The 72,089-nt window shown below is 45.7% G+C and overlaps 1 protein-coding gene across 1 annotated transcript; it reads left to right on the forward strand.

Annotated features, from left to right (window-relative positions):
- The first annotated feature begins 8,781 nt into the window (after positions 1 to 8,781).
- SCML4 (Scm polycomb group protein like 4) lies at positions 8,782 to 57,031 on the forward strand. The gene is made up of 7 exons (XM_068414221.1): positions 8,782 to 8,982; positions 16,051 to 16,180; positions 18,763 to 18,963; positions 22,247 to 22,441; positions 42,687 to 42,953; positions 51,794 to 51,939; positions 56,906 to 57,031. Exons 1-7 carry the CDS (start codon positions 8,782 to 8,784, stop codon positions 57,029 to 57,031), a joined length of 1,266 nt encoding a protein of 421 aa, XP_068270322.1.
- Positions 57,032 to 72,089: the final 15,058 nt, after the last annotated feature.

Below are 72,089 nucleotides of genomic sequence, written 5' to 3' on the forward strand. Positions count from 1 at the left end.
GAAGAGTCCTGTGCTGTTTCTTACCAGCTCCCTGCCCCTTCATTAAGGCACCCAGACCGTGATAGGGAGGAGAAGGTAGGGTACAGCACCTGTCGCTGCTTGCATGATGCCTGATCCTTTCCCACCCCAACACAGCGACTGTGAAAACACCAAACGCAGCTCTGTGGGACCTACTTTCAGCAGCTGCAGGACCCCTTCTGAAGCAGGGAGCAGCCAGCAAAGCACCCGTGGCAGAAATGTTGCTGGGTTTCTGCTGCACTGGGACACATTTGCAAGAGCAAAAGATATTTTCTTGTTTGAACTCAGTTTGATTTGGATCCTCTGGCAAATTATTTAATAAAGCGCCATGCAATTGCTATTGCAGTGTAACCTTCAGCACATTTTGCAGCTGGAGATGTGCAGTTAAAAAGGGCTGAAACTAGCAGCAAAGAGAAATGTGCTATTTTCCAAGACACAAATAGCCAAGCAGCAGTGTGCCAGCCATGTCCAGAGTGGCTGCTGCACCTCCTTCAGTACCCATGAAACAGAGGACAAACACAGAGCAATTAAAAGAACAGCCCCAGGTAGTTTCCTGAGCAGAGGAGAGAAGGACACTTCGTTTTCTATAGATTTGTGCCCTGTAACTGCCTGATTCTGATGTCTGAGAGGGTGTCAAGTCTGATAAGGGCTTTTCCCAGCATCAAAGCTTTTCTACTCTCTCTTCTGCTCTCACTGTCTCATAAGACAGCTGGCCAAAACTGGGGGTGCACAGCTGGGGGCTGATCTACTGGAGAGCAGCTCTGCAGAGAAGGACCTGGGTGTTCTGGTGGACAAGAAGTTCACCATGAGCCAGCAATATGCCCTTGTGGCCAGGAAGGCCACTAGTATCCTGGGGTGCATTAGGAAGAGTGTGGCCAACAGGTCAAGGGAGGTTATCCTGCCCCTCTACACGGCCCTGGTGAGGCCACATCTGGTGTACTGTGTACAGTTCTGGGCCCCCCAGTTCAAGAAATATACGGAATTACCGGAGAGAGTCCAGCGAAGGGCTACAAAGATGATCAGAGGACTGGAGCATCTCTCTTATGAGGAGAGGCTGAGAGAGCTGGGTCTGTTCAGCTTGGAGAAGACTGAGAGTGGATCTTATCAACACTTACAAATACCTTAGGGGTATTTAATATAAAATCATAAGAAGATAAGAATAGGTATAATAATAGAAGTGCTGTGTTCTGCTTTAGAATCTATAGAGTTAGCTACAGGATTGTTAAATTTTAATCACAGAATGGTTAGGGTTGGAAGTGACCTCTGGAGATCATCTAGTCCAACCCTCTGCCAAAGCAGCTTCACCTAGAGCATGTTGCACAGGGTTAGGTCCAGGTGAGTTTTGAATATCTCCAGAGAAGGAGACTCCACAGCCTCCCTGGGCAGCCTGTTCCAGTGCTCTGTCACCCTCAAAGTAAAGAAGTTTTTTTCTCATATTTAGATGGAACTACTCATGTTTCAATTTGTGTTCATTAGCCCTTGTCCTGTCACTGGCCACCACTGAGAAGAGTCTGGCCCCATGGTCTTGACACCCACTCTTAAGTTATTTGTAAGTATTGATAAGATCCCCTCTCAGTCTTCTCTTCTCCAGGCTAAATAGACCCAGCTCCCTCAGCCTCTCCTCATAAGAGAGATGCTCCAGTCCTCTGATCATCTTTGTAGTCCTTCGCTGATCTCTCTCCAGTAGTTCCTTGTCTAAAGAAAAAGCGTCTGTATTTTCTCCATCCTTTTTTAAACTGCTTGTGAGAATGTTTAAAACACGAGATAGCTGGCAAAATTCTACCACTCTAGGAACTAAGAGGCGAAACACATTCTTTTATCAAGTGAGAGATACTGAAATACTTTGCTGACTTTTCCTTGAGAAACAGCATGTGGCAATGGTTGGGATATGTGATAGAAGCGTGAGGAGCCTGGGCTCTGCCATCAGCTGGCCTTGACCAGAGCAAGTTGCTTCACATGTCTTCTTGTCTTCCTGACTCCTGGGAGGGATGCCATGGGACATGTGCGAGAAGTGAGACACTGAACAGGTAGGAAGTTCCTCACTTGGGACCTCACAGGGAAGCTGGGACAAGCCCAGGAATCTCAAGTCTTTCTTACCTGTGAAGCTTGAGTTTCCGCTTCCAAAAAGGCAATGCTTTCTTCTGCAATGCAATGTACTGTTAACCAGAAATATCCTGAACACAGGATAAGACAGAACTGGCCTTTGCAAGTAGACATGAATGACCAAGGGTGGGATTCACCTGGGCATTGTAGATATATAGATATGAGCTTGTTTTCCTGGGCTCACTTTATAAACAGAAGAAACACGTATACATAGGACATCCTCACCCATCATAGGACCTCACCCTGATGTTGCGTATAAAATAGACAATTCAAACCAAACTGCTAGAAATGGGATTAGTTCTGGATTAAGACATCTAAAAACAGGTGTCTACAAGGAAGTGACACCTGCTCCCGTGATCATCAATTGCACCTGGTCAGTGGACCCTAGAGTCACTGAGCCCACTACAAACTACATCTATGTCTGGCCAGCTGAATGACTGCACACCTTCAACCATCTTGCCTAGATCTCCACTGATACCATGGGAGGTCAGACATCCATCATACAGAGACACCTCTGTATAAGGGTCTGACTGTAGGCATTTAGGTGTCTTAATCTGTTATTGAATTATTCGCTACAGCTAAGTCTGGTTGCCTAAAATTGTTGTCTAGTGCCACTGAGATGACCTGTGGTGCCAAAGACATTTTGGCAGATGTGACACAAAGTGTAAGAGAAATCAAATCTGAAATGACCAGAAGCACCAATACTGAGGTGACGGAAAAACTGAGGTTTGGAATTAGGTGGGGTGAATCCCAATCTTGGTTCCCACAGCTAGCACAAATACTTGAGTTTTTTGTTTCTTTAATGATTGGTTTGGGAAAATGGGCCTTTCTACTCAGATCCTGTTGGCTGGACGGTCTCAGGGGTTTGATGTAGAAATCCTCTTCCTAGGGTCAAAATGTGCAAGAGAGTCCCTCAGAGAAGCAGCTTCTTCTCTCTTCAATCCTCAAGGCAATAGACAAGAAAAGAGAAGGGCTTTGAAAATTGCTGTAGAAGAGCTTCAAGGTCCTCCATGTGGTTCAGGACAATTCCAAGCACAAATATAGGCTGGGTGGAGAATGGATTGAGAGCAACGCTGAGGAGAAGGACTTGGGGGTGATGGCTGATGAGAAGCTCAACATGAGCTGGCAATGTGAGCCTGCAGCCCAGAAAGCCAGATGTATCCTGGGCAGCAGGATGAGGGAGGTGATTCTGCCCCTCTACTCTGCTCTTGTGAGACCCCACCTGGAGTACCGCATCCAGCTCTGGGGCCCCCAACAGAAGAAGGATATGGAGCTGTTGGAGCGAGTCCAGAGGAGGGCCACGAAGATGATCAGAGGGCTGGAGCACCTCTCCTATGAAGAGAGGCTGAGAGAGTTGGGGCTGTTCAGCCTGGAGAAGAGAAGGCTCCGGGGAGACCTTCTAGGAGCCTTCCAGTAGCTGAAGGGGGCCTACAGAAAAGCGGGAGAGGGGCTTTTTACAAGGGCATATAGTGATAGGACGAGGGGGATAGTTATAAACTGCAAGAGGGTAGATTTAGATTAGATATTAGGAAGACATTTTTTACTGTGAGAGTGGTGAGACACTGGAACAGGTTGCCCAGAGAAGCTGTGGATGTCCCCTCCCTGGCAGTGTTCAAGGCCAGGCTGGATGGAGCTTTGAGCAACCTGGTCTAGTGGAAAGGTGTCCCTGCCCATGGCAGGGGGTTGGAACTAGATGATCTTTAAGGTGCCTTCCAACCGAAACCGTTCTATGGTTCATGCCATGGCTGAAAATTATCCTGACCTCTCTTTGAGCAATAGTGAGATAGGAGCTCTCCATGCAACGTCATTAGGCACTCACATCCAGACATGCAGAGAATATTAGTTCAATGCTTTTATTAGCAAAAATTCCTACCGTCTGCTTCACTAAATACTTACCTTTCATGTACTATGTGGTGCTGCTTTGGTATTCATGATGAAGAGATGTGTAACGCCTCATGTCCCTGAATACTACCCAAGAGGAGCACGAAGGTATAAAGCTTTGCTTCCAGATCAGGCAATGCTTCTCATTTGCTCACCTGCTCTGCAGGCCATCATCTCCGAGGGGTCACAAAGTGCTGCCCTGCTGTGCACAGAGCAGGAGGTGAAAGCAGTCCTGTTACGGACTGAAAAGTATCCGCTTCCTTCCACTTCATAATATGATATTCCCCCGCAGAGTGTGCTTTCCTGAACAACAGCTGAAGGAAAGACACACAAGATTACAAGGAGTTTATATCTTTGCCACGTACGGCTGTTGGGTATGTAGATCTGTGAGGGATGAAGCTCTGCAGGAGTCAAGAATTGGAGGCAGGGCTGCAAGTGCTGGCAGGGTCTCCTGGGTCAGAGCCCTTCTGCAGCTGGGACCAGTGGCTGTACTGGGAGTGAAGGGCATTCTCCTTCAGCTGCTGTGAAACGGGCACATTTTCTACTCGCCTGCACTTCTGCACCTTGCTTTGGCTTAAGGCATGAATAGCTTGTTCCTTCCCTATGCATCATCCCTGTGCCAGCCCAGGCATGGGTTTGCATGAGACCTGGTGTAAACCAAGTTTAAATGATCATCCTCTGGAATTACCGATATAAAATTTAATGTGATATTTTAACTTCAGCCCTTGCAGTTACTGGAGCGCAGGTTAAAAGCTGCATTTATTGCAGGCACTTATTTTTATTAAGGACAGATCTTTGCAGTCCATCAAAAATACTCAGCTTGGGAGGAAATGCACTGTAGCTCCCTCCACTACCAGCAGCAGTTGCCAGCACGGTAAGCTGTGTTGCTAATCATACGGCATATGCACCAACACATGATACAGAGCAAGCGCAGTGCAAAGCACGGGCTGTTAGAAACATCCCACAGGTCACCAGCATTGGTCTAGACCATGTTTTTCTCTCTGCCCCTGGCCTTCCACAAGGGCAGACTGCTGTGCACAGCGTGCTCCTCAGGATCCTCTAAAGTCATGGCAGAACCTCTGCTGCCCGGAGTGGGCAAGACTTCACTCTTCCCGCAGCGCTCGCCCAGGCGTGGGGGTGGGAAGAGGCCTTTCCCTGCTGCCTCCCCTCTGGGATCTGATGGGACAAAGTGGAAGGCAGGGTTGGAAATTAAATTTCCAGATGACAATGTTTGAGAGACAGTCAAGGAAAGGTTACTCTGTTTCTAGTCCTGCATTAAGTGGTGAGAAGCCATAAAGCAGTTTCCTGCTGTTATTTTTAAACTAAGAATAGGAAAGTGATAGACCCAGGTCAGACTGAAGCTGTACCATCCTCAGCCATCCAAAGCTAGTGCCTTAGGAAAAGTACAAGGACAGGGCAAATGTATACTGATTTCCCTCCCAAAATACTCTCCCGGGCTATTTGTACTACAGTGATTTCCTGAGCTGAGGCGGTGCCTTCTTTAGTAGCCTGTAATTTGCCTCCTTGAATTTGCCCTTAAATTGCATCAAGTTCTCTTAACTTGCCTTGAAGCCGCCCAGCTTTCCAGCAGCTGAGCTGTGGGTCAAGCCCAGGCTGTGGCAGCGGTCAGAGCTGCCCCAAGAAAGTCACAGAATCACAGAATCAAGTCCTTCCACGGTAACACACAGACTTTGTCGGGGGGCAGTCAGACAAGCCCTTCCATCCCTCTGGCTTCTCCAGCCAATCCATAATTTGACTGCATGTTTTTCCAGCCTGCCCAAGAGCTTTCTCCTGGCTGTAAGAGGAGGTCGTGCTGTCACCCCTCCACCATCAGACAGAATAAATTTTTGCTTGCCTGCTCTCTTCCCCCACTGCTGGGGAGCACACTTGTCTTCCAGGATCTGCAGCAGCATAACACAGTAAATGCCACCAAAGGTGCTCTCCATTTCCCTTAGCATACAAGAAAGGAGAATCAAGTCACGGTTGGGCTTGTAATTAAGTGTAATAACAACAGCTTGTATCCTGCAGTTGACTTCTGTCTTTGCTGTATCAATTCAAATATGTTACATTAAGATCATTTTGTGCACAGTCCAGTTGGGTCTGGTGTGTCTGCACATGTGGCAAGGAGTTTTAAGGGGTTTTGCAAAAGCACAGTGTTGCAAGTCTCAAAAGCAGAGATAGAGGACAAACAAAATTGTGATTGTTAATATTTAATGTGTTTCCTGACCACCATGTGTTTCATACCTCACCAGCTGCAAAAGAAAGTAGCATTTCAGTCAAAGTGCTCCAGGTTAGCAGCTCTTACGCTGTAGGGACTGTTAACTCTCAGTGTCTCTGAGGTGCCACCACCTACCTTTACCATCAAAGAAGAATACAACAAAGGCAATGCAGTGCGGTGTTCGATGCAGGTCCATACAGCCCATCTCATAGTTTCGTGGCCACCAGTGGCCCCCACCATAGGAACCACTGCTCTGCCCCAGGCAGGGAGAAAACCTGGTCTGGGCTTGTCTTCCTTGGCCTCGGCCAAGCTCCTCCACCTTGTTTAAAGCAGACCAAAATGCAAAGCCTGAAGCAGTGGGCTTTCATAGTGGGTTTTTGTGCCAAATCCAGCGTAATCCTTGCGTTTCCCTTCCCTGACGGACTCCCTGCCTGCAGCCAGCCTGTAACGTAACGTCCCGGGCACGTTTTGTTTTGGGAGGTGGAAGAGACACCAAGGGTGTCCCTCAGAAGGCACTACAGGGAGGAAAATACGCACTGCTGAAGACAGAAGGAAAGCAGTGGTGCTCAGGATAGACAGAGCCTTTCCATTTGATTCCTGCTGTGGCAAGCCTGACGCTTTTAACCCTGAAAGTATATTCTCTGCAGGCACACAAGACTTTTATTTGGTAAAAGTCAGAACCCCATGGCAGGCTTTCAATTGGTTCCCAAGCTGGCTGAGCATGCCTGGAGAGTGCAACCACAGTGGCCCTGGGCAATATGGTAAATTAGGCACTGCAGGTTTGCTCTGATCTGATGTTAGATGTTCAGTGTTTGCATGGTGAGAGTTTTAGGAAGCTGATGTTGAAGACTGTAAATTTTATAGTCAATCTACAAGTCCTGCCATATGTAATGGATCTGTCTGAACTGAGCAGATATCTTTAGTGTTATTAAAAAAACCCCCACTTTTTAATATATTGCAAATAAACTCATTTACTGGAGGGTAGGGCTGGGAGCTCTCTATTTCTCTTATCCTACAGCAGAGTGTGTAAACTACTGAGTGGATAAGACCAGAGAAGTGAGTCGCTTGTTAGTCAGTCATGTTTACAAAGTTTTAACTAGGCAAAACATATTTGCCTTTGAAGCAGAGAAACCCCAAGCTGCAGACACTCGTCACCAGAGGCCCCTATCAAGCGGTACCCTTCCCATTATGTGGGTGAGCAACCCCCTTTTCATTCCCAGCAATGTCAGCTCTGATCAGTCCAATCACACTGGACTCTGAAATTGTGAGATTTGAAGTGTAGTGAGAAATTTGTAGATTTTATAGTTCATAGATTTTGTAAAAATTTGTAGTTGTTTGTAGTAATGAACAAATCTTTACTTTCTTGATGTTTTTTGAGCTTAGAGGATGCTTTTGGACCACATCTTTAGGCTTTTCTCTGTAGCTGAGAGGGCTATGAGTCAGCTCTGTAAAAAAGAAGAGCAGGGAGTCTTCCGTTATCACTGGCCTGAGGGAGCATGAAATTGAAAACATCAGCCATCGCAAGGCTTATCATAAGAGCATGAGAACTGCTTAGACCCTTATGTCTAGCAATGTATGCAGGCAGGACTGGGACTAGTATTCTGCCCACGCGCAGGAAAGCAGATGCCTGGACAAACCAACATTTGAAAATGTATTTCTGCTGTTGTTTTTTTTTTAATGACCTTTGTTAGCACGTGACTCTTGCCAGAAGTTGTGAAGAATGCTGTATATTCCCTTTGTACTCTGTGTATGGTTGTGTATTCGTTTTATTAAAAGCTGGACAGAGGAAACTGGACAGATTCCACTCCATTACCCCTGCTCAACTTTATATCAGCTGCATGGAGTTGTGGTGAAATAACAGCTTTCAATGGAGTACATCCAAAATCCCACTACTAACATGCGTGGTAACAGATGCTATAAAATTGCAGAGAGTAAATGTTTGGCAATTCTCCTCTAAAGGGCCTACCTTGGGCCGGCAGCCTCATGGTCCAGTTCAGCCTCCCTGCTCAGGAGTGCTGCATATGAAGCAGAGGGAAGTCCATGTTGGTATTGGTAGCACTTCCGAGGTGAGGGAGGATTTGCAGAATCACAGAATCTGGGAAAAAATCAGGTTGGCAGGCACCTCGGGATGTCATCTACTCCAAACTCCCTCTGAAAGCAGGCACTGACTGATGGGTGCAAGCTCGTGCCTTCATCACGCTTATCTGCAGGATTCAGGGTTAAGGTGGCCGTTGTGAGGTTCACCTGTTAGACATCTGCAATAGAGACCTCACCACCTGAGCCAGCTCCCTGTACGGTATTCATGGTCAGTGGAGAAAAATGGGCATGACAAGGGTTTTGTCCTGCTTTGGAGAAGACAAGGCAGCTGTGGTCAGGTGAATCCCACCCACGAGCACACATCTGTGGTGACTTTCTTGCTTCTTTATGATCGAAGGTAACAGGGAAAATGACAGCATGAGAACACTGCCTTTGGATGAAAAACCTTAAATGAAAAATAAATAAAAAGCTCTTTTTTCCCCCTTTTTTTCTCTCCCTTCTGGTTGATGGCAGCCCCGGGGCAGATGAGCCACTTGCCGTGCCTGCCTCCCAGCCCGTCCCCTGGGGAGATGCAGTCCCCCAGGACAGCGGGGAGGAAGCGAGGGCGGCCCCCGCTCCAGCCGGCGCCCATCAAAATGGCCGTTCACAACCTCTACTCGGCACCAGCCAGTGCTTTGCCGGTCGTGAAGATCCCGAAGAAGAGAGGGAGAAAACCCGGGTACAAGGTAGATACATGATTTTCACATTCCTTCTCCACCTGCTGGTTTTAACACATTTTCTCCTAGAACTTCAGATGAAATGCAGGAACGGAAGCAAAGTTGTGCAAGTGTGGGGCAGAGCAATGCAAAAAAAGTAAGAGAAGCCAGTTTCTCTTCTACCTGAGCTGGTAAAAAATAGAGGGAATATATATTTTTTTAATTTACAGTTATTTTAGTGTTGTTTGAAAATGAAAAGGTCTCGGCCCCTAGTGTTGCCCGGCTCTTCCCTGCCTCCCTCCTGGTTCACAGGAGACAGCAAGGCCCCATGCACAGTGCTGCCAGCTGAGCTCCAGGCACAGGAACCAAATGGCTCAGCTCCTTGGGTTTGGGCTTTATCTAGAGCAGGCTATCCTTATTGTTGCCCTTCCCTCCTTTTCACCTCCTGCCAGACCTTCTTCTTCCTCTCATCCTCCAACCTCCATCCTCCCTCCTCTCTCTTTTCCAGGCAAGCTCTCCTCACCACCCCTCTGCATTGCATTTCCAGAATCCCCTACTCCTCCCCATCCCCCTGTGCAACACCGACTGCAGTAGACATCAGTACCTCAGCCCTTAATGCTTTCTTCTCATCTTCTGCCTTCTCCTGTGTCTCTCCATGTTCTCCCTACTTCATCCGTACCCCTCTCTGCTATGGGGGCACGCCTTGAAGTGTGTTTCAGTGTGTGATGAAAACAGACCTTGCATGGCTAAGAAACAGTTCCAGCTGCAACTTCCCATTTCTTCTGAAAAGACTTAACTTTGGTAACATGAATGATATAGCTGCAGCGGACAAGCAGAGCCAACCTGACAGCAGGCTCGGGTGTCCCTCTTGGGATTACCACAGAATTTTATAGTGGTAGTCCAAAACAGAGCTGCATGTCCAAGCTAAGACTGAGGCAAATACTCCAGTGTTTTGTGAAACGTGGGATATGGAAATACTTATTATTTTTCACTTCAGTATTAGGTTAAAACTCTGGGACAGAAACATCTGAATTGCTTTACCTGAGGTACTTGTTATTACAAGTTTATTATTTATTATATTTATTTTACTTTATTGCAAATAATAATTTAAATTATTGTCAGTAAATCTAGGTCACTTGTAGGCTCTTTAGATCAAAACCATCCAAGTCTGGGATAATAGTACTTTGGAGACGTGGTGAAATTGAGTCCCCGAGATGATTAAGTGATTTGCCAAATACCACAATGACCTTGTATGCAGAGTTTCGGCAGACTCCATCCCTTCTGCCCCTGCTTGTCTTGCTGAGCCCCATTTCTTACTCCTGCATTTACATTTGATTTGTAATTTGACAAAAAAAAATAATGCTGAGGAGTATGTGCTGTTCCACCCCAAATTCACCCATCTACCTGTGAAAAAGCCTTTCACCAACCACGACGTATTTGTAAGCAGGAGAAGCAAAGAGGAAGACTTAAATTTCCTAAAATGCTGCAGCAACACTGCGCTACAGACCTAGGTGGCCGCGCAGTTGATGGCTGTTGCCCCCTCTTCTACTGAAGGGAAGCTTTTTCCCCTGCTGGGTACCACACATGCCTCCTCCCTGTCCCCAGGGACTTAGAGGGGAGGCAACGGCATCCCTCCTTTGCTGGTGAATCTGGGATGATGTTATTTTTTGGTGAGTGACAGCCAGTAAAAAGTCTTCCTTTTATAACTCATGGCTTAAGTTTCTGGAGCTGACTCTCATGAGCTGTGGCATCTGGCCTGGCGCTGTTTATTTGCGCTATAGGATTCGTACACCAAAGTGACATTTTCTGTGAGGTGCCTTTGTGCGCTGCACACTCGGCTGAAGTGAATCCCTCTCCATCACAAACACTTCCTCAGTGCAAGTCAAAGATTACATTTTTTGATGGGGAACTCTAGCTTGATTTAATTAGCTTGCTAATTGTATGACTTTCAGATACCATGAGACTTAAATGCGTTTTAAAAAATTACTCCCTGCCCAAATGGCAGACAACCAAATCCTTTATAGCAACCAGATAGCTGAATTATTACAGAACAGATGGAAAAATACTTCTGAATTATTAGCAAACTAGGACTTTACAGCCTAGATTTAAAATTATTTTGACCGAGATGTGAATAACAGACTTTTTTAATCACATGCTCTTTATAGCCAGATGACCCATTGCTTGTTTTCATTGATAATAAAGCAAATATCTGTGTCTTCCTAAAATGACATTTCATCACGCTTCACCACCAAGCAAAGTCCTTTTCCTCACTACCCTGTTTATTTTTTCACAGCTTTGGTTACAATATTCATCAGCTGTGTTTCCAAAAACTGTTTTGTACCTGATGCGGAACTGTTTGCTGTAAAATACATTTTCCCTAAATACAATATTCTTTCTGACTGTCTAAATCTCTAGGAAAAAGTCTATTCTGGCAGCCGGTGGGGAGATTAGTAGATGGATTGGTTTTATTTCTCTGGCTGTAAGTGAGGGGCAGCCCTGAAAAGCTGCCCATACGAGGGAAAGCTTTGTTAGCATTGTGGGGGGATTTGTGGTGTTAGAGGACATCGGAGCAACACGCGCGCAGGGCAGTGCTGCGGCAAAGACCACCACATCCCCCCCAGAGGGTAACAAAGTGACGGTCACATCTGAGCAGCCCCGGGGCAGTTTGTTCCCCCCATGCCACCACAGCAGATCCCACCTGGGGAGGTGGCTCCAGCCCAGGGCAAACGGTCGACCGGGACCTTGCAAGCTCCTGCCAGGTGGGATGGGCAGGATGGTGTGTGGAGTGACAATTTCCATTACAGGGTATAGGTTCCCCTGCTGCCCTAGCAGTCACTATTAATGGTGACAAATAAGCAGTCAGAATTCGGACACACTGGGACCAAGATTGCACAGAAAACCTTCAAGTGCCCTGATTAATCACCTGTCCTGTGATACAGCCTTGGATTTCAAGGTTGCATACACTCTTCTTAAGGTTACCTGCCTCATTCACTGCAGAACATTTAGGAGGTGTAGGAGGCTGTGTGCAGACTCCCCTACATCATTTGCTGTGAGGAAGAAAGGTATTGCATGACACAAGAAGAAAAGGTGGGAAAGACCTTGGACTCTATTTTGCCTTTGCCAGCACAGTGCTGGCCCCTCCTCTGCCCCAGTGACTGAGCTGAGCCCTGACTTGCCTCATCCTGAGCCTCTTCACCCAGAGCCAAACGCACAGAGAGCACGAGGTATAGCCAAGGACCCCAAAACAGGTACTCAGAAGCTCTGTGCTTCCCTGGTGCAGGTTTAATGGTACCTTTCTCCCCAGTCATCGGAAGCCCACATGGCAGGACTGGGCTGGACCAGGCACTCACCTTGGTGCACATCTGTGTGCACATCTGCAGGGGCTGAAGGTGGTTTCCTCTCCAGCAGCAAAAGCTCTCGTGGCCAGGAGGTGCCTCTGCCCTCCTGGCTGGAAGGACACAGGCCTGTGGGGACAGGGTACACCCCAGCCTTTTCTAGCAAATGTTTTGTCAGGGCAAGGGACAACTGGTACCTGGGAACTAGGAGCCATAAAGATGAGGACCTATGGCCTGAGTGGTTTAAGAAAAGTACCGGGAAAGTTTGCATTGTGGTTCATCTTGTTTCTTTCCTGTGTATTTTATTATATAAGCTGGCAGAGAACTTGTTCAGAAGGAAAAAAACTATCATCTGGGGAACGTTCTTCCCCCACTTTCACTTTTTTTGGTGTGGGATGACAGAAATACCAGCTACATGAATCCTGACTGCTCTGAAGGGGTGTGCAGATCATAACAGAAACTCCAGGACTCAACAGGGTCCTCTCCGTCTGCAGCCACTGCGTACACAGACAAGCCCTCAGCCAGCATCAATGGCACAAAAGCCCACGCTCCCTCTGTATCTAATGCACTGTGACTTTGGTGAAGTAGACACTAATTTCCTACCCTAGATCCCTGATCAGCTTTTTCTGATCTCTTCTCCATGGCAGAAGGTCGATAAGAGTCGGGGGGTTGGTTGTACATCTTGTTTTAAAGCAACGATTGCCTTTTAAATCTCATGCTGTGCATATTAAAACTTGTGATGTTTGATATTCAAAAGCTGATTCAAATGCCTTACCGTGAGGATTTCCCAAAGTGCTCTGACAGATTTTCTCTGTCTCCTTTTTTTTTTCTCTCTCTTTCTCTCCACTGCTTTTTTTCACTTTCATGCCTATGTGCACTCTATTGCCAAGCTCTCAGTCAGTCAGCTGGTTGGTTGCGTTGGCTTTTTGATAGAGATGAACCAGTTCATGAAAAGACATCTTTAAATGAAATACTTAGTGATATTCAGGGACTACTCAGGGTTTCAGTGGCCAGGAGGTATTTAAGCCATGTTTGCTAGTGTACTATCTCTTGTAATCAGGCATTGTTTTATTTTGATCTATTGAAGACACATTCTTTGCTACCTCTAATAAAATGGCATTTATCTGTATCCAGAGGCTGTAGAGCACATACTGTTGCAATTAAGTTTACAGTAAACTGTTCGCTAAAACAGCAAACTGCCAAGAAGGGGCTTGCAAGATAGAGAGTTTACACAAGTCTTGCCCTCTGTTTATTTGCTCTTGAACATAAACCTGCCTGGGCCTCCAAGAGCCAGGGAACAGGTGGAGAAAGAGGTCTACCAGGCACCATCTCACCTCTCCCAGGCAGATGGTGCTGGTGGGGCAGCGCACACTCAGACATTCCATGAGGCTCAAGGGCTGGAGAGGGGACTTGTGTGCCTGTGTTTGGGGCCACAGGGCTGTGAGACAGTAAGGACATTAAGGAGGCAACGTGAAAGTGAAACAGAAGTTATTAGGTGTGCTGTCCCCAAATAGTATATATATAGATGTGTGCATATGTGAGTGCATATATATATTTTTATATATATATGTATACATAAATATATATACAAGTATATATGTACACCTCTGTATAAATGTATATACTTTTATATTTGTGTATATTATGTACAAACACACATATGTAGATATGCATTTATTATATATGCATATATGTGTATGACCAAAAGCAATCCCAGAAGCCTAGCACAGGGGCTACCCAAAGTTTCACAGTGCCAGTCCACTTCACCATAGAAAAGTGTCATCAACATGTTGCTACAGAAAATAACAAATCATGCGGCTTCTCACCTTCTCACATGGGATAAACCCCAAACTGGATGGGCACCTTGATTTTTGAAACACCGTTTTCCTCCCATTTATTTTAATTGCTTGGAAAATAAACTGACAGCACTTTGCTGCTGGTCTTTCCTGATCCCAATCTGAAGGCAAGCTAATCCTACAAAACCAGAACAACACAGGCAGGTAAGGACTGGCACTAGCCGAGGGCTAGCTCAGGGTCCCTAGTACCCTACTGCTGTCATATAGCAGGAGGTCAAATCCATAGTTTGTCTTAGACTCACTTATTGAACATTTTCTCCCTTGTTTCCTCCCACCCCAGGGGAGGGGAGGTGGTGGCACCATGTGGAGTGGAGGTGGTGCCTGGCACTTCTGAGGGAGGTGGCATCCAGCCTCTGCCCCAGGCACCAAACTGTGCCCTGCAGGGAATGGTGCCTGGATGAGGAGCCAGCTTTTATTTTCATCTGGGCTTATTGTGCCCTCTTTCCACAGAGGGTGCTCTGAGGGAAACTCTAGGTTGTGTAAAGGAGCAAGATCAGGAAGGGCTTGGTGGAGGTCTGGCAGGCAAAAATTACGCCCATCTCAACAAAGATGGCCTTTTTGTTTGTTTTGATGGGTACCATCCCAGCACAGGCTACTGTGTTACCACAAGCAAGAGAGACCCTGAATTCTCTCTTAGTGAAGCCCTTGCTAGGATAAACCAGGTACTGGAGAATGATCCAAACTCCCCAAGATTTAATGATTAAAAATGCACTTGGATGGCACTAAGTCCAACAGCCTTCCTTCTCCCTTCCCCAGCATTCTTTTTTCACTGTTACACTGAAACAGTGACCATTATTTCAGAGAGTTAAAATCATAATCATGGACAACATGAATCTTCATCCAAAATGACTTCTACTCTCCACCAGGACTTGATCAATGTTTGGTTTGTAGGTGGTGGTTTGGCTTCAGTTCTACCTAAAACATACTTTGTACATTATTTCCAGCTTGGGTGTAAGCTCTGAGAGAAGCAATACTCTGCAGACTTAACAGGGCTAAAAATTCCTTTTCATTCTTACACTTGTCACTTATAGCATTTTTACCTTTGGCCACTGAAATACAACAACAACAACAACAACAAAATCACCTGCCAGAAGAACAGCTCAGTAGTATATGTAAATATATAAACGAGCCAGCTGGGTGCTTGGCTTTCTGCCTTCCCCCTGTTTCCCGTCGTAGCAAAAGGAAAAGCAAGAGTGGTACCTTCAGGTCACATTCATCACGTCAGCCCTTTATAATTACGAGGACCTGATCATCACTTGACTGGTGAGCTGTTGCCAGGTACCGGCAGCATAAAGATGTAGTGATATTGCACCATAAATTCCCGTCGTGTTTCACTTCTCCAAGCTGGGCTGCAGTTCACAAAGATTACTGGGTGCAACAGTGAAGCAGTTTATATTTGCTACCTGGTAATAACACACTACGGACCACGGTCTGAGCTTATTTACATGGATATCAGCCCAAAGTAGCCTCTTGGTGCCACTGGATTTACACAAGATTTACACCCTTCTAACCAAGAGCAGAATTTGGCCCTAAATTACAATGTAAAGACCTCCTGTTTCTGAGTTGTGGAGAGTTGTTTACACCCACATGAAATGGGTTGTAAAATGCCATTGCACTGATTTGTTAGATTGTTAGACCCAATTTGCTCAGGTGTAAATAACTACCCGGTGGGTGGCATAATATTTGCATCCTGTAACTTAAGGCGTTGCTGTCTGCTGCAAATCAGTCAGGCTTCAGGCTCCAGTATCCTCCCGGGAGCAGAATGGATGAATGTATGCTCCTGGCCTGGAGAAAGTGATGCAATAGCAGATTGCTAATGAGTGGGAGTTCATGGGGAGTGACATACACAGAATAAAATTGGAATATCTTGTGTATATTTTCATTACCCAACTGGTTATTTTTTGCAGCTGAAGTCCCGTGTGCTGATGACTCCCTTAGCAATATCTCCGCCGAGAAGCATACCGGAGCCGGATATTAGTTCAATCCCCCAGGATGCAGCTACGATACCCGACTCAGCCACCCCACAGGCCCTCACAGGTACCCAGCCTCAAGTGCTCCTTGGCTAAGGGGTGAGCAGGAACCAGGGGCTGACAGCCAGATGCTGTGCTTCCAGAACAGGCGGAGCTCATGAAAATGGGGTGTTTGCAGATTAGACTGGTGACCAGTGACAAAGAACAGAGATGTCCTGCAAGACTGTATTTTGGCTGCCATGTGTCAAGTTTAGTGGAGATGTCAGATCCACTTCTCATGAAATGCGGACATCAACATCCCATGAATGCTATCATTTTATACCCGATACTCACCCCATCAAATGTGTTGCAATGACCAGACTAAACCCCGGTGTGAATATGAAGCATCTGTTACAGCTGTAGGGAGAAGGATGCAGGAACCATAGTCTGACTGTAGGCAGGGTTACCAGCACATAAAGCCCAATGCCTTATCACAGCAGCAGACCAGGTCATTTCTGACTGTAGTCAGGGAAAACACAGCCTTATACTTTTTTGCTTATATTACCAGAAGTAACATAGGTCAATGCTTTTAAACTGATGTAAATGAGAAGAAAATCAACAAGACAGTTGATTTACCGGGAGATTTCAGCAGAGAAATGGATTAGATAACATTAGAATCTAAAACCAACACACAAATCCCATTATTTCTTAGCTGGGATGCACAGAGGAGAAGTTTTCCATCTGTTCTGGTAGCAGAATGATACTAAATGTAGTGACGATGACAATAATAATATATTTTATTCTCATTTATCCCTTCACATGCAAAGACTGAAAAACTCTTGGCAAACATCAGCCAAGCGGTGCTTCATAGTGCTGCCCTGAGAGGTGTGCCCGGTGCCGCTTTCGGAGAAGGACAGGGAGGCACAGCCTACCAGCCCCACCAGATTGCTGGGGTGGCTGCAGAGGCTCTGTGGGTCATTTCGGCTTCCATGGATGTGGTACCCTGCACCTACATCTGCCCGTCCCCATGCTGCTGGCACCTTTTCTCCCAGCAACTTCACAATGGTGTGTGTAGGGTCACACCAGAGCAGGGTTTGCAGAAGGTGGAGACAGGTTCAAGGCAACTTTTACCTCCCTATCTGCGCTGAAAGGACCATAGGGGCCCCTGCTCCCTGGAGAGGGACCCAGCACACTGCCTGCAGGCTGCAGAGTCCCTCCCGCAGGCGAGCCCTGGACAAAACTAGTGGCTTGTCATGACAGAAGCCACATCCTGCAGATTTGGTGAGGTTTGGCACAGTGGCACACTGGAAAAGCTGCACCCTGACAGCCCCCTGCAATTCATGCATGCTGCTGCTGTCTTTTGGTACGTTGTCTTTTGGTACGTTATCCCTTTGTTTGTTTGGCACTTGGAAGGTGTGAAGTGCTCTGTAATGATACGTATGATTGCTATTATCCTCCTGTTTACCCAGGATATACGGCTTGAGCCCCTTCTGCTGTTCAATGAGAGATGGGGTAGCAGAGTGCCCTGTGACAGTCGCACTAGATTTTCATTACGGTGATGCAAACAGTAAATTATTTCCAACTTTACACAGCTGTCATCATGTCCTCCACTCCGCTTGATGTTTTTCTTTGTCACATATCTGATTTCTGTCAGAGGATAATGTTATATTGTCTGAGAGATGACAGCTCGAGCACACTCAGCCAGCTATTATAATATGTCTCACTTTAGCTTGACTTTAGGCTGTGTCTTAGTCGCCCTTAGTTACCACAGCATTACCTCTGCTTCCTTCAAGACGCAGTTAGTCTCAGCCAAGCTTAAAATAAGTTCATGCTAGCGAGAGAAGAACACTGATTTTTGGCTATTGCTGGCAGGCCTGATGGCATATAGAAAAACTGCCTTTGCAGACAACGGCATATGAGGGGAGGCATGCAGGGCTTGGCTGCAGAGAGGCTGGGTCATCCCTCGCAGACTCCCTGTGTGGCACAGTTGCATGGCTGTGGTCCCAAATCGGGATTTAGCACTGCATGTGATGTATAGTTTCCCTCGAGGGGATGCAGTTTGCAGAGTGCTGGGTTGGACACAGAGGGTCAGGAAGCTCCCGAAGACCAGAGTCTCTGCTATTGCACTGTGCAGCTCAGCGCAGCATAACCCTCCAGAAATTACAGCTGCATTAAGGCCAGAAGCAACAAGGAACCGAAGTCTCCCAAAACTCATCTCAGACCAGTGCTTCTCAGAGGGCCTCTCAATGAACCAGTCTAAAAACACATAGAGGAAAAAAAAAAAACCCACATCTCAGACTGGAGTTTACCCGTTGCTGTAAGGTCACCCCTGCTAGTCACTGTCCTGCACTCCCTGGGCATTTTTTCTGGTCATCGGCTGCATGGACAAGGTAGTCTGCAAGAGAGCAGACCCCAGGCACACACAGGAGCTTCTTTAGTTGCATATAGGTTATCCTCATCTGTGACACTGAGCAAGACCTAAACTCAGCTCACTTCACTTAGGCCACAGGTGATCAGTGCAAGGCAGCCCGGCTGCACCATCGCAAATGGCAGTGATTCACCGGTGAATGGAAGAGCTTGTGAAATAAATAGAAATGCATAAAGCTAACATTTGCTAGGATGCTCTCAGGGCCGTTTTGTAATAATGTTGTTGGGATTTTGTGTCTACAGTCTGCATTTACGTCAACAAACAAGCAAACCTGGGGCCGTACCTTGACAGAAAAAAAGTGCAGCAGCTCCCAGAGCAGTTTGGGCCAGAGAGACCGTCTGCAGCCCTGCAGCGAGCTGTTCAGGCTTGCATCGACTGTGCGCTCCAGCAAAAGGCCGTCTTCTCGCTCATCGAGCAGGGCTACGGAGGCGAGATGGTGTCAGGTAAAGCAGTTTTGTAAGGGGTTTGTGGCCAACTGGGACACGTTCAAAATCTTAACCTGATCCCCAGTCCTGACTGTCCTAGCTGTCCTGTTCACATCAGCGGGCTGGTAACCAGCTTTGAACATCACTTACGCCTTTGTGAAATGAACCACCGCAGGAATTGCCTGGATGTCAGATGAAAGTATATGGGTAAAGAGCATTGCAGCAGTGATTCAGGGGAGGAACAGGGCTAGCTCCAGAGCCCTGGGCTTACCACTCTGTGAAACAGTGCTGAGGCCAGGCCTGTGAGCTGAGTTTTTCATGCAGCTGTACATGGATGAGCAGCTTTGCAAGCCTGCTTCATGCCACACATTGCCTACACGCGTTGCTCTAAAGAAAAACTTCCACAGAGTTCAGCTGCTGGTGTGTCCTCTGCCTGCAGTTCATGAGCCAAATCTGCTCTCAGCTGTAGGAATTGCAAAAGTCCCGTGGCAATTCCTTATACCGCAGGACTACAGAATCATAGAATCATAGAATTGTTTTGGTTGGAAAGGACCTTTAAGATCACCAAGTCCAACCATTAACCTAGCACTGCCAAGTCCACCACTAAACCACATCCCTAAGGACCACATCTACACATCTTTTAAATACCTCCAGGGATGGTGAGTCCACCACTTCACTGGGCAGCCTGTTCCAATGTTTGATAACCCTTATGCTGAAGAAATCTTTCCTGATATCCAATCTAAACCTCCCCTGGCACAACTTGAGGCTGTTTCCTATCATCCTATCATTTGTTACTTGGGAGAAGAGACTAACAAATATATCAGAGAGAATCAGAGATCAAATGGAACTTGCCAGGAGCTCCTCATCTTCCTGCAGTGACACTTCTTGCTGCGTCCTGATGAGTCTCTCGTGTCCCATGCTGAATCCCCTGGCCTGGCTCTCAGACTGAACGTGAACTTTTCTTTTAATCACAGCAAGAGTTTTGTGTCACAACATTGTTTTAGCACATGGGGACGCAGTGGGAATGAAACAATGATGGGAATATGGGAATGACTCTCTCCAATGAACTGTCGTGGATGAGTCAGGCACGAACATGAAGCCAAGGACTGCAAGTCCACTCAGTTTTGCAGGGACCACAGCAGCTCAGCTGTGCCATTGAGATCCTCTTGTGTGGGAGCCCAGGCTCTGGCCCTCTGCGCAGCATATAAATCCTGCTTCCTCCCTCTCCTCTCGTTCTCTCTAATCACAGTGTGCCTTCCCTAAGGGACACCAGAAATACTCTAAGAATGACCCAAATTTGTTCACAGAAACGTGAGACTGAAGCAATTTAGTGCAAAGCTTCGTTCTTGCCTGGTTCTGCGCTGCATATACGATTTTCATTACAAGCAGGAGGGTCACATTCTGCGACAAGCCTGTCAAACCCCTTGGTCTCAGCTCCTCTGAGCTGGCTTGGCTTCAGGTACCTGAGCTAAAAGCACCTGGTCAACATTGCTCCCAAATTCATGTCTTTTTTAATCATCAAGGAGGGGTGAATGGCCTCTTAATCATGGTGTGGCTCTGAGATTGCAGCTTAATCCCAGCCCAACAGCAGCGCAGACAGATTTTGTCATGGGCTTTCCAATCTTCCCATGGCTTGCCTCACAAATGCTCGTCTGGCTGTGGAGCATGATCCCTTACAGCAGCTCAGGCCAGCAGGAAATCTCTGAAGTTATCCCGAAGATTATAAGCCTAAAATTGCAATTTATACTCATTAGTAGTACCTGGAAGCTGTAGGACTGAAAAAAACCTTCCAGGTTGTGGAGTTCAGGCAGCTATATCATGTAGTCCTCCCTGCAAACTTGTTGACACCTGAGTGTGTCCTGCTACAGTTGATCCTGGTGGGTTTGTTATGACCCCTTCACTTCTCTCATGGCTGGGACCTATGCTCTTTTTGATTCCTGGCTAAATATATTCCCTGACATCTTTGTCCAGGAATTTTAATTGCTCTGCTCTCACGCTTGAGTTCAATCTTAGATGTATTTCTAGAGAGCAGTCCTCATCCTGCTAGGCTGAAATACACAGTTTCTTTCAGGTCTTCTCTGTGTTGCGAGGAAGATCACTGGATTAATGAAAGAAGTGCAAGTGTCTTCCCACAGCCCAACGTAGCAGAGATGGCGATGGCTGCAGTGCCACAGGGAAACTTTCTGTTGCCTGAACATCGCTGTGGCCTGCCTGTGTACCTCTTCAAGTGTGAATTCACCCTTCTCGAGCCTGGATGACCAGAATGGTGCCCATCAGTCCAGCCCAGGTTTCACCAAGACTTTATATAGAGGAATTGACTCTCCCTTGTCTCTCCTGGAAATGCTTTGTTCATTATCTCCTTGAAATATATCTGACTTTTTCATCGCTGTGTCACCTTGGTGGCTCACGGGCATCTGGTGAGCCTGTCCCATCATTTTTCCCCCCATCAGGTCATGTTGAGCCTCCTCAAAAAAATTGTAGATTGCCGTGTACTTTCTAGTTTTTTTTTTCACACCCACATTTATTATTGCAGAGCTCAAGATCAGCCAGTCCTTTCTGTGCAATCTCCCAGTCCTCTTCTCTGTTGATAATGCCTTCTAGCTTACGGCATCAACAAAATCTTTTTGTGCCAGCATGGACCACTGCCGGTTCCTCTCCAGTGCTTGGGGTCTCCTGCCAGCAAAGCCTGTTGTTGTCTCCTGACCCACCTTTCATATGCAATCATTTCCAGTTTAATGAAAGATTTCTCATACTTTCCTGAATTCCAGACAGACCACAACTGCCAACTTTCCCTTGCCTGTAAATGCAATTAAATCAGTAAATAAAGATCCATGATGAAGCTGGTAGCCCCCTCTTCAGTACAATCCTGGTACCTTTTATTCATTCACAGCCATGTCTTCAATTCTTGTCTTCTCATTATGTTTTAAAACCTTGGGTATTGCTGAAGTCAGCCTAATAGCCCATCATTGCCAGATCACTTTCTTTCCCCTTCCTTAGACCATGGTATCATAATTGCCTCCTTCCAATCATACAATACATTTTTCAGTTGGATGCATATACTAGAAATCCTTGCACTGCTGGCCATGCCAGTCGGCATCTTTCAGTGCTCCAGGGGAAAGGTGATCTGGGTCACACAAACTCAACTCCTTAAGCTCCTCCAGTTTGTTTTGTACTTCAGGTGGGGTAATTATGTAAAATATTTTAAGACATACAAATACTTGTGTGAAATGTTTTCCCCTGCTCTCATTCTTCCTCCTGCCGTGCATCCCCAAATATTGAATTGCTCCTGCTTGCTTTCCAGTTTCAGCTTCTTTTGAGGGGAAGCAGCATCTCCTGAGCCTGCTGGTAGTGAACAGCATTGGGTATGTCCTGCGCTTCCTGAAGAAGCTCTGTCGCAGCCTCTTGTGTGACAATCTCTTCAGCAACCAGCCTTTCCAGCAGTACAATGCCCTGTCGGAAAGCCCAGAGATGTATGAAAACAGACGGATGGAGGCAGGTAGGCTGCTTGATCAGCTTGAACTCAAGATTTAATAGGGCTGAAGAAATGTCTTTTTTTTTTGTCCTGTACTGTATATGCTACAGAACTGCAGGCCCCTGTGGGACCTTTCCAGAGGGAGGCAGAGGGCTGATTTGCAGTATTTTTCTCAGTGGCTATAGAGGAGGGTTTCAGGTGAGAACCACTGTGTTGAGGAGCCCCAGCACTGATAGGGATAATTTTATAGTTATTTTATATCTCTTTGTTTCTTTTACCTCTTTTCCTAAGGAAACAAGGCTCATATGAACCCATTGTCCTTGTTACTGTCAATTGTCTCACATAACTTTTGGCCTCCTCAACCATACCTGGCCCTGGGGTAAAAGCCTCAAAGGGATTAAGTTCCTTCAAGTTTCAGGCAGGTGGGAGGGTAGAGGGGAAATTTCTCTCTCCATCCAACTCAACCACTATAAAAGACATTGAAGGATCCCCGCTGACTACCAAGTCTCCTCTGCTTGCAGACCCACTGCAGAGTGTTGCATGTCCACGCTCCCCAGCCCCTTCTGCTCATGTACTGCCTTGGCTCATTGGCTGCAGCAAGAGGTAGGAGGCCGGGTGAGCATGTGGACCCCAGCCCACACTTTGGTGTCACCATGGCATGAATAGGAAATCACCACCATAACGGGTATGCTCTGACCCAACACTGCCCCAGCACTTCATTACCTGTGTGCTTCCCCGCTTGCACACCTCTCGTTTTAAGGATCACCTGCAAAGCAGCATAGTCTGCCTTCACTTGAGGGGATCTCTTACTGAGCGAGGGGAGAGAGCCGCTCACAGCAGTGCAGTTTTGGGTCAATGCCATAAAGATAAATCTAAGGTAACGTTATCAGCTGTAGTGCACTCAGCCTGGATCCTGATCTGTCACGTCCATCCATGAGCATAAACCTAAATGAGAGACATGACTGCTAAGGGGTTTGCTTTTCTCCCAGCTTAAAATGCCTGTGGGCACCAGCAAGGTTCCTGCCTTAGTGCTTGACCATGTGGGGCAAAGCCTGGAGGGGCTGTGGCGTGGGGCAGATGTACCCAAGGGTGGTGGTGGTCCAGAAAGGCACCTGCCCCAAGCAGCACCAGGCTCCCAGGTGGATGGCATGCCTGGGCTTTGTTCTTGCCCACACCCCAGTGTGCTGGGACGGGGTGCTGGCCCCGCGCAGCCCCTGCAGAGCTGGGACATGCCTGCAGCCCCCATCTGCAATCAGCGGCCGGAAAGCTGGCCTGGGGCCCTGCTACGGACATTGCAAAAGTTAGTTTAGAGAAAAAGAAAGATGTGAAGTTATGGCCTTGAACCTTTGCTTCACCTGCAGGCTTCCTCCTGACTTAAATGATTTTTCCTTCTTTTTTATTAACAACACTGTGCATGTTTGGGGAGCACACTGTCTCTCATGCATTCAGTTTAATGGCAGATATGCTGGCAGCTGAGACAAAGGTGTTTTAGTGTCCACAACTATGATCCATGAGTCGCTTGTTTGCCAGGAAGACCCTAAGTGTGTGCTTCACACACCAAAGCTGGGAGTGGGCTGTGCACACAGCGCAGAAATTGCCTTTTTGTGCAAAGAAATCCATCTGCCGTTCTTACACACAGCGGAGGAAAGGCAGGAACCCAGACTGAAAAGCAATTTTTTTCCTCTGGACTAGCACATTTGCAGCAACCTGAATGTTTCTGAGAGGTCAAGGGATTTCTGTAGCACTGAGTGAGTGCAGCCCAGGAGGCCTAGCATTTGCGTTTGCATTTGCATTTTAATTTGCACGTACATTTGCATTTACTTGTACACGGCAAGGCTGTATGTGATGGAAGGCAACTCCACAACCAGAGTTCTTATAGTGCCTGTTACACTCTGAGCATCTCCCTCCCACATAATTTCAATGTAGATGTCTCTGACACCGTTCCCACTGGCTCTGCCCAGCCACTGAGGAAGGGGCAAACTATTATTTTTGCCCCAGACCAGGCAGAAGACATGGGTGTAGGGAAGGCTTCTCTTCCCTGTCTCTCCCACTGCTGGGGGGGGCAATTAATAGCCCCCCTGGAGGCAGCATGGGCTGGACAGCATGGGCTAATCGGAGCTAGTGCTGGCCTGGGTTCTCCTCCCCTCTGCCTGGGAGAGGGATGGGGGAAAAGGCAGTGGCTCTTGGGGCTTTTATATTTCCATCACCAGCAGCACTGTGGTAGAGTGGAGAATGCGAGCTGTGAAATAGCGGAGGGCAGCGGTTACACATGGGGTTAAAACTCCCCCATAAGGCTCCAGCTTGCTCATCCCGGGGTCTGACAGCCTGCTAGGCAGAGAGCCATAGCATGGGTCAGCATGGCCTGCAGAGATTTGGTTGCCTCCCTGTTGAAGTGGGGATGTGGGAGAGGTGACGGAGGGGTCACCTGGTCCTGCAGCGAAGGAGGTTGTGATGAGCAGTGCCATTTCCAGAGCAGCCGGGTGCTCAGGTGGCTCTCTGAGCTGGCAGCCCCAAAAGGGGACTCCCCTTCCACCAAAGATGAACAGAAATATGGTGAGACAGGACCTGAGGACACTTTCAGCGCTCTGCTGACCACCGACCTGGTGTACCAAATTTGGTGAACCTGAGTTGCTCTGCCAAAGCCTGTCCACTTGCCTGGGGGTGGCTGGGGGGGAGCTCAGAAGTTTCACCAGCTAACCTGCTGTCTGCATTGCTGTGGATGCAGGATGCAACTGGAGAACTGGGGGCTGGTTTCAGTGCAGCCAGGTAGCTGCTTGGAAAACCCACCTAAAAGATTACTGCTCAGCCCCAGAGCACACACGAAGGTATGGAAGGAGGAATTAACTCGGCCACATAAAGCCCTTGAAATGGGGGATTTTGGAGAGATGAAAAGGTGCTTCTTCCTCAGGGCAACTCCCACCCAGCTCAGGAGCTCTCTGTCCATGGTTGTGCAGCCGAGGAACTGGAGTGATGGCCTTGCACCATTCATGTAGTGCACAGCTGGAGCCAGGCAGATATATAATACTCCTGTTCATCATGTCAGGCTGTATTCAACAGCTCCATTGGCACCAGTGGAATAACTCCAGTTTTAGGCACTGGGGCTTGAGCCACTGAGTCTATGTTTAATGCTCCATTGCCTAAATCTCCTTCCATCTCCCTGGGAGCCAGCATTTCTCTGCAGCAAGGTCAGCACAAGGGGGACATCTGTTACAGAGAACAGAGATGGGGTTTCCTTGTAATGGCAATAATAAGGAGGACAGTAGGAGCTCTTCTCGCAGACTGGTCTGCAAGGGCGCCTGCTGGGCGCTCCTATGGAAGGAGCAGGGCCATAATAAAGCACTGCAGGAAGCCATGTAAAGTAGCCACATTTTTCTTTGTTTCTGTTCTCCAGCTTGTAATCGAGATGTTCTTTCTTTTAAAATCATGTGCTTTTCAGCCCCTGTGTACCAATGAATTTAATACATGTATTGACTTTGGTGCAGTTACTCTTGATTTACACTGGCAGAAGTGAGAGGAGAAGCCGGCATCGTGTCCAGTCATATTAATCCACTTACATCATACAGAAGTAACCTTTTAACCTTGCCCCGAAGCACATGCCCCTAAGCCATTATTCAACTGTGCTCACAGCAAACTGCCAGATGCTAATGGCTGTGTTCAGGCCAGGTGGGATTTGTTGATATATGCCTATATCACTTACAGCGATGTTTTACATGTCTAAGAAGTACACACTCACCAGGCTGTACCCAGCACCAGCCTCTGCAATGAGCCTTGTTGGCCGTGCCTTATCCTCCCTGCACCTCAGCCCCTGGGCTCTGCCTGCCCCGCCAGTGCCTCTCGCACCAGCACCCAGCAGCCCTGCACATGGGGTAAGGGTACCTGTCCAGCCCTCTCCCAACGTCAGTGGCTTCACTGCCTTGTCTTGGCACGTCTGGGAACATACCCCACAGCTCTTTCTCAGCTGTGACGGGACTTTCTGGCACATGAGAGCAATTTGTGGGGAGCAGCTGTGGGATCACTACCAGGACTTCATCCACAAAGTGCTCGGCTTCAGGTCTGCATTACAGCTAAACCTGAGATGTTATCTGTCCCCACAGCACCTGGGTTCAATGCACCTCCAGAGCTGCAGCCCAGAATTTTCCATGAGAATGGTAGTGCAGTTTGAACTAAAATGATGGCAATATCTGGGTTAACTCTGCAGAAAATGCTGTGAAGTGTGTCAGGGGCTACATGGATGAGAAGCTAACAGGGCAGGGATCCTGTGAAGTGCCTCCCTCTACAGCCTCTGTATTCAGCTTTCATTAGTCCTCCCATGCTGAGCCAACAGAGGCTTGGGTGTGTGCATGGAAAAGGGACATTTCTGGAACACCTACATACTGTTGAGATGCACCTATGCAATGTTAGACTGTTATTTTTCAGAGGAAAGCATGTTTGCTATAAAACTTCTTGTGGGCACAACAACTGAAGAAAAATTTTTCTTAAAACATGGGGTGCTGGCCTATGGGGGAAGCACCAAACATCATAAACATCATCTTCTTTCCCCTTTCAGTCAATTCTTTCCTTGCTCTTTCTGCCCTGAACCTTGGGTTTTGGTTATTTTTTGCTGTTAGACAATTGTTGTGCTCCATACAGAGCATGGCTGCGTGTAAGCAGTAGCTGCAGCAAACCTTTCGTTAGACAAGGACTTCTGTGGCCACCCTGTCCTCACCAGGGGGGAGACGGGAAGGTCTGTAAATAAAGTCCCCAGCCTTGTTCCTCTCACAAGTCAAATTTGCATACATAGATACCACATGGTGTCTCCTCCTGCTGCCCACAGGAGAACAGCACCTCTTCTCATGGCAGTGGTTGGAGGTAGGGCCGCATATGGAGCAGAAGCACAGCAGGAGGTAGATGTACCCTATGTTACATCAGTGCCTCTCTATATAGGAAGGTGGGCTCTTCCTATCTACAAGCACATGAAAAGCTGGCAGAAGTGCTATAGCAATGCACTGTAAGAGTGTGACTAGTAGGCAAGACACTAGGCTGGGAGCTGGATTTTGTCAGACTTTCCCATTGATTGTGTGGGCAAGACACCCTCCCCTGCTGTGCCTTTACTTACGTATCTGTCCATGGAGGGCAATAATTCTTGTCACCATGTGCAAAGCCCTTCTAAAACAGCTAGGAAAAAAAGAATAACATGATAGAAAACTACATATTATTACAATCAACATTTTCTGTTCCAAGCACCAAATAAACAGCAGCTCAGAAATTTCAAGCACTGAGAGGGCAAGAAAAATGTTGTCTTTCCTCTTTCTACTATGGTGGCTTGTTTAATCTTGTCTTGTTGCATGCTGTGAGGAGCAGTGCTCCTGGCTTCTCAGCACACTCAGAATAAATGGCTGTTATGGCTATCAATAGCTTCAGCTCTCTTCAGCATTTAATTACCTGCAAAGGCCATTTATTGCCTCATATATTCCTCTACCATGAACATTATCCTTTAAACAATAAATAAAATATTAAGGTCACTTTTAAGGAGGGAGCAGAGGAGCACAAACCATCCAGCCACAGCAAAGTCTAATATAAAATGTTTGTCTGGTCTTTGGGGCATTTGAATTGACAGCAGAGCCTGCAGTAGAGCAGAGAAAGGGTGGGATGGCTGCAGGCATTTCTTCCTTCCCTCCTTTCATTCATGCATGAGTCTGTGCATCCATCAGCAGGATGGGTGCCTCCTCCCTCTCCAGACACAACCCAGCTGACCCCAGGGCATTCCACTGAGTACCCCCACACTGAGGTCCTGCCTGCAGCTAGAGCATCACCCCCAGGGCCGGCTTCCTGAAATGAGGTGTCCAGGGTGGTAACTCTGTGGAAGAGCAGAAAGAGAGGCAGCTGCAGCTGGAGTTGAACATTACCTCATCAATCAGGAACCTGGAGAGGGACAGGAACAGTTTAGGATGGTACAAGAGGTAGGAAGTAAAAGCAGGAAGGTTAAAGAAAAAAGAAAGTCAGTGCTCTTGTGGAGGGATTTCATGAGGGTAGTAGTAGAGGCTTTAGCATTCAGGCCCTTTAAACCCAGACCAGAAGAGACAGTAATGGGCAAATTCTGCCCTGGCAGGAAGAAAGATAAGAGATGGATGGGAGAGATGAAATTCCCCTGTGATATAATTTGCCTGAACTCTATAAAATTGACAGAACTGGGTAAATTGACCCTTCTGACCTTTAAGCTGTGCGATTACTCTTTGTTAACTCCCAAATGAAGGTAGAGTCCCTTTCTGTTCCTTTAAGTTTATGAAATTGTATCTCCTTGTGGATGCAAAGGAATGCAGCTATGAGCAGATATCACTTCAGCAGAAATCCTCTTTTCCACCTTCTAATGAGCTGTTTTACCTCCGCAGTCTTGAGAGGGTGCAAGAAAATCCACCCTTTTTGAAAAGCTAACCCTCATGGGGGTAGGCACTCTGCTACCAGCAGTGGATGAGGGGAAGCCCAAAGGCCCTTCTGTCATTCAGCCCAAGATGTGCTCAGAGCCATGGCACAGGTACCAGCGGTGCTGGAGATTGCCTGGACTGCAGCCACGGCAGTTAGAAGAGAGAGCTAGGCTCTGAAATGGAGTTTAAAGAAGGGAAAAAGATGCTTTTTTTCCCCCTATCAAAAGGTGTGCATAAGGAAAGTAGATAAAATGATGGGTATAAATGCTTGAAGCATGATGGATGAGATTATATCCACTACAGAAAAAAACACCCCTGGGTATAAGCATTTAATTCAAGCTTTACATGCTCATTCACATGGACGAAGCACAAGACACTGTTTTAGAGCCCTGGTCAGGTAAATCATGGGATTGTAGCTGCTTCAGCTTCAGTTTTAGCTTTAACTTTGTTTTAGCTGGTAAAGACTTTTTCTGTGGAACTATTTGATTCCTTTAGGAGGCTGGGCTTTGATTTTGAATAGCTTAAATGAAAGCTGAAACAGGAATTTCCATACCTAATCTTGTTAAATATTGATCACAGAATCACAGAATCACAGAATCAACCAGGTTGGAAGAGACCTCAGGGATCATCGAGTCCAACCGCTGCCCCTACACCACCCTGTCAACTAGACCATGGCACTAAGTGCCATGTCCAGTCTTTTCTTAAACACACCCAGAGATGGTGACTCCACCACCTCCCTGGGCAGCCCATTCCAATGTCTAATAACCCTTTCTGTAAAGAAATTCTTCCTGATGTCCAACCTGAACCTCCCCTGGCAAAGCTTGAGGCTGTGCCCTCTTGTCCTATCGCTAGTTGCCCGGGAGAAGAGGCCAACTCCCACTTCACTACAACCTCCCTTCAGGTAGGTGTAGACTGCAATAAGGTCACCTCTGAGCCTCCTCTTCTCCAGGCTAAACAACCCCAGCTCCCTCAGCCATTCCTCGTAGGTCAGACCCTCCAGACCCTTCACCAGCTTGGTCGCCCTCCTCTGGACTCGCTCCAACACCTCAACATCTTTCTTGAAGTGCGGGGCCCAGAACTGAACACAGTACTCAAGATGCGGCCTCACCAGTGCCGAGTACGGAGGGACGATCACCTCCCTAGACAGGCTGGCTACACTATTCTTAATAGAGGCCAGGATGCCATTGGCCTTCTTGGCCACCTGGGCACACTGCTGGCTCATGTTTAGCCGTCTGTCGATCAGCACCCCCAGGTCTCTTTCCACCGGGCCACTTTCTAACCACTCTTCCCCCAGCCTGTAGAGTTGCATGGGGTTGTTGTGGCCGAAGCGTAAGACCCGGCACTTGTTCTTGTTGAACCTCATGCCGTTGGTCTCGGCCCATCTATCTAACCTGTCCAAATCCCTCTGAAGGGCCTTCCTACCCTCCAGCAGATCGACACTGCCACCCAGCTTGGTGTCATCTGCAAATTTACTGAGGGTGCACTCAATCCCTACGTCTAGATCATCTATAAAGATATTGAACAGCACCGGCCCCAGAACTGAGCCCTGGGGAACATCGCTAGTGACCGGCCGCCAGTTGGACTTTGCCCCATGCACCACCACTCTCTGGGCTCGGCCATCCAGACAGTTTTTAACCCATTGAAGAGTCCACCCATCCAAGCCCCGGGCAGCCAGTTTGTCCAGGAGGATGCTGTGGGAGACAGTGTCGAATGCCTTACTGAAGTCTAGATAGACTACATCCACAGCCCTGCCCTCATCTACTAAGCGGGTCACTTGGTCATAGAAGGAGACCAGGTTGGTCGAGCAGGACCTGCCTTTCATGAATCCATGTTGGCTGGCCCCGATGCCCCGATTATCCTGCATGTGCCATGTAATGGCACTCAGGATGATCTGTTCCATCACCTTGCCTGGCACCGAGGTCAGGCTGACAGGCCTATAGTTCCCTGGATCATCCTTCCGGCCCTTCTTGTAGATGGGCATTACATTTGCTAATTTCCGGTCAGCTGGAACTTCTCCAGTTATCCAGGACTGCCGGTAGATAATCGAGAGTGGTTTGGCAAGTTCATTTGCCAGTTCCTTCATTACTCTGGGGTGAATCCCATCCGGGCCCATAGCCTTGTGGGTGTCCAACTGGCACAGCAGGTCACTAACCGTCTCCTCCTGGATCCTGGGAGGTTCACACAGCCCCCCGTCCCTAACTTCAGGCTCTGGGGGCCGAGTCTCCTGAGGACAACCGGTCTTGACATTAAAGACCGAGGCAAAGAAGGCATTGAGCACCTCTGCCTTTTCCTCATCCCCTGACACTACACTACCCTCCTCATTCAGCAAGTGGTGGAGGCTCTCCTTGACCCTCCTTTTGCTGTTGATGTATTTGTAAAAGCTTTTTTTGTTGTCTTTGACTGTAGCAGCCAAATCGAGCTCTAATTGAGCTTTGGCCCTTCTAATCTTCTCCCTACACGACCTGGCAACATCCCTATAGACCTCCCAAGTTACCCGACCCTTCTTCCAGAGCAAGTAGGCTCTCTTTTTTTCTTTAAGTTCTAGTCTGAGTTCCCTGTTTAACCAGGCCGGTCTTTTTCCCCGACGGCTTCCTTCCTACAGACTGGGACAGCCTGCTCCTGAATATTTAGCAATTCCCTTTTGAAGCATGTCCAGCCTTCCTGGACTCCTTTGCCCTCCAGGCCCGATTCCCAAGGGACTCTGTCCACCAGCCTCTTAAACAGGCTAAAGTCAGCCCGCCGGAAATCTAAGGCAGAAGTTCTGCTCTTGCCCCTCCTTACTTTCCCCGCTATCAAAAACTCTAACATTTCATGGTCACTATTCCCAAGACGGCCACCGACCCTCACATCTCCCACTAGTCCTTCTCTGTTCACAAACAACAGGTCAAGCAGGGCCCCTCCTCTAGTGGGCTCATTTACCACTTGCATGAGGAAGTTGTCCTCCACACATTCTAGGAACCTCCTAGATTGCTTCCTCTCTGCCATGTTGTATTTCCAGCAGACATCCGGCAAGTTGAAGTCGCCCACAAGTACAAGGGCCGGCGACTGGGCGGCTTCTGACAGCTGCTTGTAAACGCCTCATCCGCCTGCTCATCCTGGTTGGGTGGTCTATAACAGACTCCCACCGTAATGTCCGCCCTGCCGACCTTCCCCCTGATCTTCACCCATAAACATTCAACCTTGTCATCCTCACCATCTTCCTCAATTTCAACACAGTCCAAGCACTCCCTAACATATAGCGCTACCCCACTGCCTCTCCTGCTTCGCCTGTCCCTCTTAAAGAGCTTATAGCCATCCATAGCTGCACTCCAGTCATGAGAGTCATCCCACCACGTTTCTGTGATGGCAACCACATCATAACCTTCCTGCTGTACAGTGGCCTCTAGCTCTTCCTGTTTGTTGCTCATACTGCGTACATTGGTGTAAATGCACTTCAGCTGGGCTAGCGGCCTTGCCCCCGACACAGGCCTGTCACCCTTAGGTTCATTTGTGGCTGCCCTGGTCTTATCCCCCTCCCCCATCGAACCTAGTTTAAAGACCTCTTATAAGGTCTTTAAACTAGGTCTACACATATCTGTGATCTAATTGTCTCCATTTAGCCCGCACCCAGGGCTAAACAATAACCAGTTGTTCTATGACCCAAGACCCCTCCCCAGCTGAGAAAGGGAATTGGGAAAAGGAGGGAGACTCATGGGTTGAAGGTTAAACAGATTTAATAAAAGAAGAAAACCCATATCAATGCTAATACAAAAGACACAAAGTTATGCTCAGCCCATAAAACGGTGGCAAGTCACTCCAGGGATCACAACCCTTGAGAAGAGAGAAGAAAGAGGGAGAAGAAAGCTGAGCAAAGGGCCCCCATCCCTAGCAAGCTTTCCCATTTATAGTGAACCATGTTAATGTTACAGAACACACCTGTGGGCCAGCCTGGGTCAGCTGCCCTGACTTACTGCTAATGGCCTTGATCACCATGCCATGGCTGGCCACAAACTGAAACAAAATGTAACAGAAAAGTGATTCTATAAATTTTATCCCCACAAAAGCAGGACACTAATATACCCTTATTTCAAGCAGTCAGATCAGCAGGTCACAGGCCACAACTGATGATGAAAAAAAAAAGCGCCGCGTGCATTAGCCAGCATGACCCACCAGATTTTTCATAGATGGCGAGAGCGGAAAAGACAATCCTCAGGATCCTTACCTTGTGGCAGTTCAAGCCACGTTAGATAGCATCACTTGGGAGCCACATGCGATGTGTCAGTGTACGCTCTGACAGCCTGTGAAAGCCACAGGCAATTAGATGTGTAGCTCCTTGCTGCTGGGTTGCTGCGGCACCCAGGGTAATAGGAAGATTGGCTATGGCAGTGGAGGAGGCTAAGAGAGTTACCAGAGCCAGCACTTGCTAAGTAAAAGACAAAACAAGAAACATTTTGGAAGAGAGAGGAACGCTTGTTCGTGTTCCGTGAGTCTGGACGAGGGGGCTCAGGGGCATCGTCACGTTGCAGATTCCCGTGCTTCTGGGACTACCTTGGACATGTTGCCTATGGCAGGGCCTGGGTTTGCACCTCCATGGGAAGAAGCACAGCCAGCTGAGAGGGGGGAAAAAGGAGTCTTGTGTTTAAGCTGTTTCCGTTTGACAGGTTTCAAAGCAGAATCTGATTTTTTTTTCAGGGGATGTTACTGATTTTTGCTTGGATGTTCTTCACTTTTTCAGCTCAGTTTTTCTCCTCCCCCACATTGCTTTTTTAACCTTTTAGATTAAAAGGCTCTTCCTCCTTTATCGGTCTTTATCTACCTTCTGTTTGTCTCTGTCCTTTTCCGTTTCCCTACCAAATAAATGGAAACCCACACACAATGGCATTTCCAGTTCCATGGAAATAAAACATCATTTCTTTTTCCTTGAAAAGTCTTGGCCCCTGTTTAATCAATGGTGCTCCCCAGCTCTTTAGGATTTATTTGTTTGCAGTAATTATACAAAGTACCTCAAAGTGCCTTTCGGAAAGTAGTAACAGAAAGACAATTCAGGCCGTGGGCAGCAGTGAGAAAGGTAAGGGTGCAAGGTGAGGGGTTGCACCACCAGTAGCTGGGCAAGAGAAATACATCCCCACCTCTCACTGAAAATGATCTGCAAGTGGAGGTTTGTGGAATCAGGTACTTTACAGCGGGATTCTTCATGGAAGAGGTGATTAAACAAAAAGGTGGCAGTGGCTTGCTAGAATTCAGCAGAGAAGCCAAAGTTAAGGAAAATGTAGTGAGGCTGGGGGAGAGTCCTGGGATGGGATCCCAGGGCAAGCCCAGCTTCCCGGCGGCACAGCACAGTGCAGCACACCGGTGTGAAGGAAAACCGGCTCTGCAGGATCATGGGGAGAGGAGGGGATAAAAAGACCAGAGAAAGGACAATTGGTGACTTCCTAGCTGCTGGGACTGAGATCAGTCAGAGATGTCAGAAGTAGTAGCAAAGAAGGCAGGAAAAGAGAGGACTTGCAAAGGGGAACTAAGGCTTCAGGGTCCAGCTATGTTGTATTTATGTGGCAGAAGAAACCCCAGAAGATATATCAGAAAGTCCAGCTGAGCTGCAGCACTGGGCAGGGAGAAATGAAGCAAAGACTTTATAAAAGGTCTTATACCTACATATAAACACAGGCACAGGCTCATGCTTTATTTGTGCTCTACCTAATTTCTGGATGAGATTACTAGTTATTAATGGGCAAACGCAGCTTATTTTGCAGTTACTGCACTTTGCTCTAGACATCTCAATTCTTCTGTCTCAAATTATTTGTTTTTCAAACAAAAAAATTGCTGTTAAATATTTTAAGCCAGTACTAAGCGATATAATTCAGGGAGATTCATCATGGTGGTAGCAGAACAGAAATACATTAAGTACTTCAGCTGCAGAGAAGCCCAGTATATAACACCTTGAAATTTTCAAATAACACAGTCATTTTCATCTAGTCTATTCTATATACAGCTTTTTGTGACTTTTATCAATGCTGATTTATAAGCATACTGAGTACATTATAAACGACCTGGATAGAAAAGCCCCTCTAGGTACTGCTAGAAGCTGAAGACAGAAAAGATCGATCGCAGCCTCTCCCATCTCCCTCTGCCAGTGCAGAACTATTGCTGTGCTAAGACACAAAACTATGCAACCACGATAAGTCTCCTTTCCACGATGTACACTTTGGTGTAACATAAAGGGAAGGGAGAAGGGAAGAGAATGGAGGAGCAGGTCTGAAATCAGGAGGAAGAGATCAAAGAAAGACTTTTTCTAAAGGCTGGATCCCTATGTCATTGAAGTCCCTTTGCCTTCACTCGTGGGTATGCAGTGCCTAAACAATTTGCCTACGCTGTAAGATAGGACTAAAACCTCTCCATTGCAACACATTTACTTAATCATCCCCAAGCACTTAAAACAAAAAAATCCTCGATGGGTTATTTATACACACGAGCACCTTTTATTATTAAATCAAATCTATTTGTCAGCAGCTAGCTTGTGAATTTACTCTACCTTTTTACTCAGTTTGGACAATAAAACTGTGTTGATCTGTTCCCAGCCAGTTTGATTCCCTGGTTCTACTGCATTAAACACAATGTGGCTGTTGTCTGGGCTGCAAACACTCAAGGGAAATTGTTTAAATAATGAAAAAAAATGCCTATGCTGAAGTCCTTGCAATCAGGACAACACTGGATTTTGGAAAATTCTCTAAAACTTTAGATTCTTGATGTTAACTGACTGTCAGCTTCTCCTTGGGGGATTCAGCACTTCAGTTACCACAAAATATTTTTTAGCAGCTAGGACATAACGAGATGATACATGGTGCAGTAAAGCTTCAACCTAAACCCTGGAGAATTCACTGCAGGTTTTATCTCCACAGTGTGGCCATGTTTTCAGTGTTCATAATATCTACATCCACAAGTGGATGAGGCTTATTTACATTTTCCTGTTCTGACTGACTAGTAACCCCCCTTTTTCTCCCCCGTGGATGCAATTGTGTGTTTCTATAACCCATGCAAAAGTTATCCTGTAGACTGAAAAACACAGGCGTGACAGCCCTGAACCGCTGTCGGCGGATGCCCTGGGCTGTCTGCTCACTCGCTGCCTCTCTGCAGCTGCCTCTCTGCAGCAGCCTCAGGGATGCTGTGGCTCCTTGGGGACTCATCTCCATGCCACTCCGTCTTGGTGAGCAGCGAGCAGCTTGGCTCCGCTGCCATGAACCAGATGTTGCTCCCTGTAACGCTTTGCTAGTCCAGCTAAGCCCTGGCAGCTACAGGCTGGTGTGGAAAAGGTCCAGTCCTTGCCCAGCTGTGCAGGGTGCAGATGCATGCACCAGAGAGTGGTGTTGACACAGTGTAGAAACACCTGCTAAGGGGTGACATCATATTTTCATTGTGCTGCACGTCTGGACGGGCGATAGAGCTAAAAGGAATGGGCTAGTGCTGTAATCCCAGAGTAAATCACAGCAGGCAGAGCTGGAAAGTCTTAATCCATCGTAGGAAGCTCTTATCTTTAGATAGATGCATGCAGGCTCATGCTACAGGGAAGATAAGGTCCATGGTCCATTTCTGACTGGACAGAAATGTGTGAGGCTGTTTGGCAGACACAGAAAAAGTTATTTTTTTAAAAATGTTAAAACAGAAGATAGAAGTTCAGAACCAAGGCATATCTTTCACACTCTTAAATACTGTTTAGATATCTCTGCTCTCTCCCTTTCTGGCTTACACTAGATTGAACTGATGGTTAAAGTCACCTGAAGTATTTCCTTCTGCATTTCTGCATTTGCTTTTTGCGTTTCCCCACTTTATTTTTCCTTCCACGAAGGCTGAGATGCAGGGTTTCTAACCTCCACAGCTGCTTAAAACCATCCTCTCCCACTCCCCCCCACTGCCTCCCAGATAGGGCAAATGCCATCCTTGTGTGGGGAGCTAGAGCCAAGCTCAGGAACTATAAAATACAGGCAAAGATAAAACCATGCAAGGAGTCTCACAATAGTATTTTGACACTGTGGCTGGCTCCTCTCAAAATGACTGGGGGATGAGAAAATGCTGGCCCTGGCTGGGGAAGAGGAGAGGTCTGAGGAAGCTATGATATCATGCTGCTTAAAATATGGAGTTCACAGCTGGTCAACACATTATAGAAAATATATGGTAGCACTTAAAAAGGTACAGGGAAGGGTCAGAGGGCAAAGCCCCTCACTAAACAATATGAGAAGCAGGAGATGACACAAAAAACGAAGAGTGGGGGTGGAGAAAAGAGAAAGAAAGAAAAAGAAAGAAAAAGGAAGGAAGGAAGGAAGGAAGGAAGGAAGGAAGGAAGGAAGGAAGGAAGGAAGGAAGGAAGAAGTCTATATTCATAGAATCATAGTATGGTTTGGGTTGGAAGGGACCTTAAAGATGACTCTGAGGAAAAGAAGTTAATGAGGAATTTAATTAGAGCAAATACAAATGATCGAGCATTGCAGGTTGTGGAGTAAAAGGTTATGAAATGCCACAAAAGTATTGGCCTAGAAGGAAAGACAGTTGTCCCAGGAAGCTACTGGTGTGTAAAAGAGGACTTCCCTGGTTCGGGGATCAATGTCCGGTGTGCTCAGAGGTGAGGGCGCAGGTTTCCATTGGTGCCCCATGCAGCCTTCACCCAGATACAGCCACTCCATGGCTGTGCAGGACACGCCCTTTTAACTGGGAACGGAGACCCTGGTCCCAGTACACTGCCCTGACCTCAGGCTCTGCTGTCCAACCAGCAATCTGGGGACAAACCCAGAGAGAGGCGTGGGGGTATCAAGAAAGGGAAAGCTGGATGAATGAAAGTGTTAGATGCATGGAAGGGGAACAGCCTGGGGAAGAAAGGGCTATGCAGATCAGTGGTGCGGGAAGAGGGAAAACAGAAAAGGGAGATAGGAAAATAGGTGGCAAAATGGGAAAAGGATGATGCTGCTGGTGTGGGAAAGTAGCGTTAGAGTAAGATCGAGATGCTGGGAATATGATGGAAAAGCAGTAGGAAGAGACGATGGGGAAGGACAGAGGGAGGAGCAGGTTGGGGGTAGAAGGGAAGGAAGCGTGAGACAGGTAAAGAGAGAGAGGGATGTAACATGGGAAGTGATGTGTGAGCAGCAGCAGGTGAGGAAAGCAGCACAAGACATGTTTGGCCTGGGAGGAGAGAAGGCAGGCTAGAGAGTGTCTCTGGAGCGCAGAAAGAGATTTTTACCTATAGGAGAGATTTTAGCAGAATAAGTTTGGGGTTTTTTAAGATAAAGAAGAAAAAGTGAGAGATTAGATCTGCTCAGAAAAACGTCAGCTAAGGATCATCTCTCCTGGGTATACACTCTTCTTCATTTCCTGCTTGACTTGAAATTTATTTTCATTTGCTTTCCTAATGCACAATGGGAGGCATAATTTTTTTGTCTTTCTGGAGTGTCTTTATTCCCACACTCTACCAAAGGTCCATTGTATGTGTTCTGCATTCACACATGCAGTATATACCCATGTGGCACGCTGTAGTGGCATACAGATACTGCCAAGGAGAAGGACTTAACATGTTGCAGAGGTGAGAGACAAGTATTTTTCTTTATCTTAACGGAGAACTGGGGTCCCGAGATAACGGATAACCTGATCAAGGTCACTCCAGAAGTCTGCAGCAGAGCTGGGATGCAAGATGCAGGTTCTCATGCTGTTTTAACTCTCAGCTGACCCATCTTCAGGAATTTGGCTAGGAACCATACAGGTTGCTACTTTAAAGAAATGTGCATTTTTAAATTGGGAAAGCAGTTGTTTTTTTTTCTCTTCTCTTTTGCTGCATTTTAAGGTGTGCTGGATGTAACAGCCTTGGGCTTTTCAATCCAGTTGCCTGTGGATCATTCATGGAAATGAAAACTCTGACAAAATGCCTTGAGCGTCTCAGAGTGGTGAACAGTTGTAACGGAGACTACTGTGCTCAAAGCAAAGGCTTGAAGCAGCTTTCTCATAAATCCTGCTTTAGAACATTGTGTACTAATTTCTCACTAGTGTGTGCCCTTCTGCTGACTACCTAGAAAATAAAATACAGAAGGGTGACAGAATACAGAAGGGCTAAGCTACAGATTTATGAAACTGTTGCATTTTAAACCTCAATAGAGAGTTATGTTTTCTTCTATTGTCTTAGAAAACATGTTTTTCTCTAATTGGCCAAAGTGGGATTAGTAGCTGTGAAAGCTGTATGCTTTACAAGGCCTTCTGGGAGCTTACAAAATGCAGATATTTTCATACATATCATTGGTGGAGCCCCAGCTCATGCAGCTTCTCTGTGGTACAAACTAAGAAGGAGCTGGAGAAATATGAACACAAAGAGCTGCAATAGCCTTTTGTAGTTTTTGGACAGTGGAGCCTGTCCCTCCCACTGTCTCCTGTCCCACTGTAAGAGGCCCAGGACCCCCTCACATGACCCCTTGCCACAGTCCTCCCCTACCCTCTATGGCTGCTTCTTGGAGTGGAGAAGATGTCAGTGATAGGATCAGAGGACAATTCAGGTGGGAAGGGACCCCAGGAGGTTTCTGGTCCAACCCTTTGCCCAAAGCAGGGTCAGCTGTGGGGTCAGATCAGGTTGCTCAGGGCTTTGTCCAGTTGGGTCTGGAAAACCTCCAGTGCCAGAGCCTGCACAGTCTCTCCGGGCAACCTCTGCCACTGCCCCACTGTCCTCACAGGGAAAAGGTGTCTCCTTACATCCAGTCTGAAGTTTTCATTTCAATTTTTTCCTGTTGTCTCTTGTTCTCCTGGCATGCACCACTGTGAATACCCTGGCTCCATCTTCTTGGTGACCTCCCCATGGGTCCTCTGGGGCTGGTGTTAGGTTCCTACCCCCAAGCTTCCACCCTTCCCAGGCTGAACAAGCCCTGTTCCCCCAGCCTCTCCTCGCCAGGAAAGTTCTTCAGGCCCCAGGCATCTTGATGACCCTCCACTGAACTCACCCATTTATCCATGTCTGTCTGGTATTGCAGAGACCAAATCTGGATGCCAGCTTAGACCCCTGTGGTATCCCACTTTTTACTGGCCTCCATACAACCCATTAACTGCCACCCACTAAACCTGATCATCCAACCAGTTTCTCACTCATCACAGCTGTAATGTTCTAACCTGGATGCAGGAATATGGTGGGAAATGATGTTGAAAGCCTTGCTAACTTCAAGGCAAATGACATCCACTGCTTTCCCATTGCCCACAAATGCAGTTGCTTTATGATAGAAGGCAATCACATTGGTCAGGTGTGACTGATCCTTGGTGAACCCATACAGACTGTCCCCAGTGACCTTCACCTCCTTCTCTGCTGCTGGGGGTGGGGGGGGGTCATGAAATGCAGATGTCTTCTCCTGCCCTGAAGTGTCACTGGGGACTGTGCCACCCCTCAGGGGCATAATGGATCTCTCTGTGCCCTGAAAGTCCCCCAGGCCTGCCTGCCTCTTCCTTCCTACATGTGGGTCTCTCCTGGGGATGGGAAGACTGTTGCAGGGCATGGGGTCAAGGTGCATCAGCTCATGCAGTTTTACAAAGCAGCCCACACTCATCAGTGAGCACAGAAGCTGACCAGCACCTTTTAAAATAGTATGATTTGAAACCTGTAACCACACATACTTGAATGCACAGTCTCCTTTTTCCTCATCTAACTGGGACCTGCATTTCATCATGAGCTGCTTTTGGTCAGGAGGAGATGACTCTGATGAGTTGCTTTTGTAATCTACTGACTACTCTTTTCAACTTGAAGATCAGGAGCTCTGAAAAGGCTTGCTTAGAAACCTGGTTGCTTGAGATGATCCCTGCTCCCCCTGTCCAATGAAGACATGAATATGACTTTTCAAATTCCCAGAGCACCTTCCACTGGGGCATGTTTCAAACAGTAATGAATGGAGGCTCCTGCTTGGTCCGTGGCAATAGGCATCATTACTCACATTTTGGAGCCCAAAGAGGAGACATGTAGAATAAATTGATCTAGATCAAGAAAAGAGGGCAAGGTCAGGAACAGAACTGATGGCGTCTGGCTCCTCGTCACAGTCTCGTACACAACCCATAGATGCCTTTCCACAGGGAGATTTCACCCGCACATGTCTTATTTCATATAGACTACTGAGAGAATCTGACATAGTCAAAAAATCACTGGTGTCTGCTCACAAACTTTGGAGTCATTTATATACACAGTAATAAAAGCTGTATGCTGTATGCTGTTTATTTAGCAAGGCTCTTTTAATGTGCTGTTTGTTGTTTTGATAGTCTGTATCTTCTTTATATTGTAATCATATTAAAAGAGCATTCTTTTCCTGGAATAAAAAGGTAATGATTCACAAGAGGTATAATTATTCCATGCAGTGCAGGCAGGATTCTTTATGCATAAGAGGCTTTTATTGCAAGTGTTCTACACAGTAATTAAATTCATTTGAATGAGGAGGCTTGATTGGATTTTCTTTGGTTTATTGGGAGGAGTCTGAAAAGCAAGGTATTTAGCTCAATTGCTATACAATTTTGGCATCTGTTGGAGGTTAGGGAGAAATGTTCAGAGTGTCTGATTCCCATTTCTCTTATACTAGTGTTACATTAGCTGAACTCCATTGAATTCAATTGAGTTACACCCTATCTGTATTTGTGTGAGAATCAAGCTCAGAAATCCCTGGCAGAAAGCAGCAGGATACCTGAATGTATGCTGTAAGAATCCAAATTATCTAAGGGAAAAAAGCCTTGCTAAAGGGAAGTCACTTGCAGTGGCAAAGGCAAGTGCCCAAAAGTGAGGACACTTCACATTTACAGCTGTCCTTCAAATCTGGTGTTTGAGTTATGCTAAGTCCAGCCTTGGCCCAGAATGGAACAAAGTTTTAAAAGACAGAAGCAAGAAAATGAAAAGTCAGGCAATCATGTAACAAAAATCTGTGCTGTGGCTTGACACACGAGCCAGGATGGAGATCTCGGTTCAGACCAGAAGCAAGACAGACCAGGACCTAGATCTGAGGGGAACTGTCAAAAAAAGCCTGGGTACTTCAAAACCTGGGGCTAGACCTGCCTCAAGCCTGTGCATTAGACCCCCAAGCAAAGGGGAAAAAAAATCTCTAAAATAGGTCTGTAAGTGTAAAATTTGGTTTATTGGGAGGAGTCTGAAAAGCAAGGTATTTAGCTGCTACACGGTGTGCAAGAGGAGAGGAACCAGAGCAATGGTTTACAGTCATCCATGATGCCAGCACACATGTCTTAACCTGAGCTGGGTCCAAGTGACTCACTCACATATTTCTGCCCGTGATAAACCTTGGGCATGCTCGTCAGCCATCAAGCCTCTTCTCCTTGTGGGATACTGGGCCTGATGGACGTCTGCAGCTGAGGATATTTTCTGATTAATTTTGATAATTGCAGCCAGAATGCTTTGGTTTATCACCTTCACTCCCTCCTACTGGCTTGCCAGGCATTATGAACCCCACAAACTGCTTGTCCTGTTGAACTCCTCTGCCTTCTTCCTTTCAACTTTCAAGTTTTTAAATGAAAGGCAGAGCAAACAATAGCTGCACAATCATCCAGTCTTGGTGGTATTCAAGGAGAACCATGAGGCAAATGGGACCCGCCAGTCAGTGGCCCAGGACTTCATGGAGAATATTGCCATAAGCTGACATGGATGAGTCACATCAAGCCATAGTTTCCCTGTTGTGACTCTATTGAGTTCAGAGGGGTTGTGCTTCCCTTCATTATTTATTAATTCTCAGCAAGGATCCCTCCTGGAGCCAGCTGTCTGTACAGAAAGTTGGAAACTAACTTTTTGCCAAAAAAAAAGGGAATCTTGGCAAAAATATATATATAATTTTTTTCAAGGGCTGCATTAAAATTGGTTCTGTTTTACTGATGTTTCTTTTGCATCTTGGCTTCCTGAGCAGAAACAGTCATACCTGAGGACTACCTCACTGATCCTGTGAACATGAAGCGGTACAGCGTGGATCCTGCTGATTCTGCCCTTAGTTGTATGGGCTCCATGTATGTCACGCGGCAGAGTCCTGCAGACGGACGTCCTGCTGGAGGCTCCTCTTCCTCCTGTAGCCACCGTCCTGCCCAGATGTCTTCAGGGGGGTCCTTGTCTACTGGCCTGCGGCATCAGACCTCTAGCTCAACGAGGAATGGGACCTATCTTGAAGGAAACAGAAGTGGTAATATAACATCTTCCATTTAGCAATGTGTGTTGCTATGCTGGTGCCATGCTGGAGTCTTAACTCACTCCCAAATTCCCAGGAAAATTAATGAGGCAGGTCTCGGTTGACATCCATCCAGACCACTCATGCTTCCATTTAGAAGGAGAAATAATAATCTATGTAAACACAAAATCAATCTGTTCTTCATTAAGTAAGAAGGTGAATGTTTTCTAATGCTGTTATTAATTATGTAAACATATGTATTATGTATAATTGTGTGGCAATCACAACTGTTATTATCGACTTACAGATATAAATATTAATATATAAAGCATTCCTCTCAAGGATTGATACTGCCTACAAACAGGTAGCCGTTATTTGTGTGACACCAGCTCTGTACAAGATATGATGCAGAGCAAACCCAAATATTAGTGCCTACCTCAAAGTATTTTAGCAAAAGGTTTTGCTTCCTAGCTGCGTGGCCCATCCTGCCCTCTTAATCATGAACCAAGCCAGATTTTGCTTGAAAAAGGCTTCCCAGCAAAACATATTTTTAGAAATCATCCAGCTCACTGCTCAGAGCTCTTTTATCCTTCAGGAAGCAAAGTCACAAGAAGTTTATCTGCAAATTCAAGGGATGCCATGGGAACCACTGCATGCAATAACCTTTCTTCTTCCCTCTCGCTGTGTTTTTGTCCAGTTACCCTGCTAGGATTTATGTTTGCTGGATCGGTCACTCTGCCCATTAGCTATATTTGCTATTAGCCATGATTTTTTTGTCTCTGGAAATGACTTGGATTCATCAAACAGGTTAGCTAATTCCCTGAACTTCCATTAACTTTGTCTTTCTTTGCATTTTCCAGGTTTCCAGTTAACAGGTCTTTACCAGTAGTGATTCCAACAGTGTCTTCACCCCTTACTAATTATTCAAACTTCATTTATGCATTTTTCATCTTGAAGACAGATCTAACAAAGGAGTTGAGCGTTTCAGCCATTTCTAAGCCATTAATTTCTTTCCCTTCCTCATTTATTAATGGAATCTACTGTCACTCTAGTACAATTTTTTTTTAAAACCTTGATATATTTGCAGAAGCCTTGCTGGTTCCTCTAGTCCCTTTGTGTACCATTAGCTCATTACACTGTCTTTCTGCCCCTGCATTTCCCCTGGAAACTGCAAGTGATTCTGCATATTCTTGCTTGGTAGCCACTCCAGAGCCTGTTTCCCGTAGCCGCAGATCTTTGCATAATTCCTTCACATCCCTCACCTCCCCAACGCCTGTATTATTTCTTGTTCCTGAACTTTCACTATTTAATGTTTTAGAACATTATGCTTCCAAAATACATATTACCAGTATTTATCCTTGTATTTCTTCGTTTATCTAAGTTTGCCTTCCTAAATTTTCAATACCTACCCAAAACCTTCACTCACTTCGCTATTATTTTCACACACTTGTTTCCCTGGATTAACCCTGTGTTACTCTATCACACAGAGCACAGATAGGCGTTTGGTTCTCATCATTATTTTTTTCTTTACTTCCAGAGTCAGCTTCACTCAAATCAAAGTGGAAAGTATAGAAATGCACTACTGCAAACAACTTGTAAAAGGTTATCACTAAGAACTGGGGGCCTCAGTTACGAAGAAAAGGAAATGTTTCAGATCTTCTTCAGTGCCTCTTGGGCCGGCATAATCAGGTGCTGGGAGGACAAGAAGCTCTCTGTGCACAGGATTCATTTTCCCCTCTCCCACTGCTTCCTTAAAGCCTCCGAGCAGAACTGGGACCCTTTCGTCAAGCTTTTTAGTTGGCAGCTGCGAGGAGCCAAGATTTAACAATGCTGTTACTTGCTTGCTTTGAAAATCTTTATCATTCTGCTCGAGATCAGTCGTTGTCTCTTTGTAGTACACAGGAAGGGTCAGAGCAGCTCAGAGCAAAGTTCTGCCTACCCGTGCATCCTGTCTCCATCATGAGACAGCAGCACATCTCCAGGAAAGAGAGAAGTGTAGAGACTGTCATGCTTCCCCACTACCCTCTCCATCTTCAGAAATTTGTGGCTCAAGGACTTCCTGAACCAGAAGTGGTGGATTCCTATTTAGTAACACTTCATAGGTTTTTCTTCCCCGAATCACCCAGTGGATTATTGAATACTTTGCACATTTTCAGCATCCACAAAATACTGTGGTAGTGTTCCCATGCTTAAAAATGTGTTGTGTGGAGAAAAGCTGTGTTATCAGGGGTTTGAATCTATGTTCAAGGGACTGAAGCTTAACATCAGAGCTCCTTAAGCTTGCTCAGCTGCATTACTTTCCCTTCTTGTTTCTGACTGTGAATGTCCTCCTTAAGCTTGCTCAGCTGCATTACTTTCCCTTCTTGTTTCTGACTGTGAATGTCACTGTTTCCCAGTCTCAGACAATGTCTTGTGAAAACTCAGCATGGTCCTGAGCAGGAACCTAAGCTTCAGGAGACAGTGCCATCTCGCTTATCATGAATTCCCACAAAATTTGTAGTCTTTACAAAATGAAAGCCTAAAAGATGGCATGTCTTTTTTCCAGAACTGAACCAACAGAAAATTCATAGAGTGGCCATGCAATAGGCTTTGCAGGTTCCTATATTTCTCTAGCTTGAAACATATTAAAGCACTTTGAGGAGCAAAGAGGAAGAGATTACTTTTGGATCAGGCACCCATGATACATGGATACCTTTGAAGCAGCTACAAGTGACTAGGCTGTTACATATGATACTTTGGGATAAGAGGACTCATCCCAAAACTGTTTAGCATTTTTTATGTGACATGCATTTGACACTTGCATAGACTAGCTCCTCTGGGACCTTTGGGTCATTTGACCAGCTCAACAGCTGCTCCCTAAAACTGGCAGTTATGCAGTTAACGTCACAAAAACAGTTATTGAATTGTTGATATTGCTTATTTATAATTACCAACAATTTATTAGTCCCAGTATCATCCATCGTAGATTAGAGTCCACCATAAAGGTACCCACAAACCCATACAGAGATGGGTTTGCTGTCAAGATCTCCAACAGGACAAACAGCAATCCCCTGTGCTCTACCAACGTGCACCATGGTACAGCAGCCCAAATAGCTAGTGCACGTTTGTGCCACCACCATCCATTGCATTTCCTCTGATCCCCTCAGCTGCTTTCTGGAGCCTCCAGCAGAGTCTGCCGCAATCCACGGCAGGAGCTGGGTCCTCGGACACAGAGGAGAGCCATTTGCTCTCAGACATGACCAGGCACTTTTCAGTGGCTGTGATGAGAAACACAGTGACATCCATGAAGTCAAGGTGCCCGCAGATTCATTACGATATCACCTCTAGCATTAAAGACACCGTGCTCTTTCCAGTCACAGCCTGGTTTCATCTCCTGCTCCGTTTGCAATAGCATCAGCTCTGTAACACTGGAATTCCCACCATTGAGTCCTACAAAGCATTGCCCGTTCCTCCTTAAAATTAGCGACTGTATTTCTTCACAGCTATCATACTTTCACCCACCATGCTGCTTCCACTTTTACTGGCTTTTAAATCCCAGACTTTTAAAATACACCTTTCTGCAATTCCCTTAGTGCAGCCACACTAGAGTTTCATTACTGTCTTCACAAAATCTCTCTTGCAAAGGTCTTTGGAATCTGCGCTCTCACTGAGATGCTCCTGCGTGTATTTTTCCTCTTTCTAGGGATAATTTATATGCTGCTGAATCATAAGTGAGCACAGATGAGTAAGTGGAGCATGCCAGTCTCTTATTATCTTTCTCAGTCTGCATACTTACAAGGCAGGGATGGGCAGGACTCATTAAAAAGAGGAAGAATTTCTCTCTGAAACCTCAACCCAATCCTCTTTACTTGTGGATATTTTTGAAAAATAGCTTGCCTTATTTATCGTGGTGGGCAAATATAATGCAAAAAAACATAACCATAAAACATATCTCAGTGCATAGCAGAACATCTCTTTCAAGCGGAATGGATGAGATTAAACCTCAAAGCTCTCATTAATGCGATTGGAAGCTTGATGCCTAATTCTCCATGATTATGCTAAAAAATTCAAAAAAAACCCAACTCATTTCAGAAAGCCAACTGGGGCTGCTAACAGATAAACATACACTTTCCTGCCATCATTTGCCAAATTGAAGCTCTTAAATCAGGGAAGGAATAATCAAGGACATCATAAACCTTTCCAAGCCTGCTTACATAACAAATATAGCCTTTATTCCAAGTATGAAGAATTGCGTGTTCAACCACAACATAATAACCTTAACCTTGCCCTCTGGCTTGTTATTTTTATGTAGATTTTATTATCCAATATTAGCAATTAATTATTATCACCTGAGGACCTTTGCTAAAGAGGCAATCCTGCTTGCTAATACATTTATTTCCTGAAAACGTTTGGGGGTGCAGGTTTTGAAGTTTCTCTTTTACCAGAATAATGCTGCAAGCACCCTGTGGGGGCTGGATCCAGCACCTCCCCAGGGCAGTGGCAAAGGAGATGCTGATGCCATTGTGGGGCTCAGCACTGGGTACCACTTAGCACACACAGCCTGACTCTTAATTTTTGAGGACACTTACAGCCTGAAAGTTTCAATGCTTTCCGTGAGCTGCCTTTTTTTTTACCCTTGCAAAAGAGTGGCAAAGCAAGAAAAGCACAAATAAATATGTAACTCCAGCCCACGGCCACATCTCATGCAGCTGGATGCTGGGCTGATCTTGCAGTGGGCGGAGGAGCATCTGCGATGTTGCATCCCCATGTGGTGTGTGCCACACCGGGAGCGGGAGTAGCCATGCTGGTGGGACGAGGGCTCTGTCCTGCTGCGCCATGGGGCTGAGGCCACCAGCCAGGTGGTGCACGGCATCTCCTGCATGCGCCTGCCAGTGCAAGTTGACATGCTAAGCCCTATCTTCTTTCCAGAGCTCTCTGCTGATTGTGGCTCATCAAACCCTACCCCGCACCTATAAATATCCTGTTCTCGCACACGCCTGCTTTTCTGATCCCTCTCCTCTTCTCCTGCTTGCTGTGCCCTAGACTTTTAGAAAAGTGTCTTCTACAAAACCTTTCTCCTGTCCTTGTTTATAGTGGGAGGTGGTTTGTTTTTTAAAATAATTCCCGTTTCTCTGTGCCTTTGAGGGCCTGCTGCTTCTGCTTAGTTGCAGTAGATCTGCTGCTCCTTATTATCTGCTCCAGTGCAATCAGAGAGAACCTTTTAAAATTTCATTCCCACCCTTCTCCCCTGAGGCAAAGAAATCATTTAGGCCTGCAGCAATATTAAAGTTCATCTGTCACTCCCTTTCTACTCTTATCTATCAATGACCGCACTCCCTCTGGGCTCTGTTTGTTTGCCAAGAACATATTTAGGGAGTCTGTTATTTATCTTTCCTTCTTTTTCAGGTTTAACTCCATTTTAGCATCAGATTTCCTTGTCATGCCTCTGCAGCCATTCGGCTGTTGGCTTTCTCTCTCTCCATCCTCCTGCTCAGGAAGGTCTCGAGGCCAGAGGTGTGGGGGCAGAGAAAAGCCTGCGTGGGGGTGAGAGCTCAGACCAAGCCAGGACACATCTTTCCATCGGCTTTGCTCGGCTTTGGCCACTGACCTGGTATCTCCAGCCATTTCTGCGCAGGCAACTGTCTCGACTGGGATGCCCCGAGACCTTCCCCTGCAGAGGAACCTCTTCACACTCCTTCCCCAACACTGCTTCAGGCAGGAGGGGGAAGTGCTTCCCTCTGATTACCTAAATTTCCATATCCCATTCCATTAATTTGACAAATTTTTGCCATTTGTCAAAAACAGGAAATTGGATTTGACCTAGATTACGATCTCTAAAAATAATTATTGGTCGCGAGCACTCCCATCTCTTTGTAATCTGAGTATTCATTATCATCTTGATTAATTCTGATGACAGGATGGCATAGGATACCCGGGAGACATGAGACTTCCTCATTTATCTAATTCTTAGGTTAAGTGTGAATACCTTCAGATAGGAAAAAATGTATAGTACTTGCCCTGCTGCCATCAATCACTTCTGTGCTTTATATAATCTTTCAGCAAAGTGATGCTATTGAAACAAAGCTCATGCCTTTGTGTAGATGTGAAATGATTTCTTTTCTTTTGTAGTTAGAGAGATTATACTTAAATGTGTAAACTACAACGTTTAAAAGCCAGAGTAAATTAAACAACAAAATACATTTTTAAAGATATGGAAAAACTGATCGTTTCCAGACTCACCAGCTAGAAATTGTGTTCAAGATATTTGACTGCAAGCTAGTGGTATCCCAGTTTTACTAACAACATTTAAAGCTAGCCCCTCACACACATGTAAAATAACACATCTTAATTCATGAAAAAGCCGCAGAGAATCCAGGACTTGTCTCTAGGTAGGTAGATAAAGATGAAACAATCTTTGAAAAGTTAACATCTAAACATGAGTCTTGTTTTTATATTATAATATTATACCTCAGGTAGGGATCTGAAAGGGTTATCTTCACCCGCTAGGGCCTGGAAGATTTCTAGCCATGTGGTCTCTTTAGAAAGGTCATTTATATATTTGTCTATTTGCTATTGATTGCCAGATTGTGAAGAAGTGAATAGAATTCCCCTGTCATTTCAACCTTTTCTTCTCATCCCCCTTCCTTTTACTACAGATATTTCCAATACCTGTGAAGGCTCCCAGCCACTCTTGGGGCCTTCTGTTCCCCTTTGCACTTTCCTGGCATTTCTGGAAGCAGCAGGTTGCAGGCAGGAGTCACTGGGCTGGGGGCTGCTCTCTCTGTGCCCGGTGTGAATCACAGGCTAAGCCCCCTGGGCTTTCCTTACATTCATACAAATCTAAGGGAAAAAATGTGATCCTCAGGAGTGTCACATCTCCCTCGACCACATTATGGCAGTGCTATAGAAACTCCTGCAACCCTTTAGACATGTCCAAACCTTTCTCTTGTCCCCTCTATTTTCTGGCTGGTTTGCAAAAGCCTGGTTTTCTCCCTGCCCTTTGGTTTGAGGTGCCGAGGTGCCCAATATCTCCACACATCAGCTGGTACCCAGACCACTGGCAGATCAGGTAGGGGAGAAATACTCACCCCTCTGCCTCCAAGACAAGTCTCAGTACTCCTACTTGTCCCTGACAAAGTTACTCGATGTTACTGATGATCCAGGGGTTGGCCAAGATTATCCTGCTCATTTTGCACTCTTTGTCTTCATCATTTCATGCCAAAGGTTCCAGATGGTGTCTGTACCGTTGTGTATTGCATTTATTCTGTGAGTGGAGCCCAGGGTTGCCTGAGTCCATACGAACACCAATCCTCACTGTCTAATTAAGAGGACTTGCAGCTATTCCTTGTCCTTTATATCCAGAACAGTGACTTAGCAAATGAGAGTGTAATTATCATGATATTTACATCACATCTCATTATGAAGCCCATCGACCAGATTTGCACATTCATAGCACTGTCGCTTTCTGAAGTTCATCCTTTGTAACTGCAAAATACACCCTCATTACATTATACCATAAGAGGAGCATGGCGTCAAGAAAAAAAGGACCAATATGCACATAAAGCCATTATTGGGCATATATGGGCAGAGCCTCAGCTAATATAAATCAGCACAGCGCTATTGAAGTCAATGGAATGACAATCTACACAAGCTACAAACCCAGCCCACTGCATTTGCTCACCCGCATTGGGATCGTGTTTTGAGTCACACATGGGGATTCTCATACATTTCATCTGTCTCTATGAGCTCAGTATTTCTCTGGAGAGCTCAGCTCTTCTCTCCTCAGCAGCTCTGATTGCCCTCTTGGCTACATGGAGCTTCTCTAGGCTCCAGTTTAGGTACCTGTGGTCTCCCTCTACTTGCACTCTTCTGTTCCTTTTTTGTCTTCTGTAGTGTTTGCTGGCTTACCATTTGCACCTCTCTCATTAAAAACTGGGCCTTAACATAAAGAGTTGAGCAGGTCTGGGCGAGTAACATTTTATACATCTGTGTGCTGCTGCCTGCTAAGGCAAAGTTTGCTTGGTGTGGATATAAACATATTTAAAGAGCTTTCCCATAACCTAGCATAATATAGTTCTTGTAACAGTGAAGCAGCATAAGTGGGGTGCAAATTATATTCACATGGAGGCTGAGATTTATAATTCTGCGGAGACTAAGAATAAAAACATAAATGCACTTTCATTCCAATGGGCCTTTATTCATTTGATTTAAAGCTACAGCAAGCCGAAGTGACCTTAAATCATCCAGGGCTTATACCATTAAAAAGTCACAAGTGCAATGTTCATCTTCGCCTGTTTTAGGAGCTTTCCAAATAGGCATTCATTGGGGACCGTCAGCTTCGTGAGAGCCTAAGATTAGGAGGATATGGACTAGAAACCTTCCTTTAAGCTCTAAGATAAGTCTGAATACCTGAATGCTAAGAAAAAAACCCCTATTTGCTAAATCCTGATTTTATCCTCTAGCCTTCACATTCAATGGCAAACTCCTTTGTTTAGTGCTGAAGTGTTTTCTCTCCAGGTGGGAAGGTGGTGTCTTCTTGAGCCAAGGTCCCCGCTGCTTGCAGATCAGACAGCAGGGGCAGCTCAGTTTAAGAGCCTGGCAGCTGGCACATTTTTCCTTCCCCAGCAGGAACCTGAGGGTTTCATGTTTTTTAACGCAATTCGCCAGCTGGGATCATGTCTCCTGATAAGCAGGCAGATTGGAAACTGCTCCAAGTCCCCTTCTCTCCCCACCCCACCATCTCAGGCTGATACTCGCACACACAGATCCAACATCCAACGCCGCAGTGAGGCTGCCGTACCCCTGCGCGCTCACAAACCAAGGAAGCCACTGCGTGCCATTTTAATGTGCTGTTGTGGGCTTTTTTGTATCGATAGCCTCAAGTCCTTCACCAGAACGACAAGACACGTCTCGGCCATCAAGCAAGAATCCTTTGACCTGGACAGTGGATGACGTGGTTTGGTTTGTGAAGGATGCAGACCCTCACGCTTTAGGTCCTCACGTGGAGCTCTTCAGAAAACACGTATGTAGAAGACTGCCCTTAGCATTTCTGGGTAATTAAAGCCAAGTGCATGGGCAGTCCCAAGAGACAGCCAGCACACGTCACACACACCCCCTCAGCTGCCTTTGGCTGCTATAGGCAGTGTTTGTGCTCAGTCAGGTTGAACACAGGGCCCTGCAAGCTGTTTAGCACCGCTGGGGCATTTGGGCTGAAGAAATGTTCATTTGTCACCCAAGAAGGTGGTCAAACACTGGAACAGGTTTCCTAGAGAGGTGGTTGATGCCCCAAGCCTGTCAGTGTTTAAGAGGCATTTGGACAATGCCCTTAAAAACATGGTTTAACTTTTGGTCAGCCCTGAATTGCTCAGGCAGTTAGACTAGATGATCATTGTAGGTCCTTTCCAACTGAAATAGTATTCTATTCTATTCTATTCTATTCTATTCTATTCTATTCTATTCTATTCTATTCTATTCTATTCCCTCCTATCCTTCAACGGGGAGACCCTAACAATGTCTTTAGAAAGTGCTCACTATTTGTTTCCAACTATGCCAGCATAAATTGTTTCTATGCCGAGCCTAAGAGAAAGCACAGAGAATCTGGTGATCATTTTTCATTGTCACATTGGCAGAAAAAAGTCTCATCTCAATGACAATTTTTTTCCCAGTATACCTATGATTCTTCTCTGAAGAGCATTTTTTATGTGTCTCTAGATATTTAGCAGGAGAAACCCAAAACAGCCAAGCTTTTAATCTTTTTCCCCTTGGTATTATGTAAGTACATAACCAAATTTAACAGACCTGCTGACTCACTGGAGAATATGAGAGTTGTTTTTGCCAGGCAATCTCCAGTGGTAGAAATGATATTATCTCAAATTAGTTAAGGGGAAGACTATAAACACACATCTGATCTGGAGTTTCTTGTTCTGCTGCTGTATACAGAGTTGGCATTAATGCATCTAATAGTGTCTTCAGCCTTCTCCTCCTCCTCCATCCCTCCTTGATCAATTCAGTCTGGCTATGAAAATGGATTTTACCCTAAAAGTGACTCGTGTTCAGCTGGAAGTCATAGCTCTGGATGTAAGTGCCTGGACCTAGGTCTAAACAAGAAAAGCTTCCATCCCTGACTCCTCATCAGTGCCTTAAGTTGCAAATGAAATGAGAGGGCTTGATAGCCAGGTCCCACTCCTTGCCCGTGGGCCAGCAGGGATGGGTGGGAATGTGGAGCTGCAGAGAAGAGCTGAGGGAGACAACTGATGGACTTCCAGCTACACCTTGGATGCAGGGTTTCCAGATACTCAGGAGAGGAGGTGGCTGAGGAGCAGATGAAAATGAAAATGAACAGAGGCCTTGATGTCTGCCCACCCTAGGCAAGTATTGAGGCCATCTGCCATTCTGCAGACAGGCTGGTGGGATGAGAACAGAGCAGGCACAGTGGTGCTAGGACCAAACCTGCGATTATGGGTCAGGTGCCAGCCTACTTTCCCCGCCTTCTGCAAAGAAGGCAGATCTGCCTTATAAGATGATAATGAAAACATGGCCTACCTTGGCCATGTGGGTAACCAGGCAGATAAACAAAACACCTTCAGGATTAAAGGAACTTGCTTTAGCATGAATTTTTGAGACTATCAGAAGGGTTTGTGCATCAGGGAGAGAGAACTGACATGGTCTGAGAGGTTTACAGGTACATCCCAAAGAAAAGTAAATGTTTAAAGTTCATATTGTAAATATGTACAGTGCAAAAGCACCATTTTTGTCTAGTTTCCACTTGTAGCAAAGGATGGCACAGCATGCTTTTATCTAGCAACAGGGCACTGACATGCTCCAGGCAGTCACGGGCCAGCTGCGCTGGAGCACACCACGATACTGCAGCTGCTCTGTGACCAAAGAGACCAAGCTAAATTGCCACTAAAGACTGTCCCTGTCATCCTTTGTGAAACACCCCGCACCGATGGGCTCTACTTATCATCGGGTTCCTTGTAAAATATGCCGTAGGTGTGAGAACCTGGCTAAGGTTGCCACACAACTCAATTCAATTACGCCTTCGAGTTATATATGTCCCTGCAATTTTTCAGCCTTCAAATCTCATCTGGATTAGTATGGAGACCCCAGGGGTGAGAGACGAGTGATTAGTCCATTAACCTTAGCCATATCTTCTTGTATGTTCAATCTTTCTATGAAGCAGGTGCATAATTTACTTAGAAGCACTTACAGTCATTGACAAGGCCCAGCTATCACCTGAAATCATTGCATTGGCAATAAGCTCATCTGAGCTATGACACTGGGAGGAAGAGGGTGGCAGGAAGAAAAGGCCGGGGGAGGTGTCCTGCACATGGGCAGTGTGCTTTCCCACTGGTATATTAAGCCATTTGCGTGTTGACCGCAGCCGCCGGAGCTGGCTCTCTCAGCGTGCAGTAAGGAGGTGCAGCCCTCATCCTCCACTGCTGCAACAGGTGTTGCAGGATGATCTGGGTCTGTCTCTGCTCTTCCCACCAGGAGCAGAAGCTTTTCTTCTTTCCAAGACACCCAAGTTGCTTCTCATGCAAAGGAGCTGACGGGCTGGCAGGGACCTCGTAGTGGCACTGCATGAAAGCCCTGTGCAGTGCTCTCTCAGCAAGAAAGACTGGGGGAAGGGAAATGAAGGAGGGGAAAGAGTTACACAGTGAATTAGCAGGTAGAAAACTCAAGCTGGAAGGGACCAAAGCAATGTTATCTTCTGACAGTTTAATTATGGCCAGTGATTGGCAAATGCATGTACAAAGGAGAAAAAAACCTCTGAGTTTAACATAATTAATCCAATTTATTCAAATAGCAACCTGTCTCTGCCTACTGCTAGACATCAGACTTGTGAGCATGCATCTTTCTCTAGACCTTCATCTCGAGTGTTTGAGCACTGACCACCGAGTTGCCACTCACTGCACTCCTGTTGCACATGGTGGCCTTACCGGGGTTGGTGTCTGTTCATGAGATCGCAGAATACAAAAGAAGGGATATATGTATTTATCCCAAGCAGTATACAGATCCTGAAGTCTTTGATTCTACTCAGAATTAGGTGCTTAAACACCCATGAAGATGGGGACTTTCGTCTTTCACATTAAAAGCCTCATCCTGGGGGACATCCACCACTGGGTGCAATTCTTCTTTGCACGGCACAGGGCTTGTTTAGGGGCTATGCTGCTTTTTTAACAGCATCTTCAGAACAAGGGCTGCAAGAAGCTGGCACACAGTAATACTCATTCTTTCAGGTGGAAGCTGTATGTTTATCCCCACTGTATCATGACCTCACAGCTCATACATTTGCTGTGTCCATCTCCTCGCAGGAACATGTCAATGATCTCCTCCAATATTCTGACTTGCAGTGGGCCAGACCTCAACTCACGTGAAACAAGCGAATTGCACTGACAGCACTGAATTTTACCAGCTCCAGATCTGGTTCAAGATCTTCTGGTGGGGCTATTGCAGATTCGGAGACCATGCTATAGAATCCTTCTTTTTAAAATTATTTTTAAAAGGGCTGACACAATAATACTGCAGAGAAGTCAAGCCAACAATGTGCACAGGGACATGGCTATTATGGGATATTTAATTGGATATGAATGCTCCCTCTGGCATACTCTTGTCATGGAGTTTAATTTTGACCCCTACACGGTAATAATAAAGCAAATAATAAAATGCTGAACTCAACATTTAGAAACAGCTGCCTCTGCACCAAACCCTTGACAGTGTTTTTACCCTATGGCACCACAGTTCCAGGAGTTTGTTTTTCTTTCTTATGCAAATATAAATTACATGTAATACTTATTCTTACTTTCCCTTAGCTTCCTTAAAATAATGGGAAGGTGAGGGGGAAGGTGAAGAGAGTTTCTATTATGGATAGAGTGGGGGTTGCAAAATGAAGAACATTAATTGATTGAGTTAATCAGAAAGTGACCTTAACTGCTCATCAGCTAAATCACCTACTGAATGGAACAATAATGATTAGGATCCATAGTATTGCTTAATTAGTAGGTAATGGATGGCAGAGGAAAGATCTGAGCAGCAAAACCAGAATACTGTACAGCATTAGGAGGTGTGTATATGTGTGTATCTATGCACATACACAGAGCACTCGTTATGTTTTAGCGCCGATGGTCCGAGTATGTAAGTGTGGTGGAGACTGTGGGGAGGGGTAGTATTTTTTAGCAGATCCACTAATATAGTCAGGAAAAACCAGACAGGCTCAGGATCTAAGGAAGTACAGTGTAGCTGAGAGCTTCTATGTTTTACAGTCCATAGTGAAACAGAGTCTGTGTCTCCATCCACCCAACCTACTTTGTGCTCACTTTGTGACTTCAAAAGGCTTTCGAGACAACAGGTCTGGGATAAAAAACCTGAAATTGGTGGTTCCCAAATTTCCTTCACTTACATGATGGTTAAATGAAATTTGAACAAATTCTATTAATAAATGCAATAAAATAAGAAAGTTACTACTATCTTTAATTTAAGAAAAAGAAACACACACATATATATCTCTATCTCACTGGATATAAGTGCACTGAGGATATGCGAAACATGCAGATAACCAGGGACAAAGCTGGAACTGAGATTCAGAGGTGCACTATTAGCAGTTCATGAGGCCACATCCCTCTCCCTCTCTCCCTCCCTCCCTCCCTCCTTTCAAGGTTGACTGGCTTTTCTCAGAATTCAGCTTAGAGCAACCCTAATTTTTTTTTAAATCCTCATGTTTTAATGGCAAAATAATTGAAAACCTAGACAAACCTTACAGTTCCTTGAAGAATAAAAAGTACTATTTGATTAACCCCTCCTTTAGAGTTTCCTTCTATCACACCTCAGATTTCAATTTTTTAAATAAAATTTCAAAATGCATGACATTTCATCTAGCTTGACTCTAAAAGACATGCTATTTCTGGTTCTCCATGTTTAATGTGTCAGGACACAGCACCGGATGGGGGTTAACACATTTTGATTCTCTTTCTCTCTTTTGAAACCAGGAGATTGATGGCAATGCTTTGTTGCTGCTGAAAAGTGACATGATCATGAAATACCTGGGGCTGAAACTGGGACCTGCGCTGAAACTGTGTTACCACATTGATAAGCTCAAGCAAGCCAAGTTCTAACAATATCTTGAACAACAACAGAACCTGACCTAAATCTAGACGGAAAACTAAAGGTAACATGTTGCCTTACAGAAATGCATTCAGTTGCAGATTGTTTTTCCTTCTTTTTTAACAAAGACTTTGTCTTTTTTTAACATTTGTGCATCGTCACTTTTTTTTAATCCAATGGGGTCTTTTGGGCTGCTTTGTGTTAATAATTTGCCAAAAAGTATACAATTACAATAATTATTTTGTATCATTAATATTACTATGATTATAGTAAGTCCTATTTTTGTAATCAGAAGTGGGAAATCAAAACCAAACACAGCTATGGCATATACTGAGGACTGCTGGAAGACTAACCAAGAGTCCCTCACTTGTCATGGGTCTGCCTCGGAGGGGTAACCGCTGACCTGCATCGGCTGGGCTCCAGCTCCACCACCAATGCTCAAGGGCTGGAAAATCGCGGAGTTTGGTCACTTATTGTCTGATGGGAACTGCCCCATGTCTTGCACTATCTGGAAAACTTGAATCCTTCACTTTAAAAAAAAAGGCGGGGGGGGGGGGGAAGGAAAAAAGAAAGTTTAAAAAAAAAAAAAGAAAATAGGAGAAAAAAGGTTTTTTTGCAGCTGAAGTACTTTTTCCCACTAGAGGGAGCAGCCCTAATAGACTTGAGGCTGGAGCTCTGATGCCATGGTGCTTTCTGTCTGATGAGCTTTGACCATCACGACTCTCCCATCAAGCACATCTATAAATACCGACTAGGCATCGCAGGCTCCCAGCAGGATAAGCCCGTCACTGTTTCAGATAATTAATTCAAGAAAAGCCCAAACGCAGAGAGTGTCTCTGACAGGATGTTTCCCGTTACGCCGAAGAGGGGGTGGATGGCTCCCACGGTGTCTGGCATGCTCAGCTGTCAGCTCCCTTCCCTGAGCCGTTTCTGTCTGGTGCACAGTTTGTGGCACTCTAAGAAAAAGTGGAATTTCTGGTTTTGTTTCTGTTTGCTTTTCAAAAAGTGAGGGAGCTGGGTGGGAGCGTTCCCCACGAGGAGCTGGCGATGTAGGGCACATCTCCGCACTTCGCAGCAATGGCCAGGTCCAGGGTGGATGCTGTAGGGTCGGCTCCTGATTGCGCCACACCTTTCAGCCCATATGTAGATGTGCTGGGCTTTCCATCTCAAGTGGATTAAGAACAATGCTCTTCCGCCTCTTACACAAATCCAAAAGGTGCTCATTGATATTCCACGTAGCCAGGTGGGAGAAGGACAGGTCTCAGGCTGAGGAAGTAATCTGTGGTGTGGGGATGCCCTTGTTTTCATCCTTCACAAAGGAGGATGATGAAGGGACACATACATACAGTTTAAAACCTTAGTGTGTGACAAGGAGAGGTAGCAAGTATTTGTAAGTCATTGCAGGTTATTTTAGAGCTAGCCTCAACTGAATTGGGAAACAGGGTCCTGATAATATGCAAGTCGGCATACCGTCTGACCCTGTTTATGCAGAACAGAATATTACCAAAAATACCTCACAGAATAAAATACAACTTCATGCATGTTGCTAGACTAGAACTCCTACAAAAAGATGCCCATTCAAGACCTAGTCCTGAAAATCCTTAACAAGATGAGAAACCATACCCCACAAGACTTTCACTAAACTCTTGAGGACTACTCCCCCTAATTAAAAAAGTTGCCTACCTACATTCGCAGGATTGGATCTTTACAGGACTGACCAGCTTTCAGCAAATCCTGTCTGCATGCTGAAACACCTTTAATAGGAATAGCTGAACAAGTGTGTTAAATGAAAAGTCCTCTACTATCAAGTGATGTAATATACTGAACCCTAAATATGCCGATGCTTGGAACGTAACACCCACCTGCCTCTCTTTGTGTCCATGCTGTAAAGAATGGAAATCTGTTCAGCTGTCTGTCTGGCTGAGACAGAGGTGACTTCACATCAACATCAAACCTGTATAGTTCATTTTTCACTCTTAGATTTTTTAAAAATCTTTTCCCCACAAAGATCCCCAAAATATGTAAAAATCTTGCTGTATTAGTAATGTCACCTTCAGAGAGTCCTCAAACAATCTTTTTCTTTTATCCCCCCATAATTTTGAACTTAGTTAACCTCTCTTTTTTTCAAAAGGTGATTTTAATTCCTCCACTTAGAAACCCCCCTGGCTGTAGTATATTAGTAGTCAGAGCTGGTTAGAATTTATCAGATGGCTTCAATTCTGGAAAATCCCACTTTGTCAAAATCAAAACTCTTCATAAAAGCATGTCACTTTCTAACATAAAATTCTATTTAACTGAAACTACAGCTTTTGGTAATGTCAAAACATCATTTTGACATTTGGGAAATGGAACATTTTTGTTCCAAGAAGATTTTTGCATTTGATTGTATTTTCCTGAAGAATTTGTAACCTCGTATTTTCTTCTGAGAGTAGGAAAAAAAAAACCCAGAACTACAGAATTTCCTGAGCAAGAATCCTTCCCATTCAGCTCTGTGCCTCACCCTTTCCCTCCACCTCCCCTACTCTGGACATTACAGCTGAGAGGGCAGATAATACCAAGGCAGTATTTATAGACTCCATGGTGGCAATGATGTCCTTACATTCAGTATGCTGAAACAGCTTTCATGTATGTATATCTGATGTATACAGTCAGTGGTGCTATCTGATTTGATATGACACTGGTAGGTGCGACAGGACTGTCCACACCATGATATTTATGTTCTGTTTTTTACAGGGAAGGCAGTTAGTGGATTCATTTTGCATGTAAGTAACACTTATAACAAAAATTCCTCACTGCATGTTTTTTTTTTCACTGAAAGGCAATTAGGAGACAAACATTACTGCAGTAATATTGCAATTATAGCTAATTTTTCTCTTTCAAGTCTTGCTGGTGAGGGTAGTTAGGCAGTTCTGCTGTGCCGAGGGTGTGAGGCCATTTCCTCAGAACAAGCACTAAAGAGCCAGAACATGCATGTCAGCCGCTTCTCCATTAGCTGCTGCTTTAGACATTGCTTGTACAAATTACTTGGCTTGCTATTCCATTCCTAGCTCTCGCTTCAGACTGCAGCCAAGCCAGTTGTATTTTTGAACTGTTCCCAACAGGTGGGTGGATGTGCATACCCTTAAAAGCAATATATGTGCCTCTTTTCTACTTCTAAGCACTCATAGCTGGATCAAAAGCCACTTTAGTTGTTTCAGGCAGTTTCAATACTTTAATAAAAAAAAAGCAAGCAGGCAAAGTCTAAGGATCTGGGGAGAGCTCTCGCCTTGCTCAAGCGCCGGTTGCAAGCCATTAGGAGCACAGGGCCAGTGGTCCCAAGCACATCATCTTCTCGCATCTAGCATGGCCAACCAGCTCAGCTCTGCTGCGACACAGGTCAGCCACACTGTCTTCCCACCCACCTGCTGTCACGGCCTTTTCTCTCACACCAACAAACACCTCCTTCCCCAGCCAGACCTAACTGAGTTTCAAGAAATGCCTGTGGGAATGCCTCCACCTCTCTGAGCCCACTGTCTTGCTTGGCAGGCTGAGGAGCGCGTCGGCCTTTGCAGCATTAGCAGCTTCGCTCAACATGATTAATGCAGGCAGGCACCCTTGGGACTGGCATGTAAAGCATCACTCTGGGCTGTTACTGCCCTTAAACTGATGGCTGAATTTCTATAGGTTGTCAGCAGTCTTCATGAGTTACACTTCTTCTTAAAGAAAGGATGGATGTGAAAGATTAAGTAGAACTTATTAGCCAAATGAGCGATAATCAGCAAAACAATAAGAAAATGGCTAATGAAGTTTTGGTGTGAAAAGATGCCTCTGCTGGATTAGCAGCAGGAGCACAAACAATCCTCCGCTTCAACTAGTGCTGCTTGGGCAAGGCAGGATGAAAGGACAGTGCGGGAGCAGGTGCACGGCTTTAGAGAGGGAGCAGCTCCGAAGCCTGGCCCCAACTCTTGGCAGCCACAGGTGGCCTTTCCTCTCACTCCGTCAGCCACGGATGGCCTTTCCTCTCGCCCTGGCACAGCCACCCACAGCCCCTTCCTGTCCACGGGGTGCAGCACCCTCCCCTTCCCGGCTGCACCATTCAGGGGCTGAGCAAGCTCAGTGTGGAATTTGTCAGCTCTTACCTCCCCAAAACATACCCCAAAACCTTCAATTAATTAGTTAGTGCCTTCTTTTTCTTCCTCCTCCTGTCTCTCTTTCTCTCTCTTTCTCCTTTGCTTTGAATGGCTTCTATTTGGAAACAGACATCAGGAGGGGGATCCCCCAGGGCCCTCCAGGAACCCACGGGTGACCCCCCAGCTCACCCCATGGAGGAGCATCTCCAGGGTCAGAAAGCTACCAGGATGCAACCGGTCCTGTCTTGCCACTGGGGAGGGAGGCAACAATTAAATGCCCCCTTTTTATTAACTAAAATTAAATACTTTTTGGGCACTCCCCCTCTCTCAACTGCAGCCTTCTTCCCTGGGGCCAGTTGCTCAGCTCTTCCCAATACGGCAAGGAGTGAGGCAGAGGAAGTGCGCAAAAGGGCTGCCCACTGCTGGGCGGGGCGGCAGGTTTGGCAGGACCAAAACCAGCCACTACCCTGGTTTGAAACTGGTTTGGCTGTAGAGAGGTGTCATGCCCAGGGTTTCCCTCTGGGGGATTTTGGTGTCAGTTGTTCATGGGTCGCACCCCAGCATTTCAGTCTGCACGTTCAGTCTGTTGCTGTGCGGATTTTGTCTCCAAATCCACCCTCTTGAGCTTGTGTTAGGGGATTGCTCTGCTGGCGCTGGCTGCTTCCACATCAACAGGCTTGGGGTTGCTAGGGAAATAAGTCATAATAAGCACTTTGGGGACAAAAATTCAGGGAAATGGCAGGTCAGTAAGAGCCTCCCTCCCTTTCCAAGCACTTCTGTGCCCAGAACCTTACTGCGGCAGCTCCAGAATGGGGCTCACACACCGTCGCTTCCCGTTGCGGTAACTGGGTCATATGGAGCCGTACGGATTTTCCTTCACTCACCAAGAAATATGGTCCCAGATTTGCACACCTTTGTCAGAGAAAGCAGGCAAGTCACTGCACATACTGCCTCTGATGCCTTGCAATAGTTGCATGCTGCTCTCCAATCCACACTCCCTTCACGGACAATTGGAAACCGATTCCCTTGGAAATCTAAAATTTTGCTTGAAAAAGAATCACTTTTATTCACTGACACGAGTTAAATATTATGGAAACATGTCTGCTAACAATTTGCTTTGTGTAATTTGTACTAATGCTAATAAGCAACAGCTGCAACACTTCCTGTTGTAAATTCTTTTGTGGTTGCAGTGGTATTATCACATCTGTACTTCACAAATCTGATAGACTCTAGCACAACTCGCTCGTTCTGGCCCCAGCTCCAGCAAATCCCCGTGCCTCAGAAGTACGGCTACGCAAAAGTGAATTTACAGTCTCTGTCTCCCTTCGCTCCCAGAGCCTCCACTCCCCACCAGGTGCCTGGAGCTGGAGGGGTGGGTGGGGATGTGGTGGCCCCAAGGTCAGCCAGTGCATGCACAATGTGGTTGGAGAGGAGTGCTTTCAGCAGAGACATCACTGACCAGCCAGGTTTATCAGGTTTTGGTCAGAGGCTAAGTGCAGGAGAAATGTGATTTATTAAAGAAAAAGAAATATGAGTGTGCAATACACTGCCACCATAAGACTTAAGCTGAAACCCAAGAATCTTTCAACTGTAATCTAAAGAAAAATGTTTCCCTCACTCAAGACACTAAATAAAGCATGTTAGGCCAAACCCTGGTCCCTCTGAGGTCCGCATAAGTTTTTCTATTGAATTCATAAGACTGGGGCTTGGCTCATAAACCAGGTCAAGCTTCAGCCACATCCCATAGTAACTAGAGCCTAACAAGCTATTTCATCCTCCCTTACAAAGAGCGCAGACAGCCGCCGCTGGCCAGCCCCCTCTTCCCTGCTCCCAGGAGAGCTGATAGCTTCCTGGTAGAGAGCTCTTCCAGCTGCACCTCTACCTGATCCCAACACCTTCTCCAGTTAGCTTTGTGTTTTAGCTACAAGTTTCATGGAGGGTGGTTTGGGTTTTCCACTTCGCAGCAAACCAAAGCCCATGTGCTGAGGATTTCAGTCATGCCACTAGGCAGAAACTCGCCCTGATTTGAACATGACTTCACTGGGAGACTTCCACATGTTCCTGAGGCGAAGTCCTAGGTGGAATTTAAAAATAAAACTTTTCAAAATCAGTCCCAGTGACCCACAATTTTTGGCTCCTCCAGCATCCACGGCACTTCATCATACTTCAAACGGTTGAGTCTCTTGGTAGTGCCACAATCGGACAGGAATAGCTCACAGGACTTCAGAAGAAACTCCACCTCTGACTACAGTGTCTTGTTGCTCTTGGTCTATGGGCAACTGCCAAAAAGCAGCATTTGGGGCTGGACAGGAGAGTGTGTGAGTGTGTGTGTGTGTTGCTCAGAGAGGCTTGCCTGGCTGCACAGACAGGCTGTCAAGTGAGTGAAATAAGAGCAGGGCAGAGCAGCTAGGAAGGACGGACTTCAAAAATGAGCAAGTCTCAGGCTCCACTGGGGTTCCCGTGGAGTTTGTGCCCTGTCTTCAGGTTTGTATTTAACTTTCCCTGCACAGAGCAGTATATCTTTATCACCCCGAGTTTTCCCTTGGTGTTCTGTAAAACTGGGATCATGCTGCCCTTTTCTTTTTGAACATGAAATACAGGCAACCAGTTTCCTATTGTCAGAGATCTCTAAAAGAATGGTGAATGGGAAGAACCTCAGGTCCAAGTGGTACAGGAACAAGGACATTTCAGAGTGTAGTTTCACAGCTTTCAGTGTCTTTCAGCCGAAACACAGGAGAAGGGGAGAAAAAGGACTTCTGAATTGCAGTGAATCCAAGCCAGTGAAAGACTAGTGATTAATTTTATCCCTCACTTTGATGGTTTCCTGATCTGTAATGTGTTTTATGGCCTTGAGCATTTGCTGCAGTGGCAGTATTGTGAATTGATCCATGTGTCCAGGGTCCACTGGAACAAAATGACTGTCTCTAAAACCTATCTGTCTTCTTCATGGCTTTTCTAATGTGCTGTAGCATCCAGAAGGCTTCTGATCAGCTTGGTAAGAGTCAGTGTTTAAAGAAAAAGATGGGGTTTTCTCTTTTTCTTGTGGCATAAAAACTTCAGAAAGCAGTTACAGCCATAGCTGTGTAGCAGGTCAACATACACCAGCTTTTCATGTTATCCCTCTTAGAAACCTAGTAGCAAAAGAAAGTTTCTTGCTTACTGAGTCTATACGCTTACAAGAAGTCGATCTAAATTCCAGTCTTCCCTTGACACTACTGTAAATTTAGTAGAGTTATTCCACATTTTTACCAGTGTAAATGAGATTAGTATCTGATCTACTAACAGTTCAAATAGAAGCATGTCAGGCTGCTGTTATCAAAACTCACTATCAGTGTATGTGTCACAATGGCATGTAGAAATTGTGTCTGGTGCTGTGCAGGCATACTATGGGACACTCAACCTGCCCTAGAGAGTTGACAGCCTCATGCAGCAAAAGGGACAACCTAAGGAGAAGGGTTTCCTAGCAGCAGTTTTCCTTCCCTGTTGCAGATAAATGCTTAAAACAGATAGAAGCTGATGGCACGTGAGGGGAAAATAGAAGAACAATGAGAAAAATGAAGCAAAACTTCCATGAAGGTGTACCGTATTGCCTCCTTCCCAACATTGTTAAACCTGACCTTTGGTGAAGCCAGCAGTTTGAACCCAGACCTCCTGGTCTGAATCTAGTGCCTTACCCACAAAACATCCACTCTCACCGTACTCCAGCCTTTCTCCCTGTGCTGTCCATGTCTGACTTACTCCTTGCACAGTTCTTGCCTACACCTTCCTTACACACCTGAAAAATAGCACCCGAACGGGGCCTTTAAAGGTCAGTTAGTCCCTTACCCTGCCCTCATTCTTCTCCCTCTTAATCTTCCTCTGCTCTCTAGTCTTTTCCCCTGGAACTTTCCGCCCCTTTCCATCCCTATTCCCCCACTGTAGTTACTTTCATTCTTTTCTCTTCAGTTCCTTTCTTGCAGCATTTCTTCTTCTTTTCCTTCCTTTCCATCTTTCAGTGATCATATATATATGCCCTTTACCCCTGCTGCAGCTCCTTCTCTATCTTTTGGCTCTTCCCTGCTCTTCCATTTCTCTCTGTTTCCTCTCTCTCTTTCTTTGTGGTTTTCTGCAACCCTTTCTTTCCTTTCAATCAAGTGCCCTTCACAGAAGAGTCTAGTACCAGTTCTGCTGTGACAAAGACTACCATGCGCTGACATCTTTGAATTAGGTTGTCTATTTTTTTTGACATACTCTTTATCTTGCACCAAAAAACCTTCCACTGCTTTCATTCACCAGCATGAAAGGCACATTTTGAGGATGTTTTTTAACTAGTTGGCTGGCTGATGACTATTTGCAATAAATACCTCATTAAAGGCTCAGCACTTTCATGTGGGGTGAGTGCAGTTTTCCCCTCTACCTTCCATCTTTTCCTGTGCTGCCTCTTGATATTCAAGCTGCTTAAATGCTTATTGGTTTGAACAGTCCTGGTTACCCTGCTCACTGGGATGAATCCTTGGCTCCTGCCCTGTTGCTGATGCACGATAAGGCCATGTGGACCAGGCTTGGCCCTGCGAATGGCACACCATTAGGCAGGTGTGAGCATCAATGTGTGCTGAGCACAGAGCCACTAGCATCGCTCCCCCAGACCTGGAGAAGGTCCAGTTTGCTTTCAGCCGGCATCAGAAAGCTGGATGGAAAGAAGAGGTGCCCATTGCCAATGATAAGGACAACAGGAGGTAGGAAAGAGCCATCCAGCTGGAGGAAGAAGAGAAGCGGTGTTGGCCAGCTGGGAGGCAGTGGTGGTATAGGCAAAATCGGCAGTGAGGGAAGGTCACGCTTGTAAGCCTACATTAAGCATTATGAGAAAATCCTCATGGCAACTGCATTGAAATATTTACAGCATCGTTCTTCATACTGAAATACGTGCAATAATGCAGGGCAGATTCATACATGGATGCACAAGTGTGAGCTTAGAGTAATGAGTGTAGCTTCTGTGGGGCTACTGCATACTTCTACCAGTGGGAATGAGATCAGATTTTGGCTCTGGGTCTCTGTTTCCAAACAGTGTGAAGGATGAGAGCAGAACAGTTTCTATCCAGCTGGAAAGTGGCAGCCTTAAATCAGGCCACAAAATAGCACAACTCCTGCTCACACTTTTTTTTTTAAAATGCTGCTCTGAGCTCCCTTCCAACTCCTCAGCATCAGCTTCCAAGGCTAGTGAAGCATATACAGGGTTTTTTGATGTATGTGCAGCTATCAGTTTTTGTATTGCTAATTGGGCTCAAAGTGTCTTAGCTTTGATTTTTAATGTTCTGTAATTTGCTAGATAAGCCTGAGTTTCTGCAGTGGCCGGATAAGCAGGGCTGCTTTCATCACATCTTGCAGGTATTTTACAACCTGGGACTTTTTTACATATCTACTATATGTTAATCTTGCCCTCCTTGAATGGTGAATGATGTCTCTTTTCCCAATACTGTACAAGCTTAGGAACAGACATTTTGTAAGGGACATCAGATATCAAATGAATATATAGTTACTTTAATATTTTCAAGCATAGGCAAAATCTGCCAGAGAGAAAAAAACTGAATATACAAACAATTTGGTTACACGCAAGAGTTCAAACTCACACTGTCTTGCATTCAGTTACTCCTAAATTTATTACAGCCTATGCCACTTACTCCTGATAGATGCAACATCTCCACATCTCACATCATTAGAAAAATGCATTTGTGACTGCTCTCGTCCAAATCCCACAGGAGCTAACAGGAGCCTGTCCAGCACGTGGCTCTCAAAACAGAGAAATCAGCTTGTGTACACTAGCTCACCAGTCATCCTTCACCTGCCAGTGTGTATATTAAAAATAGAATGTAAATAATAAGATTTCCTTTTTAATAAAAATGGGCTGTCATGATGAGATTACGGGCTTGAATGATGATGACTTCAGACTTAGGTCTTGTGACTCGATGTGAGGTGTATATAAGGCTGATGTATTTTGAAAGTCCTTGGCTCAGACTGTCCCACTTGTTTTCATTGTTCTGCCTGGTTTCGCTCCAGTCAGCTCTGCCACACTAGTATCACCAGGCTCCTACTCTCTTCTTGATGGCCGAAGGCCGCTGGGTTTATTTCACCGGCAGTATAACACTGTTAGCGGCAGCCCTGTGGGCTGCAACACGGGTGATGATGCCTGGGTGCCTCCTGGGAAAGAAAAGACTGTGTCAACTCAGTGCACTCACCACTGCCCTCCAACGGTGCCTCCTGCCCCATCCCCAATACACAGCACCACTCAGCTTTCCAGGGCGTTCCGATCATGTCCTGCTCTGCAAACACAGAATCACAGAATCACAGAATCAACCAGGTTGGAAGAGACCTCAGGGATCATCGAGTCCAACTGCTGCCCCTACACCACCCTGTCAACTAGACCATGGCACTAAGTGCCATGTCCAGTCTTTTCTTAAACACACCCAGAGATGGTGACTCCACCACCTCCCTGGGCAGCCCATTCCAATGTCTAATAACCCTTTCTGTAAAGAAATTCTTCCTGATGTCCAACCTGAACCTCCCCTGGCGAAGCTTGAGGCTGTGCCCTCTTGTCCTATCGCTAGTTGCCCGGGAGAAGAGGCCAACTCCCACTTCACTACAACAAACCTTCCTAGGCTGCTTCTTTTCTGAAGCCGATATAAATCTAGACCGTCCACACCAGCCTCAGTGAGAGGGTACCCATGTCACACTCACTGGTGAGAGAACAGCCAGGATTTCTGTATTCATCTTTTGCACATCTTTGCCTTAGCACTGTTTTGTTTTGCTTTCTTTCAATGAGAGAGGAACAAAAAAGCATCTTACCCCGTGACCACCTCAAGGTCCCAATGCAGCAATGCATTTCCGTGCCATTTGATGCCAAGTGTGCACCTTTGTGTCACTGCTGTGAGTCTTGGGCTTTGTTCTAAGTTGACGGCTTGACGTGCTTTTCTGAATCTAGGTAATTTCTAAGTCTGTGAAGCCTGAGTAAGTCTTTCACTTAATGGTCATTCTGCTGTCCATTCATTTTACTTAGCATCATATTCTAGCATTACTTTATTTTTCTATTATTGTCAGGAGGTGATAAACAATTTGGGTTGCTTAGATGCCTATGTAGGCTTAGATGCCTACAACTTTTCTTAACGCAAGCCCTCTCCATCTTCGACCAAGAATTCTTACTAAAAATAACATACAGGATATATTATTAATTATGCCAAGATTACCATATGATGCTAACAATAATCAGGGAAAAGATATCAGCCCCTTAGTTCCACTTATTGCAAAATCAGTGCAAACCCTTTAATACTTTGCTGTTTCTCAGCTATCAAAACCTCCCCTAATAAATTGTCTCCAACAGCGAACATTGCATTATATTGAATAGTTTTGTATTCACTTTGCAAATATGCAAACAAGGGAGAGCTGAGGTAAAATGAATGTGGAGCTTACGGGTGGGAATAACATGCGAATAAAATGCCTGGAGTCCTCAGAGCAGCACGATTATGACAGACAGCATGTTAGTATTGCTCTCACCCTGCCTCAAAGGGTTTTATTGAAGTGATTTGTCTTCAGCTGTGGAGGTGTGTGCCTTTCTATGTGTATGTATGCACAGGTCAGATGTATGCACACAGAGATGCACCTGCCCATCATATGCACACCTCATCCCTATTCACGCATCCAAACGAAATAGTAACTGTCGATCTAGCATGTTCTATATGGGTAGGTCCAATATATTCATTCTTAATATGTACAGTGTTTCAATACATATGCAACCATTGAACAAATAAAGTGTCAAACTGTGATTCCTTTTTTATTTCTTCAGACATTGCTTTTTATAATTTGTAACTTGTTCCTTCCCGTGGATTCTCTGTCACTATTTAGAGGCATGTTTTAATGTATAGCTGTATATTGACTGTTCTGTGTACTGTATGCTACTGTTTGCATCTTAATTAAACTGAGTATTACTGGTCTTAATGTTCTTAATTTTGTACAACAGACTTTTGCTTGGGTTTCACAATTTGATGCAGTATGTTTAAGAATGTAGTATAGAGGGGGACTGGCTGTGATAAAGCAAAAAGTCCCAAACCTTCAGATTTATGTTTCATAGAAAAAGCCAGTACAGTACTTTCTTTTACTATTGCAAAATGATTTCTGTATTTTTAATAAAGAATCAGATTTACTTGGTTCTATGTATGTTTTATCTAATAAACTGTATTTTTTAAATAAGGGGCTGGTCTCAGTCTTTACACACCTGCAGCATTCATGGACACACAAAGCATTTTTACTTACCAAATTCCCCGTGGTTGAGCCTGCAGCTCTGCTAATGCCAGAATTACCTCCTATCCTGACCAGTGCAGAGCTAGTCTCACATTTTTATTCACATTTCTCTGCTATGCAAATAAGAGATGGATACTGAAGTGTCAGCCTGTTGATAAATCCCCACCGCAACACATTAGCATCAATGCTCATTTGCAGGGCAAGCAGTTTCTTTGGTTCTCCACAGAATTAAGGCTGGGGTGTCAATTTGAAGCAAGGGTACAACACACAGGCAGACTCCTAATCCCTCAGGCTGCATCTGCATGGGCAGACCCCGCTCTCATTTATGCTGATGTAAATCTGAAGTGGCTCAGCTGAAGTCATTACTGTTATTCTGGATTTACACTGGGGAGAAAACAGGAGCAAAATTTGTCCCAAGACCATAATATTTCAAGGCTGATCTGCCCACTTTACACACTGGCAGCTAGTGGAATACTCTAGCAATGTCTCAATAAAATGCCTGAAAAAGAGCCAAAAAAATCTCAGCTCAACTACCATTAAAAAACTTCCCCTAGAAAATAAGAAATGCTTTCCCTGTTATGTAGAGTCGGCTCTAGCTATCCAAGAAATACATTGCATTGAATGATTCCCCTCTTTTTTGCCCTTTAATTACACTTTCCTCTATGATGCTATCAACACTACAGCATGATGAAGTTTCCCTTGAAGTCAATTTGCCATCCACGTCAGTGAAAGCGAGAATAGGCCCCTGGGTAACAGTCTTTGTGTCCTATCTTCTTATTGCTCTCTGTAATCAGATAGAAATCAGCTGCAAAACCTGATGTTACAGAAAAGGTAGACGAACTTATCCAAGGGACGCTACTGAAGAAAAGTGGGTTCAGGTCACCCTTTGATTTCATTGATTCTGGCCCCTCTTTATGAATCCTGAATTTAAGCTAGACTTCAAACAAATTTTTTAAAGTTGTTTCTTCTTATGCTATTCCTTCACACACTAAGACCAAAAATGAAGGCTTGTGAGATGTGTAGCAACCCAGCTGCTGTTCATCCCCAGCTGTGGCTTGTTGCTTGCACCTCCATTCAGGGGAGAGGAGAAAGAGCAGGGAAGTACATGCCCCAGTGCCGAAGGCCTTGGTAGAGTCGGCACGAGGCCCTGGGCCAACTCCTGCCGATGACCGCAGGGTCCTCTCCCCTGGCATGGGTGCTCACGTTCCCGGCAGGTCACTGCGTTAGGACTCAGTTCATACATCAAGCCTGACCTCAGCCATATACCTCCCTTGTGCCCCTAAACAATAGACTGCAGCATTTTGGCTCTTCTGGCTAGGAGAAATTTGCCTTTTTTTCAACAGACAGTTCTTTTAGCTCCAGACTTTAAAGCCAGAAGGAAGTTTTTCCTTCAGACTGAATATGTTAGAAGCTCTCTGAAGTCATTCAGAGCTTAGTTTCTGAGGTGAAGCAATTTAACTTCATCACTGGTTTATGTGTCTGCGAAGCGCTCCGTCGCCTTGGTTTGAAGCTCAGACACTGTCTGCAATAAATACTGGGGGGAGGGAGAAAGCTCCTTCCTTTGATTATAAGAAGTCTATAGAGTAGACTGGACTTCAGGAAGCCAGCATTGATCTTGAAGATGACTGAATAACACGGGCCATGCAGCAGTTTCATTTACTATTCTGTCTAAAGATCCCAGTTGGGGCTCACATCCCAGCTCCATGAGGAATCACACAAGGAAATAAGACATCAGCATTCCTGCCTTGCACAGCTCACAGACCAGGATTTAGATCTCAGGCAATGGATGAATATATATATGTATATACATATATATACATGTATATATAAAAATATATGCATGCATATCTGTAGAGAAACACCACTTGCCAAAATTGGTAGTGCAAAGCAAACAAAAGATTGGGATGCACTTTATAATTGTTATGTAGATACAGCAGGCACTTTTCTTTCCCTAATTACTTGGTGTGATGGCAACAGTGGCCTGCCTGTCCTTCCCCATATACAACCTTGCCCGTATAAGACCAGCCAGTCACTTGCTCGTACAGCTGTCTACCTCTCACACATCTGCCAGGAACCTATGGTCCAAGAGCCGGGATACGGCAGGTGATCACATTTTATGCAGCCCCTTGCACAGGCTGTTTATCTGGTATTACCAGGCAAAAGGGGAGGGTAATACGCCAGGGGTGTTTCAGCCTGTTCAGATCTCTGCAAGGAAAGCCTGCCCACCTTTGCCGTGGTCATTTACTCTGAACACACCCGGGAAGGATTTTCATTTTCCTGTATTTTGAGGAAAGCTTCTGGTTAAAAATTATGTCCAAGCAAGATGAGTTATTAAGCTGGAAGAAGCTATTGCGAGATAGAAGTCACTTCCTGTGCCCTTGACTCTGCACATCCAGGAGAAGGATCAGAGAGCTCCAGATTAGTAGAGATTTACTCTGGAGGCAACAATGAGCACTTTTCCAACCCTGTAAATAATTCCAAGATCTGTCTGTGCAAGAGCTCTTGGGGGAAAAAACCAACCTCCACTCATGCCCTGGCAATGAGACTCGTTCTAATGAACACATCTACCTGCCAATGCCATCTTGATTGCCACCAACGCTTGAGCAGGACTTTCCTTCCCAGCTGTGTGTAGACCACTGTGATGTCTGGCACAGAAGCTAAGAGGAAGAACATACATATCCCTTGTAGACTT

This window comes from Nyctibius grandis, chromosome 1 (assembly GCF_013368605.1).
Source record: "Nyctibius grandis isolate bNycGra1 chromosome 1, bNycGra1.pri, whole genome shotgun sequence".
Taxonomy (NCBI): domain Eukaryota; kingdom Metazoa; phylum Chordata; class Aves; order Nyctibiiformes; family Nyctibiidae; genus Nyctibius; species Nyctibius grandis.

Coding starts and splice junctions, on each gene's coding strand:
- SCML4 (XM_068414221.1), top strand. CDS start 8,782: ATGAGCCACTTGCCGTGCCTGCCTCCCAGCCCGTCCCCTGGGGAGATG. Junction 8,983..16,050: donor GGAGAAAACCCGGGTACAAG/GTAGATACATGA, acceptor TATTTTTTGCAG/CTGAAGTCCCGTGTGCTGAT. Junction 51,940..56,905: donor TGGAGCTCTTCAGAAAACAC/GTATGTAGAAGA, acceptor TTTTGAAACCAG/GAGATTGATGGCAATGCTTT.